General features: G+C 40.9%; 2 protein-coding genes across 4 annotated transcripts in view; both read left to right on the top strand.

Annotated features, from left to right (window-relative positions):
• Window positions 1-19,365, top strand: part of RSRC1 (arginine and serine rich coiled-coil 1) — a 370,782-nt gene extending 351,417 nt beyond the window's left edge. For 2 of the 3 annotated variants that reach the window (XM_077826483.1, XM_077826481.1), the window contains 3 exons: window positions 7,512-7,618; window positions 8,906-9,052; window positions 15,708-19,365. In XM_077826483.1, the coding sequence (XP_077682609.1) occupies window positions 7,512-7,618; window positions 8,906-9,052; window positions 15,708-15,800 (347 nt within the window). In that variant the 3' untranslated portion in view covers window positions 15,801-19,365. Of the gene's footprint in view, window positions 1-7,511; window positions 7,619-8,905; window positions 9,053-10,763; window positions 11,239-15,707 lie in introns of those variants that run through there. The other variant, XM_077826482.1, reaches the window with a different exon arrangement.
• An 18,467-nt stretch (window positions 19,366-37,832) lies between these two features.
• On the top strand, window positions 37,833-71,216 carry MLF1 (myeloid leukemia factor 1). Its single transcript, XM_077826962.1, has 7 exons — window positions 37,833-37,969; window positions 54,597-54,759; window positions 62,718-62,804; window positions 64,727-64,855; window positions 66,959-67,118; window positions 67,486-67,618; window positions 68,888-71,216. Exons 1-7 carry the CDS (start codon window positions 37,917-37,919, stop codon window positions 68,997-68,999), a joined length of 837 nt encoding a protein of 278 aa, XP_077683088.1. The 5' UTR covers window positions 37,833-37,916; the 3' UTR covers window positions 69,000-71,216.
• The last annotated feature ends 873 nt before the right edge of the window (window positions 71,217-72,089 follow it).

The raw sequence follows: 72,089 nt of genomic DNA, 5'->3' as shown, positions 1-72,089 counted from the left end.
CATTTCACGTGCACAACAGGAAGTACTTGGCACATCGTTGTCCTTATTTTGTTATTTGTTTCAATCCTGTTGCTCTTCTGGAATTTTTCTGATTTCAAACACATCTTAAATTCTTCTTCAAGCACTGTCCCTATGGGCGCTCCACTGTAGATCTGCTTGCATCCCTGCGCTGCTGATCAGAGAACTTCGGTAGAAGTGTCCGTTAGGTCGACACATGTGCTATCTCTCCTCATGCTGCACCACGAGGCTAGTCCGCACGTGCAGGCTAACCATCCTCAGTTCCTTCTCAGCCACCCCAGGTCGAGACAGAGCTATTCGCAGTCTGTTAGGACCATTACTTTCAATTTCCATTTTTATAGTTTGTTAGCCTCCTAGTTCTTAGTTGTAGTTCTAGTTGTAGTTTTTCTCTTATCATTAAAAAAAAAAAAAAAAAGACTTTAGTTTCTTCCGCTTTTTTCCTTGTTGGGGACCCTTCCCCCAATAGGGTATGCCCAGCTCACCACTCTTCAAGAAGTGCCTCTCTTGCAAATAGGCAATCCCTGTCGCAGACAAGCACTCCCAGTGCATTAGCTGCCTCAAGGAAGGCCACATTCAACAAAAGTGTGCTCTTTGCCAGCAATTCAGGCCCTGGTCTCATAAAGATACAGAGCTAAAACAGAAGATTATCTTCATGAGGGCAGCTCTCCGACCCTCTTCGGAACCACAACACGAGTCACCTGGGGGATGTAAGTCGTCCCCACAACCCTCAACATCTAAAGGTTGTTAGGCAAAGAAACAAGCTGCTGACCCCTCTCACAAATAGTCAAAAAACAGAGTAGGAGGTCCCCCCAGTGAGCTCCAAGAGAGCTCCAAATGCTTTCCAGCATGCTTGGTATCCTTTGTACTGCTAGCACCGAGACCTTCTCACTTACCACCCATGGCTCGTAGAAGTTCTCAGGGCAGATAGTTGACAAGCCCACAGACCTGATTGGTACAGGCACTGAGTCAATGGCACCAAGGAGAGAAGTAAGCACTCCTCTAAGAAGGCATTATCGGTACATGATTCTACACCAGTACTACCGTTGACACTTCATTCGGCACCAGAGCAACCAGTATGGACAAGATCTTCGTCCCCGTCCCCCCCAGTACCAACAGCAGCATCGAGTCAGTTGGCACTGCCATAATTCTGACACTCTAGGGACCTCTGTGTATTGGACGTACCAGAGTCTCCTCCTGTTGGTGCCAGGACCTCCACACCTAGTGTTCAACCAGCATGGGAGTTTTTCCCACTGCCCTGTCATGTTTCCCTGCTCTCTAGTGAAGACTCAGATAGTGAACCTGAGAAGCTAGCATCACAGTACTCCTCTCAGGCTCCTTACTGTGCCCAGTTTCAACAGGATCCTCAAGCATACCCTCAGAAGGCCCCACCACCACCATCTTGGTACAGCTACCCTTGGGCACCACTGCCAACCTCTATGCCATCGTGGGGACCCTGGGGCTGCATTATCAACACCAGGCCTCTCAAGCTTCTAGCCCTACCCAAGAACTATCAAGGCACACCCCTTTGGCTGCAGCGTCCAGAGCTTCAGAAACTTTGGAAAAAATTGTGGAGGAAAATGAGGGTGCAGTTGAGGCCCCTGAGGACCATATCCTCCTCCTCCCTGGATGAGCCTGTCATGCCTCCTCTGCCATTCCTGGCTGATGACTTTTGTCTCTTCTAGGACCTGGCAAAGAGAGTGGCGGACATGACCACGAGTAGAAGCTAGATCCAGCAGTACTTCACGATCTATTCAGGGGATTGGACAGACTTGTTTGCCACTCACCTGAACAAGAAATGTACATGCTACTGCTCCAAAGCAGGGATAGGACAACACTCCTGGGGAGATGCTCTCCTCCCATGAGACAGTGACCTTCTTTATGCTTTTCCTCCTTTTCCCCTGCTGTCAAGTGTCCTGCTGAAAATAAAAAGAGATGTCATTCTGATTGCCTCTACTTAGCCGAGACAGACCTGGTACCCTATCTGTCACAGCTTGCGATGTGCCCACTGATCTCTCTCCCAGTCACTCCATACCTCCTCTCCCAGGACAGAGGACACATCCTACATCCCAATTTGGTGGTTTTCCACCTGAAGGCATGGATCCTCTTGGTTCAAACATATAGAAAGCTCCTGTTCAAAGGAGGTGCAAGAGGTATTATTACACAGTAAAAAGTCCTCAACACAACATATGTACCTGCAAAAGTGCTCTAGGTTTCAGATTTGGTGTACTTCCCAACAAATCTCCCTGACATCCACGACTCTTACACTTTATCTTATTCTTATGCACTAGCCCTAAAAAGATCGGGGCTATCTTTAAGCGCTCTCAGAGTCCACCTAGTGGCTGTAATAGCCTTCCACCAACCAACAGAGAGATACTTAGTGCTGTCACACCCGACTACTAAAAAGTTCCTCAAGGGTATAGCAAACCTCTTCCCACAACCTCAACTTCCTACTCTCACATGGGACCTAAACCTGGTACTGAAAGAACTGATTAGGCCTCCCTTCGAACCCATGGCCTTCCTGATAGCGATTACCTCGACTAGGAGAATAGGCGAAATAGCGACTCTAATGGAACACCCCCTCCCCCCATGTGTTATTCTTTTGGGATAAGATTACACTTAGGTCATATCTAAAATTCATTCCTCAAGTAACCTCTCTGTTTCACATGAACCAAATTGATTCCTCTTCCACCCTTCTAACCCAAGCCTTACCGAGACAACAGAGTGGCTATATTACACACACTGGATGTCAGGAGAGCCCTAGCCTTCTACCTGGACAGGATGAAGGTTTTCAAGAAGTCCCCCAAACTTTTCCTCTCCGTTTGCTCAGCAATATCAACCCAGGGAGGTCCAGAAAACCATTAAGGACCTTCCCTTCTTCCTTTCAGTGAGACTCATCTGTTTAATCAGATGATGGATGAGTCCTTACACACTTCAGGAGACTCCACCCTCTTCTCCCTGGGAATACATTCAACTGCCCTGAAGAGAAAAGTCTACTACCAACAATAGAAGTCTAGACTGATGGCTCAACAGTTTTTCCACCAGAGACCTTATGACCACCTGGTAAGAGGCAGAGCACTCAGAAGACCTGTTTCCCCACACTTTCTGCAGCAAGGTTCCTCATTCCAATCCCAGCCCTTGCCTAAATATTTTGACTGCAGCTTGAGAGCTGAAAACCACTGAGTCCAACACCTCCTGACTCCCACACACCCTTTGGGGGTTGTCTAGCATCTTTTTCAACACCTGGAGTGCAGTAACAGACAGATGAGTGCTCAGCATCATCCATTCTGGCTATACAATGGAGTTTGCATTTTTACCCCCTCCAAAAACCTCTTCTTCACCCCGTCTTGGGGGCCACTCTTGCAAGAATGTTCTCAATCAAGAAGAGGAATGTCTCTTACAGCACTGAATGATAAAGCAGGTGGTTCTTCAATTCTAAGGGAGTGGTATTTACTCAACATATTTCCTAGTCCCCAAAAAGAAAGGCAGTTGGAGACCCATTCTCAACCTCTGCCATCTCAACCACTTTTCAAATTTTTCATGATCATGTTGCCATCTATAATTCCATCCCTGCAGAAAGACATATAGTTCACAGCTCTCGACATGAAGGACACCTACATTCACCCAACTCACTGACGCTTTCTCAAATTCATAGTTTGCTCCAACCACTTCCAGTACAGAGTATGCCCTTTCAGCATTGCGGCTGCCCCCAGGGTCTTTACCAAGGTGTTTTCTGTAGTAGCAGCTTATATAGGATGCCGTGGTTTCACCATCTTCCCCTGCCTCAACGTTTGGCTCCTTGTCACCAGGTCATGCCAAGAGACTCAGGCGTCGACTTCAACAATGCTACAACTTCTCTCTGTGGGTCAACATAAATGCTGAAAAATCCGTTCTCACCCCTACACAGACTTTGGCTTTCATTGGGACGTCCTTAAATTCCATCACGGAAAGGGTTACTTGCCAAGAGACAGGTTTCAGGCTATGAATGTTGTTATAGACTAGATCATAAACCACCCCAGAGAATAGGGTTGCCAGACATCTGGTTTTCAACTGGAACGCCCAAAAAGGAATCCTGGCAGCTCCAGTCAGCACTGCTGACCAAGCCGCTAAAAGTCCGGTCAGCATCGCAACGGGGCTAAGGCAGGCTCCCTGCCTGCCCTGGCTCTGCATGGCTCCCGGAAACGACCAGCATGTCTGGCTCCTAGGTGTAGGGTCAGCCAGGGGGCTCCACACACTGCCCCTGCTCCGAGTTCTGGCTCCGCAGTTCCCATTGGCTGGGAACCACACCCTCTCCCACACCCCAGCCCCCTGCCCAGCCCTGAGCCCCCTCCCACACCCAAACTCCCTCCGAAAGCCTGCACCCTCTTCTGCACTCTGAATGCCTCGGCACTAGCCTGGAGCTCCTTCCTGAACCCCAAACTCCTCATCCCCACCCTGCACCCCAGAGTCTGCACCCCAAGCCGGAGCCCTCACCCCTTCCCACAACCCAACCCCCTGCCCGAGCCCAGTGAAAATGAGCGAGTGAGCAAGGGTGGGGGAGAATGTGTGAGGGGGGAATGGAGTCACCAGAGGGGGGCAGGACAGGAGCAGGGCAAGGGTGTTTGGTTTACAACCCTACCAGAGAGCCTGTTGAGACCTCTCTCTCCCGCCCCACCAGGCCATGTGGCCTCATGCACTTGTCACACCTTTTCCAAGACTACACCTTTGTTGCCTACAAGAGTGGCTTCAAACAGTGTACTTGCCAAACTGACAGTCCATGGCCACCACAGTGACTCTTTGCACCAAAGTGATATGGCCCGTGTCATGGTGGAAGAATCCCCATCGGGTTTGTGTCAGTATTCCCTTCCTTGCCTCTGCACCAGACAGGACAATCACTACTGACACATCTCTATTGGTTGCGGAGCTCGCATGGATAACAGTACACCTGGACACCTCGAGAGTCTAGGAAACACATCAACGTTCTAGAGCTACAAACAGTTCAAAGGGCTTGCAGAACCTTCCTCCCATTTATTTACCATGCCCTCATAATGTCAGACAAAATTACAACTGTCTTTTACATCAACAAACAAGGAGGAGTTAGATTCAACCCCACCTCCCTGTGCCCACAAGCGCTTGGTCTGTGGAACTGGTGCATCAGCAATCAGATTACCCTGTCAGCAGTCAACCTCCCAGAAAACCAGAATGTGCTACCGCTGAGTTTCCCAACCTTTTTGATACCAGGGACCAACTTGTTGCCTTCCTAAACTGTGTCAGGGAGATTTTAGGGACTAGTCGTTGAGAAACACTGTGCTAGCGGAGTCTCTCAGCAGACACTTTGCTGTCTATCACAAGCAGGAGCTTCAAGACTCTCTGGCAAACAATATTTTCACTCTTTGTGGGGGACCCCTGTTCACCTCCTAAGCAAACAGGAAGTGCAATCTATACAGTTCCAAAGGAGCCTGGGTCACCACTCACAGGGCAACACTCTATTCCTTCCATGGTCAGACCATCTGAACTATGCCTTACCTCCACTGCCACTCCTGTTTCAAGTTTTGTGCAAGATTCGGCAGGACAGGGCATGAGTCATTCTCATTGCCCCCAAATGGCCCAGACAGTTATGGTTCCCAAACCTCCTACGCATGTCATCTTGGGCACCAATCGTTATTCCTACATTTCCTGGTCTCATGACTGAAGGGAATGGAAAGATCAGGCATCCTAACCCATGTCCACTTCATCTCAAAGCCTGGTTTTTGGATGGGCATTGTTCTCAGAGCAATTGTGTTCAGGAGCTGTACAGAACATCCTTTCTAATAGTAGGAAAGATTCCACTAGAAAATGTTACCTAGCCAAGTGGAAGTGTTACACTATGTGGATGCATCCAAGACTTATTTCTCCAGAAGCCACAGTTATTGCTTTCATTCTGGACTGTATTCTTTCCTTGAAGACTGCAGGTTTGTCTGTCAGTTCCTTTTGGGTCCACCTGGCAGCAGTCAGTACATACCATCTGCCTTCACAGGACCACTCAATCTGTGCACACCCTCTGATGAGCAAATTCTGGAAAGCCCTAATCAGAACTTTTCTGCCTATTGAAAAAAAAAAAAAAGCCTATTCCTCCATGGGAATTTAACCTTGTTCTCTCTGTACTTACTAAGCCTCCTTTTGAACCATTAGCTTCTTGTTCCATGTGTTCCCTTTCAATGAAGGTCACATTTCCTGGTAGCCATCACCTCAGTTGGGAGGATTGATGAGCCTGGGCATTGATGGTGGATCCTCCTTAAGCTAGTCCATAAGGACAAGGTTTCATTGTGTTTACACCCTAAATTCACCCCCAATATAGTCTGAGTTTCACCTGAACCAATCTATCCACTTACCTATGTTCATCTCAAAACCTCACACATCCTCAGAAGAAAGAAGGTTCCATTCCCTTGACATTCAGCAAGCCTTAGCCTTTTACCTGCAGAGAACGAAAACAATAAGGAAATCCCCCTAGATTATTTGTAGCGGTAGTGAAAAGGGTCAGGCTATATCCCCTCAGAGAATCTCATAATGGAGCTCGGTCTGTATTTTGCTCTGCTATTAGCTATCTAATCTTCCCCCTCCTCCTTGGGTAAGAGCTCATTCCACAAGAGCACAAGCAACATCTATGGCATCATTTCAAGAGGTGCCTCTACTTGACATCTGCAAGGCAGCTATGTGGAACTCAGTCCACACATTTGCTAGGCACTCCCGCCTTGGTACAGGACTCCTCTGCTGATGCATCTGTTGGAACAACAGTGCTTTTGTTCGGCTCTGCCATTTATAACTTTGCACCCTCCTCCTATTTGAGTACTGTTTGTCAGTCACCCACACTGGACTTACATATAGGGACCAGCACTCGAAGAGGAGAGAATTACCTTATAGTAACTGGAGATCTATATTCCTATCTATATTCACTACCCACCCTCCTTCCCTTCTGCCTCAGATCTTCTCTGATTCAAGGTGGAGAAGGAACTGGAGAGGTGGTTAGTCTGTCCTCCCTTTATCTCCTCAGTTAGAGGCATGAGGTGAACCAAGGTGCATCTGCAGACCAATGGACACTCCTTTCAAAATTCCTTGGCTCTGGGCGCATAGAATATATGTATACCCATAGTGGAATACAGATAGGGACCACACATCTCAAAGAAGCTCCAGTTATTAAAAGGTAAGTAACTTTCTCTTTTAATGGACATTTCTTACAAATTCACACTATTCCAGAATCCCTGTTTTTTTCAATATATCCAAACACTGCAGTTCTGGCACTGTTAACGTGTAAGTAGCAAATTTTTATCTCAGCATCATGAATAAAGCAATTACAGCTTAATCACTCTTCTTGTTCTTAATAAAGCAGGAATGTTTCTTTGTAACAGAATATTTTAGCTTTCATTGAAGCTAGTACATATTTCATAAATAGTAAACTATCTAGAGATAGTATTGCTTAGGCACAGCACTGATCATAAGCTTACACTGAAATATACTGATATTATGACTGTCTTTTGTAGACCAAGCCACTCTGGTAGAACAAGTGAAACGAGTGAAAGAAATTGAAGCTATTGAAAGTGACTCTTTTGTTCCACAGACATTCAGATCAAGTAAAGAAGTCAAAAAGGTAAGTTGTCAATAGCCTATCTTTGTGTATAAGCCACTTGGGGTGGCAGGTGGAAGCTGCAGCATTAATGCAATTTCCCTTGACACATCACATTGGCAATCCTCATTCCCAGTACCAGCATTCAAACATGTCCATAGATACTTGAATTGGTGCTGAAGTAAGGATGAGTGACAGGACTGGAGGTGCGTGAGAGTTTAGGATGAGGTGAAATACATTGTTGAAATGGCAAGATGGTCACGGCCCTGCTTAGGAGTTTGGTTATTTTGAACATTTTTTTAAACAGAACAGAAAGGTATAAAGAAAAAGGGAGGGGCGAGGGTTAGACAAATCATCATGCAAAGGCAATAAGGTAGCTTATGTTCATACTTATATAAAGGGTAAACAGTTTTAAAGCTAGACTCCTTAAAATATATGTATGCACCAAAATAAAAGTGGCCTGATATTCAGAGGGCTCCGCAACTCTGAAAGTCAGGCCACTTTTATTTCAGTGCCTAAATATGACTTAAGACATCCAGGTTTTAAAATTGTGACCTAACTCGGGCCATTGAAGCTATGTCTATACTACAAGTGCTACAGCGGCACAGCTGCAGCTATGCCTCTATAGCACATAGCGTAGATGGTTCCTACATCAAGGGGAAAACCCTGTCCATAGTGAATCCACCTCTCTGAGAGGCAGTAGCTAGAGCGACAGAAGAATTTTTCTGTCGACTTAACTGTCAGCATTGGTGTTTATTTCAACCTAACTATGGTGCTCACAGTACAAAATTTTTCATAGCCCTACGCAACATAGGTCGATCTAATTTTTAAGTGTGGACCAGGCTTCTGTCTTTGTTCAGAAACCACACACTTTTCCCTTTGTAAGAGGAAGTGCATAAGCAAATGAGTGTTCCATTGAGATAATGGAATGTTTTTAATTGTCACTGAGTGTTCCATTGAAAAGAGTACCATTATTGTCATTTCAAATATGTATTTACTTTAAAAGTTTCACACAATTTTGAATGTGTGCTCTATGGAAAAAAACTGCAGCTCTGCTCTTTCACTTCCCTACTTGGCAGTGCTTCTCCCTCACTTCATATTACCAGTCTGACACGCGCAGGCAGTTCCTGTTATCCATTTTGAAAAGTATGAAGATGATGATTATTGTTTTGTGGATTAGTTCGTTAATGGTTGTAATCTGAACATGTTAAGAAAGTTGAATATAAAGTTATATTACAATGCTTGGGTGTTTATCAGGAATGATATTCTACATCCTTGATAGCATCCAAATGTGGGTTTTTTTCCTTTTAGTCAACAGAAGCTGGTGAACTAAAATGTGAACCTGCAACTGTCGGAGTGGGAACTGTCGATCTGTCTAATACTGAAAAAGAAATAGCACCTGGCAACATTCCTACTGCCATAAAGTACCAAGATGATAACTCTTTAGCACATCCAAATGTAAGTGTGTTGATATTTATTGAACCCTTGAAATAACAAAGTCTACTAGGTGGAGTCAAGGTCACATGACCGAATACTTTTGCAGTGTTGCTTGTCAAAGATTCTAGGTTCCAAAGACTATTTACTGATGAGCTCCCCATTGACTGGAAAAAGATTACACAACTCACATAATCTAAAATAGTGAAGTGTTAGGAGATGCGCCCAACAAGGTTCTGAGTGAAAGTGAAATTTTAAAGTGAATGAGTGACAGTCTGCCCTAAAAAAAACAAAACATATCTTTTAACTTACATTTATCCAGGATGTATATATTACTGTTGTGTTACATGAGATGCCTGAGCAGAGAATGGCAGAAGCTGCAGTAGCTTTAGAGAAAAAATCATAGAAAGGGTGTGATGAAAACATGGAAGTTTTAAGATTCCATAGAGAAAAGTTTCAGAGTAACAGCCGTGTTAGTCTGTATTCGCAAAAAGAAAAGGAGTACTTGTGGCACCTTAGAGACTAACCAATTTATTTGAGCATGAGCTTTCGTGAGCTACAGCTCACTTCATCAGATACATACCGTGGAAACTGCAGCAGACTTTATATATACACAGAGAATATTGAAACAATACCTCCTCCCACCCCACTGTCCTGCTGGTAATAGCTTATCTAAAGTAATCGTCAGGTTAGGCCATTTCCAGCACAAATCCAGGTTTTCTCACCCTCCACCCCCACACACAAATTCACTCTCCTGCTGGTGATAGCCCATGTAAAGAGTTGTCACTTTGGATGGGCTATCACCAGCAGGAGAGTGAATTTGTGTGTGGGGGTGGAGGGTGAGAAAACCTGGATTTGTGCTGGAAATGGCCTAACCTGACGATTACTTTAGATAAGCTATTACCAGCAGGACAGTGGGGTGGGAGGAGGTATTGTTTCAATATTCTCTGTGTATATATAAAGTCTGCTGCAGTTTCCACGGTATGTATCTGATGAAGTGAGCTGTAGCTCACGAAAGCTCATGCTCAAATAAATTGGTTAGTCTCTAAGGTGCCACAAGTACTCCTTTTCTTTTTATAGAGAAAAGTATGACCCAATCCATTTGAAAAGTTACCGCTGTTGAGTAATCTCAACCAGAATCTCTTTGGCCTGCTTCTTCATGAATCATTGATCATTTTTTTTTAACCCATCAGATAATAATTATCCATTCTAAATTATGTGTCCAGTTAATATACAATATAAAATGAGAGCGAGAAATATACAGATTACACTGAATACAACTAATGGATGAATCAAATACTGTCCTGTAAAAATTCCTACATTTTCAGAGTTGTGTAGAGATTTCCTAAAGCCATTAATGCAATTTAAATCCCTGTGCAAATCTATGAAAAGTCAGTGGAAATTGTTTGAAAGTTTCTGTGGTTTGAGTTGGTGAACCAGAGTGATTCAGAGTATGCTTACACTGCAGTGTAACTCCAGCGTTAGTGGGACTAAAGTCCACAGACCCTGGGTTTGTAACCCCAGAGCTTGAGCATCTACATTAATTCTGACTCTAGGTTTACAATTTCTGGACCTGGGCCCCAAACTGGGCCCTCGCATCCACACTGCAGGACACAGACCTGAGTCAAACTACCATATTCCTGGCTTCCTTATGACTTCCCCAGCTATGGCTGCTCTAGCCCTTGGTTCCTAGTGCAGTGTGGGAAAACTTGACTGTTCACCCTGCATGTTACAGAAAGCTGTCGCATCCCACCAACATCCCCTGCTGAGCCATTTTTTGAGTCTGCATGCTCCCAGCAACCAGAACTAGCAACATGGAGGAGTCCCCATTTGAAGAGCTTCTTTTGATTGGGCTTTCACTCTTGTTTCGGGAAACTGGAAGAGCATCCATGAGATGCTAGTGGACATTCTGTGGATGTTTTCTGACTACTGAAGGCACCTGTTGGAAGAGGACGATGATACAGACATGGAAGTCTCAAACGGGCTGATGTTGCTCAGGACTCTTGGTATAGCTGCTGATCCCCCTATGTACACCTGTCTTTCTGGAGCAGGGCCACAAGAGCAGACTGACATGGGATGACCAGTAGTGGCTCCCAAACTTCTGCATGAAGAAAGCTACATTTTTGGAGCTTTGTAAGTGGCTTGCTTTGATCTCCAGCATCAGGACACATACATGAGAGTGGCCATACTAGTCCAGAAGCAGGTTGCTATAACTCTCTGGGAGCTGGCTACTCCAGACTGCTAAAGATCCATTTGCTAACTGCGAACCAGTTTGGTGCTGGCAAGTCAACTGTGGATAAAGTGCGGGTGGAGGTTACTGAGACAATCAGGCAAGTGATTTACCCAAAAGTGGTGGGTACAAACAATGTCCCTGAAGAAATTGCTAATTTTGAGAGAAAGGGATTTTCAAAATGCATTGTGGCCATTAATTGGACTTGTGTGTCCATAGTTCACCCTCCTCAAGGAACACATGAGTACATAACCGCTAAGTGCACTACTCCATTGGTATGCAGGTCCTTGTGGACCACAGAGGCCGATTTATGGACATCAGTGTAGGCTGCACTGGAAAATTTCATGATGCCAGGGTTTTCTGCCTATCGGAAGTCTACCATCACGGACAGGCTGGGACACAATTCCCACCAATAGGGGGTATGTGGCAATAACTGTGGATTTACAGTATGGCTTGATGTAGATACAAGTTTTGAGATACAGTATTTGGATGCGTCCCAGTTATCATGTGTCTATCTTTATTATTTGAAGTACACCTTATATGATGTGATACAGTGATGGTAATAAACGTTAATAAAATAAAAGCCTTTATTTGTGAATGTGGATGTAAAAAAACCCAAAACCAATATTACACAGTTGCCAGGCAGACCAGCTACTATTAGCAAATCAAAGCACAGTAATAAACCAACACCAAAACCATTAATCAAACATAAGCCATGGATATAATGGTGAAAAGAGTGAAAGCACTGCTAACAAATACATTCTCTTCTCTAATGTTGCATTTCTCCTGGGCCCCCGTTCTCCTTTTCCTTCCTTGCACATTTTGCTTGCATTGGCACTGCTGCACAGGATGGGGGCCTGCATGGGGTAGTCTTGGCCAGTCCACCCGCTGTTAAATTTCAGTTCCATGGGCTATCCAAACCTGGAATTGTCTAAACTGTTCCTGGTTTGCAGCACATGATGCCATGGTATACATGGGCACAGCAGGAGCCTGTCTTCTTACAGCCATAAGCTGTTTCTTGAACAGGTCTTTCTGCTGCATTGAATCTTCCTCTCATGGCAGAAGGTCCTGCTCCAGAAACTGAGCTGTGAGTCTCTCCTTGTGTGCTTCAATTCTGTCTTCTCGCTTTGCAGCCTGTCTGTGCCTTTCCACTTTGTGCGAATCCTTCTCCCCTTCTGGTATTGCACCTTCTTGTTGGCCCTGTCCAGAATATTCACCATAAGTTCCTCAATGAAATATACTGCTGCTTGGACTGGTCTGTGTCAGATCTGAATTCCAAGGACCTGCTGGCATGTGCCTGTGCTGCCAAGGTGGAAAGACCAGCAAAGGTGGAAGGACCTAAAAATAAACATCAAACAGTGCTCTATTGTCTCAGCACTTCAAAACAAGTTCAGTGCCTCTGCAGGCAACTGTGCCTTGTGGAATCTCAAAGCCAGAAAATGACACTTTGTAAAACTGAACTTTAATATATTCTGAAAGGAATGCTTCAGTTCCGAGAAGCTCTTTGGACACAACTGAGTTAATCATAGTGAAAAGACTGCTCAAACAATGAGAATTTACAATTGTTTTTTGTTTAAAAATTGTAAACCAGGTGGGCCTGGGTTTGTTTTTTTTAGCAGGCAGGGTGGGGTGCAGCTTACTACCTAAGCCTTCTCTACCCCCTCAGGTATTCCACATTCTGAATGACATTCTAGACAATTCTAGAGGTTCCACAATGGCAAAGGGACATTTTATTCTGAGCCAACAGTGGTAAGCCAGCTGTGTATGCCACAGAGGTTTTCAAAGTTATGGTGACTGAGCAGCACACCTATGAGTGGAGTGGGCTGGTGAGGTGACAGTGGAAAATATGTCCTTTCCTGAAATTTGATTACCTTTCTGGAGTTCGTACTATAGGAAAAGTTTATCAGCACGTGGGATCAGGTCCAAATCCAGGGGGAAATCAACAGGATGCTGCATTAGCATATGTATGGATTACTGCACCTCCCTACAGCTCCATACGGCTTCTGGTGCAGGCTGCTCTGAAGGCAACTATCCAAGGACTACATACAAACACAAATAATAATACGGACTCTCAGACAACAACAATCTTCACCCCTCCTGGCCCACTTCTGGACTACATGCAACCCCCAGCTCTACTTCAGACATTGATTTTGTCACCCATGGACTACATTTAACCTCCCCTCACCCTGGACAGTTTACTAGTTACTGGCAGCTCATTACATTTTGGCATGGCCGATGTGTATTGCATGGCATACTAAAAGGGGGAGGGAATATAAGGTTCTTATTTTTAACACTCCAGCACAATTCCGTAAGAATGTGCGAGCATGTAGTAAAAATGTAATTATAAATACTTGTCTCATTGTTGCATGCGCGTCCTGGTCTCCATTTTGAATTCCATGCGGTGATATGGGGAAGAGGGGGTGGCTCCAACGTGGATACATACTGCTGCCTGTGGCTTGTAATAAATAAATTTTGTATGAGGTCATAAACCAGAAATTCCTCCCATCCTTTTATTAATAACAACAGATGTGGAGCTAGAAACTTACCAGACTGAGGGGCTACTTCTGCTTGTGTTTCTGCTGCTGTTTCCACAGTGAGCTGCTCCTCTGGGGGGAAGTCATCAAATAGCTCTTCCAAAGAGAGACCTAGGATTTGCTGCAGCTGCTCCAGCAGCAAAGCCTTCTTGGGAACCAGTGTGAGCCACTCTGGCAGGTTGGTCCAGGTTCTGGCAGGTTCAGAGTCACTCTGGCAGGTTGGTCCAGCACTTGCTGGCTTTTCTCCAGTCTGATACTGGATTCTGGGGTCAGAAGGTTGCCATACAGGTTGACTGGGCTGTTGTGAAGGACTATTGGCTCAGTGCTTGGTGCAGTACCCAGCACCCAGTCAAACTCCTTGTAAAAGGGGCAGGATGACAGTGAGTTCCCAGAGGTGTGATTCTTATCCCTGTCTGTTCAGTAGTCATTCTCGAGCCACTTAATCTGTTCCATAAACTGGTCACCAGCTTGGTGAATCCCCAGCACTGCCGGCTTCTTCGCTATTTTCTGGTACATGTAATCATTCCTGGAACTCTTGCTAAGTCAAATGTTTTGCTCACCTCACACTAGAGATTAACCAAAATCTGACTGTGCTCTCATGACCAGGTAGCAGTGCTTGACAAAAGACTTCTTCCTGTCAATAGCCATCACAAATGCAGGAGAAGGTTCACTCTGCTTGCAACTCAGTAGATAAAATGAAGCTTAAATGCCGAGCAGCTGTACTTGAATCGGGGGCTGTTTCCATTTCCTGGGAGTTAACTGGATAGTCTTGGGATAGGCAGGACAAAGGACACTTCCCATGGGATTGTGGGATAGTGTTGGCAGACTGTCAGTACCTGAGTCTGGGAGGGCCCAGACCCAAGCTGCATCCATGCTAAATGATGGAGAAGTTTGGGCTCGAGTCCTGTGGCACTCGAGCTCGAACCCAGCCCCCTTGCAGGTCTGGGCTAGAGGGCCTGATGGCCTGAGTCAGACAGAATTGTGTGTAGACAGAAATGGGGTTTGGGCTTGAGCCTAAGCCCAGGCTTATATTGCAGTATTGTGTTAACATACCCTCTGAATACCACACTCAAAAAACTCTAGAGGCTTATCTACATGAGCGAGTTGCACTGGTTTAAACTAACGTGTGAATTTAAATCAATATAGCTAAACTGGTTCAAACTCCTGTGTGGAAACTTTTAAATGGAAATAAGAGTGTCCACACAAGACACTCTTATTGAACCCGTTTAACTAAATTAGTTTAAAAACTAATTAAACCAGTACAACTTTCCCATGTGACCAGGCCTGACTTCTGGCTGTGGGAATTCTATCTGACCTCATGCACATTATAAAATCACACCTCAATCCAAAATATCAAAGTGAAAGTTGGCTCACACATTTTATGCACTCCTAATTAAGTGGAATTTCATGTTTGTGCTTTTTAGCCCTGCTAATGGATATTTCCAAGGTTCTGCCATTATTTCAGCACACAGCTGTGGTTTTCTACTTCCATCCACGCCACAGGATGATTGTATTTAATTCAAAGAACTATATTAATGCAGTGTTTCTATTTAAAATTTCAGTCATGTAGAAGTAAAGGAAACAAAAGTAAAGCTTCTACAGCAACTAATTCAGATACACATGGTGCATTTATAGTATTTTGCTGTATTATACTGCCTATGTTTAATATAGATGTACTAGCTGTACAATATGACAGAGCTGCAGTTGCTGTAGAAGCCATAACTTTAAATTTCCTGATGTTCATATGATTAAAATCTCAACCTTTTAACATAGATTTTGTATTTAATTTCCTTGTTTGGTTGCCTTTTTTGTTTTTGACAGTAGTGAAATATGCAATATCTGTATCAATACGATATTATCAAACCCAATCAACAACAGAAGGTTAAAATTAGTTGTCTTCCCTCCCCCTCTACAGCTATTCATTGAGAAGGCAGAAGCAGAGGAAAAGTGGTTCCAGAGATTGGTTGCTCTTCGGCAAGAAAGGCTGATGGGCAGTCCTGTGGCTTGAGTGAATTACAGGGAACTTCAACCAGAATTTCTTCATGATGCTAAGAAAAATCTCCTGTAAAATTGTTTTACTGTTAACATCTCTTAAAAAGTAAATGTGAGTTGTAAGAAGAACACAAGCTTCATCTGAATGGAGATACATGCTTTACTCTCACTCATTATCCCCTTTTATTCATTGTGAGTTACATGTATTCAATATTCAGAATAATTTGTATACAGGTAGCACTTTGGGGATGAACGAAGACATGAGACTGTCAAAGAATGGGGAAAGGCTTAGGGCCAAATTTACTAGTGCTGCAGCAGGACGATATAAATGGCATCTCCTGGGGCCATCAAGGCCTCCTGCCCCCCAAGAGGGATTCAGCTCAAAGTAGGGCCTGTGGTCTTCCCAGGGAGAAGCAGCTTTTAATCTGGGTTTCCGCATGCGTCCTGCCGGCAGCGGCTGCTGAAGAGATGTGCTGAACTGTACATTCACCCATTGCCCTGGCCCTTACCCTGTTCCTCACCAGTACAACGCATGTCTCGGGCAGACAAACCAGAATGAAAATATACGAAGCTATATTTTTTAATAGAAAGAAACATTGGGTTTAACTCTACTTCTGCCTTTTCCCACGGCCACCATGCTCGTAAAGATTCAATAAGCATGTATGATAAATAGTACTGCTATCCCTTTGAAACTCAAACGTGCAGATTCTCAGCTGGTTTAAAGAAATGCATTTCATAAACAGTTTTAAAATGTTTGGCATTCTAGAGGGGTCAGCTCTGTGTATGACCTATTAATGGGAAATGATTCATATACTGTTGTGTGCACCTGTACAGCAGTATATTGAAGAAGACTAAAATGGTCTCTGCAGTTCTCAAAACTAGATGGAGAGAGTGTTTCAGAATATAAAGTTTTCAGTTATCCAAATTGCTCTTTAAAACACGTTGCTAATGAAAGATTAGTCACATCTGGGGTAGCATTCAATTTATGAACAAATTAAATCTAAAGTCATAATATTTTTGGGAGAATGAGGGAAAGCAGTACTAAAGTTTTGGTACCATTTTTTGTTCCCTCTAGTGAACACCAATTAGTGTATTTCAGAACAAAATCTGAATTTCCATTCATTGTCCAGCAACATACCAGTCAGCTACATAATTAAATGCAAAAAAATGGCTCTTCTGAAGTACCTAACACATCTGTAGTGAAAATATTTGTGTTAAAGAAAGAGAAATGTAAACCTAACATCTATGGACAAATCACCTGGAAATAACCTGCATCAAGCCATGGGCAAATGCAGTCACTTTTTCAATATTACCTCTCAATAACCCAGACCTGTTCAAAAAGACGTTATAGAGATCTACCTTTGGGTAGATTATACATTTTATCAGGGGATTAAAATATGTTGAGATGCAGTTTCCATTTTTAACAACAGTGAGACTGGGACAAGTCTCATTGGGACAGGTTTAAAATAATTGTTTACTTTTAAACGTATCAAGTCTCCTGCAACTAAATGAAGAGAAACTGCATTAATTGTCAGAGAAGCAGTGGTCAAAATGAGTATTTTCAAAAGTTCTCTATTTGGCATTGTCCTCTTTCTAATTTACTGGTATGTCTTTTATAAATAATAATAATGTTCAGTTTCCAAGCCATGTTCAGCCCAATATTACACAGTTCTATAACGTTGTTAATATTTTTATTTTGAATTAGATTTATTTGTTTTATAATTGCATTTTTACAACTTCAGGGTATTTTGAAAAGTTATAAAACCATTCGGTAATGGAAAAAATGGGATGTACCTGTATAGGCAGGGCTCCTTTGCTACTGATGATCAATCTATAGTGAAATATCAACCGCAAAGTCCATGTTGAATCATAATAGGGAACTGGGTCTGGCAACTGAATGGGAATAGCTATCACTAAACCTGCAATAGAAGGAAAAGAAGTTGTTTAAAACCTTGTGCTGAAGTTCCCCAGACACCATTTGGGATGATGAGCACATCATTCTACAGTTAGATTTTTATAGCACCATTTGCAGATTACTGATACAGGTAACCAACAAAATACAGTAATTGTACAAAATTCTATAGTTTTAAATGTACCCTGCTGAATAGCCCCAATAGCTAGGTGGAGAGGCTTTAAATTAATTTAAATGGCATCTTCTTGTCCTTTAAGTCTTATGATGCAGTTAAATGTTAACAGTGCACTGGGTATCCTACTGTGCCTGACTATTGGGAATATTCAAAACACCACGCATTCTAAAGTTAATGGAACTTTGTAAAATTCCTGTGCCAGTCATCTTTAATGCTGTCAAAGGATGAGCCTGGCATATGGTTGCTGTATGGACATTTGGGAGTCCTCACCATTTTGGGATCTTGTCTACACAAGGAAACTTCATAGCCATAATTCACCAGTGGTATAGCTCCATTTGTAGCAACAGTGGAAGCTTAGTGTAAACAGGACTTGGGCATTTTTAGCACCTTAGACAATACAGTAAAAACACCCAAGTCCTGTTTACACTACAATTTCCACCATTACTACAATCAGTAGTGAATTACCAAGTCTGATATTAAGGCAGGGTCTTGGATGGTAGTGAACTCACTCTGCACACTGAGTCTGCTTCTAAATAGGCAAGTAAAGTTTGCTTAAGGCCAGAGTCTGAATCCTTGGGGTCTTAATAGTTGAATATTGTGGACATGACTTAAGATAGACTGCATGATTGAGGTTGTGTAAACTCCCCATATCCTATTTGTTCTATGAATGATTAAATAAATTATTCATTTCCCTATCAATGTAAGGCAGATACTTCAGCCAGCAGAAATAATACAGGAGGGCAGACAATAACATTAGAAAGAAATATTGGTCTATTACTAACCATGAAAGAATAAGGACAACTTTGCAAATCTTACTGATTAAAACCATTTTACAAGACTGGTCCCAATATAAATATACCCAAAATATATCTATATTCTACAAAAGTTTGGTTTGTGAGCCATTGTCAGCTGAGGGAGAAACTAAATATGCTTCCAAATCAGACAGGCTGGCTATGAATTCAGATGCACCATGCACAATGGGGGCATGAAAATCAAATCAATGAACACAAATTAAGGTCTTTAATAGTCCAAAAAATAAGTTCTTGCTAACTAGCTCTCCCCATGTGCTTCTTTCTTTTCCTGCTGCCAGTCAGGTATCAGGTCATACCTATACCTGCCCCCATGACCTCACTTCCTTGAAATCCTAAAAGGCACCTTTCATCCTGAACCTTACAAATCTCCATTGAGAGCTTCAGTTTCCTTTATTGATCTACTTTCCTCTCTGTTTTAGTTCCTTCATGCTGCTTTTGGAGGGTGGAATGGATTCTGGACTGAGAAAGGAAAAGAGAGAATTGTTTTTTAAATAATCCTAACTAAATTAAACCATAAGAATTCTTGGTGAATTGTAATGTCTCCTAACTCTTATCTTACATGCACTTCTGATGACTCTTTATCACCCATGATTTGTGACAATTGTTCATGTATGCTGGTCTGTACTTATTTTTTTCTCTTGTTCTGCCTTTTGGATACAATAAACAATGTGATGTGATTACATACATATAGTTTATATATGGTGTTTCACCTGTTTTAGAGAATGCACTGAAATAAACAGTGAATGAATTTAGGATTTGTGAAAGTTACCAGAGTGGTGGCCCTGGAGAGAGAAGTCTTATATTTACTTACAAAGTGGCCATAGTATGGTGGGCAGCAGTCCAACATTCCTCACATTGTCAAACCCCAGAGTTCCTTAAACCTTACCTGGAGGAATTGCATATACAGGGTGAGAGGACAGTTCAGTAACTTTATCCATTCAGACTCTGAGCTCTCTTCTGAGACTGCCAATAAAGTTATGATGCAGACATCTATCCCTAGGAACTAAATTAACTAACTCATTTCACTTAAACAACAAGGAGTCCGGTGGCACCTTAAAGACTAACAAATTTATTTGAGCATAAGCTTTCGTGGGTAAAAACCCCACTTCTTCATTTCACTTAGGCTACCGAACAGCCATCATAAAATAGATTATTTCCATTATAATCCATCTTGGTTGAATTTGATTAGGTAATTTTTAGGTAAAATATTCACTATCCTATTGCCAATCTCCTGACTTATCTGGTGCCTCTATAGTTCACTTTGAAATCGGTAAATTGCATGAAAATTTACTAACAGCTATTATATTAGTTTTAGATAGAATTGCTAACATAATATTTTATTTCAGGAGGATTTATGGTAGTGCAATATTGACATCTCTAAAACTGTTGTCAATGGGAAGCGGTTCAAATTCAATGGCCTGGCCCTAATTTCTAAGGCCCTGAATGGACTAGGACTGGGCTATTTTGAAGACAGTTTCTCTGACAGGAACTCACTAACAGAACTATAATCACAGGGGAGGATGAAGTTGTAAAGTTGCAGGAGGCAAAGGGAATTCAGTGAGGGGTCCTATCTTTTGAAAATCTGTCACAACAGAGTAGACTAAGCCCAAGCCTTGCTATATTCAGAACACAATGTAAGCACAACTTCTTCAAGCTGTAGCAGTAAAAATAATATCATTAAAAGTTTATATTATTGCAGGCTCCCAAAAGCCCCAATCCAGATTATTGGGGTTCCCATTGTGCCGAGATAGAAGAGAGAGAATCTCTTCCCAAGCTGACAACAGGGCTGCAGAGTATAGTCTCACAGGAAGAGAGAAGAGGGAAACTTTACAACAAATAAAACAATGGTAGAGAGCAGACTCCCACTTGGTAAAGTGTATCTGTAGTCCTTACATGCCTACATACCAAGGTGAATTGTGCACTTTATAAATACATAGCTAGACACAGACACTAAACTGCAGAAGAGACTGAAATGTTTTGTTACTGGAATAGTAATTTTTATGTAAATAGTTAAGTCCATCTAAGCAATGATGATTTACAGGCCTATATCTGTCTTATCAACTTTTAAGAGCATGTTCAAAAAGTGTGTATATGTATTCTTTTTCTTGAATATCTAGCAAATGTGACAGCCATTTGAACTGTAGTTCAGCAGGGTTTCTTCTAGCTGCCTATACAGCTGTAAAGGTCAACAAGTCTGATTGTGGTTATCACTGCTGGCCTTAGTGCCCTTCCAGGTGGGATGCAGTTCATTAGACTGCAAGTCTCTCTAGTCAAGCCTTCCCCTGTGGAGAAAATTGGTTGCTCTAGATGGGTTCTTCAGACCTGTCCCCATCAGTTATGTCCCCAATCTATGCCTAGCCCAACCCGTTCTCCCAAGCCTAGTCAATATGACTCTTTGAAAGCAACTAAATCATGTTTTTTTCAAAATTGCATTTCCCTATATAGATATAATTTAGTTTAGAAAAGCAATAAGGAGGACAAGGAGGGCTAGATGGCTCAGAGGATTGGTAATGGGATGAAGAGTCTTTCAGCTCTGGGTCACCAGTCTGAACACGTACCAGAGTCGGTAGTAACCAAAAGTTACCATCTGGTGGCTGTTGAGTTGCCTATGTGAAATGTGGTTAACGGTCTCAGTCCCATCCCTAATAGATGAGTATCCATGTCTCCCTCACCAAACAATACAGTTAGCACTAACTAGGAACTTAGTTGTAGTCTTAACAAAGAAGGCAATAGTGTGTATGCATGAAGACTGAACATGCCTTCTCAACCCTAAAGGTGATCCCTGCTGATCAGATTTGAGGCAAGTTGTCAGGGCAGCATGGAGAAGTTTGCAGGTCATGTATCTAATGGCTTTCTAGAGGACCCATCCTATAGAATCTAAGAGCTACCCAGGTAAATTTATATCTGAATGGTGAGGTTCCTAGTGGACTTAAAGAAATTCTCTGCTCTTCTCCCCTCCCTGTCCAAAGAGGCATCTCTAGAACTCTGATTCTATTGCCCATCAGAGCAGCACAAAGGAGGCACAGCCAAGAGGCAGTTTCTAGCACATTATTGGGAATGGAGTAGGGGAGAATCACCTCTTTCTGTAAACAGGAGGCGTTCACCACTTCTGGAGGCAACTTGTATATTCTCTTGTTATGCACTGTGTAAGGCAGGCACGTAGTGAACTTTATTAATTTCTATTAATCAAGACAGGAATAAATACATCTTACGTTTGCAGGTATGTTGTGTTTGAGGCCAGCTGAATAATAATTATTGGATAATTTTTTTAGTGAATTTTACAGTATTTTTTCAAAAATATTACTTGCCTTTTTACCATTCCAGTTACAGATTTGGGTGACTATATCTAAATTAATTATATTTTTGAATAAAATATAACTTTTGTCATTATTTGCTCAGCTCATGTTGCAGTTGGCATTTGACTTTCATGGTAGTTTATTATAAATTGTTCATAAATGTATCTTCACAAAACACTGTGCATTTAAAACTCTAGAAAACTCATCACATCTCTAAAGCTGGCACTGTAAAAGCACTTAGATGTAAAAAAGGAGGAAGCAAGGATACCTCATTTTCACCAGTACACTTTAAATCTAAATAGTAACAGCTGAGTCCTTGTAAAACTGCATGGGAATTGGGCACTGTGCTCTCAAATTACCTTCAACCTTGACTCTGACATTGCTCCGTAGCAAGTGGGAATATGACAGAGTGGAACTGATCTGCAAATGCATCTAATCTTTTGTAACTAGCAGGTTTGCAGTGAATGTTCAGAAAAGCAACCTGTTTTATAATATATGTTAATTCTCAGTGTTTGAGCAATGGGCCTGTACTTCTCCAGACTCTTAGAAGTTGAAGGTCGCAACAAATACCATTAGAAAAGTAATCTTCCTTAGATGTGAAAAAATCCTTAGATTTTTATCCCTGTATGGACGGGAGTAACCCCCTGCTAGACTATTAAAATGTGAAAATCCTGCTCTCTGTCAGTGAAAACAGTTATTTTCTATGGATTTGTACTGCCACAGAATGTAGTTGTGTGACTTTGATGTTAGGGTGATCTGGTCATGCACACATTTCTTGAACGGCTAGTTTCACTGTAGTGTTATGATGGGGGTTAGGCAAGCACCACCACCACTTCGAAGCTTTTGGGAGTGACAGCCACCTTCTTTCAGGTTAACTAAGGTAAAAATAAACAGTCAAATGGTATAAACTAGGCACAGATATTTTCCTACCATACTGAGCACCTTTCTGATTTTCACCCCTGGAAGTCAGGTCCTTGTTCAGGAGCACATATGCACAACTATGAGAAGCCTCTGACTGGTCACATTGTGGATTTCACACAAATTTGACGAGACTTGGTGTAAATCGCTTAGCTGTCAAGCCCCAAAAATAGTTTCTTTGTTTTGAACTGCCATGAAATTTGTATACACACATAGCTGACATGTAAATCAACTCTAGTTAGCCATTCAATCTGTATCCTATGAGGTGTGTGTTGATGTGCTTTTTGTACTTTTGTTTTCTTGATATTACAGCTGAGGCAAAATCTTGCCCTATGCAGCATTGGTACAAAAGAGGGGACAGTCAAATTCTCAGCTGAGCTTCAGTGGAGTCTCACCCATTTAAACCAACAGAGAATTTGGCCCAGGGAGTCTACGTTCCCCTCTTATGCCAATGCAAGCAGCACCGTAAGATCTCTACATAGCGCTAGGAGAAATAGCCTGCTACCATGCAGGCTTGTGTACAAAGTTCCCTTGGGGGTCTGCTATTTTGTTGCAAGGGTTATGAGGATGTATAGCCTTCTGCGTGAGCTACTGCACATGCTGCTGCTAGCAAGAAGCATTAGTGAGAGGAGCATCAAAGTGATTCCCACAGGGCATTGCTCCCATCTTCAAAGAACAGTCCTTCGAGGTGTCAGGATGCCAGTAGAAGACTATGCATTGGCAGCATTTCTTCTCTGTCTCACAGTGCCAGCCAAGACAGGATTTAACTCTCAGTATTTAAGAAGTAAAATGTATCCACCCAGAGAAGACTTTCAAACGCAGCAACTTCTACACTTATTTTTAGAACACCAAAGGGAATGGCAAATGATCCAGCCGCTATTCAGTGAAATGAGTCATGAACTGAGTTCACCTCTCCTTCCTAATATCTTGATGTGTGGTGCCAAAGTTGTTTATAAATCAATAGCTATCTTAGACAAGTACAGTGGAGCCCATTTAAACAAATACTACTTTTGGATCAAAGCCTGGTTCCATTGAATTATGTGGCAAACCCTTCCACTGCAACCAGGATTTGGCTTTTAAGAAATATTTTTTAGAAAGCTTACCTGTTTCAGTTTTCTCTCCACCAACCATAAATATATGCTGTACTGCAGTGCTGTAAAAACAAGAACAAAGGACAGAGCAAATGAAAATAAAAGGTAAAAAATTCAAAACTGATGCAAGAAAATACTTTTTCACACCAGGAGTAATTAAACTGTGGAACTCATTACCACAAGAAGTTGTTGAAGTCAAGAATTTAGCAGTATTCCAAAGGATTGTCTATTTATATTCAGAATTATAATAGTTAAGGATAACAAACATTTTTGAATAGATATAAAACCTCATACTTGGTCTTAAACCAATCTCTATTAAATATTAAACAGAGGAGAGCTTCATGGGGGTAGATTATCCTGCATCTACCTACTGTGGGGTTTCTTGCACTTTCTTCTAAAACATCTGGTACTAGTCACTGTCAAAGACAGGATACGGAACTACATGAACATTGGGTCTTATCCACATTGACTATTCCTATGTTCTTGTGTATTAAATTAATAGATTTGGGGTGGGGGGTAAACTTTCATTGTACTTAGTTAATGTAGTCAACTAGTGACCTGAGGAAGGGAACAGATATTTTACACTGATGTTTTGGGGAAACCTAATAAAATATATGTATCAAAGATTTTTTAGGTTAATATCAATTTTAATTTTGTTGCACCTTTCTTTTAATAGCTTGCTTTATGTAGTTGCAGCCTTATGGATGGCCTAAAAGATACATGTCACAAGCTGGTGACCTCTAGTGCAGTCTAAAGGACATTTGTTACCCTGACTGCAGTACATAAGCATTATTTGCTTCTTTGTAAATTATTGATAATACTCTAATTCCTGTTCGATGGAAGGAAGTGCATCTGCAAGTGCGTTATTAGTGGAAAATCATCAAGAACTTGTAGAAATCAATGATGAATCTATCTATAGTTCCAGTGTATGTTCTGCTTCTGCAACGATGATTGATAATGGATCTGCTAATGGAGATATCCAAATGTTTCTTGTTTATCAATCCAAATGTTTCTTGTTTATCATGTAGGACTTGGAACCTCTTAAGATGTGTGTTTCTCTGGTGCATGTAAAATATTCCATAAATTTATTTAATTTTTTTCTATCAGTTCCAAGGGAAAAAGCAGCAGTGTTTAAGAATATTTTACAATTGCATATACTGAGATTCCAAGATGACTCTCAAATGATCTAAGGTATTGTGCAGCAACTTCTGGGGTGGGACAGGTACACAACACACTAAGGGAGAATGGGAGATTTTGGCTGTATACAAGGGCAAACGTGTACCACTTTGTGAGTTCAGTGGAGTTAGCCCTCACTTACACTAGAGCAGAATCAGGCCCACTCATTAGTCTGAAGACAGCAGGTTCATCTCACAATGTGGATTACATTACAACAGACGAGGCATAAAATCTTTTACTAATAGTCTCAGTGACTGTCTGTTCTCTGAAAGGCTTCACTCAGGTCCAGAAAGTGCTGCATTGTTCTGTTTGATCTGAAAGTAGTGTAGTACCTGATGGTGTGAGCTGAGTTTTGAGGGAGCAGAATTTTTTTTAACAGAAAGCCAATTAATGAAGAGAATCCTTACTCAAAACTCTCATTTAAATCCATAGACATTTGCATGGAGTAAGGAGAAAATAAAAGCTGAGTAGGGACTTCAGCATAACTTTAGATAAAGTTATCAGGAGGACTGAGTGAAACATTAATTACAATCATCAGACCAGGTGAAACTCTGCTAGTTTGGGAGTACTATACAGATTCGAGACTCAACTGACCCTTTGACCAAGACTGAGCCCTTTTCCTATGAACTTAAGCCAATTAATGGTTCCCCCTCAAAACCAGTTAAACTTTGAATCCCAGAAATGTAGGGCTGGATGAAAAGTCATCAAGTCCAGCCCCCTGCACAGAAGCAGAACCAAGTAAACCTAGACCATCCCGGACAGGAGTTTGTCCAACCTGTTCTTAAAATCCCCAATGATGGGGATTCCACAACCTCCCTTGGAAGCCTGTTTCAGCGCTTAAATACCCTTATAGTTAGAAAGCTTTTCCTAATATCTCACCTAAATCTCCCTTGCTTCAGATTAAGCCCGTTACTTCTTGTTTTACCTTCAGTGGAGAACAACTGATCACAGTCCTCTTTATAACAGCCCTTAACATATTTGAAGATTATCAGGTTCCCCCCTCAGTCTTCCTTTCTCAGGACTAAAGAGTGTTTTTAACCTTTTCTCATAGGTTAGGTTTTCTAAACCTTTTATAACTTTTGTTGCTGTCCTCTGGACTCTCTCCAGTTTGTCCACATCTTTCGGAGAGTGTGATGCCAGTGCTCCAGGTGAGGCCTCACCAATGCTGAGAAGAGCAGAACACTTACCTCCCCTGCCTTCCATCTGACACTCCAGTTAGTGCACCCTAGGATATTAGCCTTTTTTGCAACTGCATCACATTGTAGACTCACATTCCACTTGTGATCCATTATAACTGCCAGATTTTTTCAGCAGTACTACCACCTAGCCAGTTATTCCTCATTTTGTAGTTATGCACTTTACTTTTCCTTCCTAAGTGAAGTACTTTGCACTTGTCTTTCTTGAATTTCATGTTGTTGATTTCAAACCAGTTCTCAGATTTTAATCCTGTCCTCCAAAGTGCTTGCAACCCCACACAGCTTGGTGTCATGTGCAAATTTTATAAGTATAATCTCCACTGCATTACCAAAGTCATCAATGAAAATACTGAATAGTACCAAACCCAGAACTGACCTCTGTGGAACCCCACTAGATAAATCCCACTAGTTACTTGAATCAGCACTTTCAATCTTTTTGTTCGTTTGACCCCAAATCTCAAAGTGAAATTCAGAGTACAAAGCCCACATGAATTAAAATAGAAAAAGGTTGATTTGAACCCCCTGTGAACAGAAACCACTGAGCTTCACAGAGCTCTAAGTATCAATTTATCTCAACACTTCTTACATGAGATGTAAAGTCAAAAATGTTTAAAGTAAGTGATTTATCATGAGTCATTTGTATGGCTGTGCTTACCTGTACACAAAGTTGAAGACACAGACATACCAAAATACAAGAAAGAAGATATAGAAAAGGCAAGTGGGTGAAGTCTTCCATAATTTTGGCTTAAGAAAATAGATATTTGGGTACAATAAAACCCAAAACAACAGCTGTTCCATTTATCATGGTAATTCCATCTAGCACCAGAAGGTGGCCTTCAATAATTCTCTCTCTTAGGCTATGTCTACACTACCGCGGGGATCAATTTAGCGGGTCGAGTGAAGACCCGATAAATCGACGGCAAAGCGCTCTCCGGTCGACTCCAGTACTCCACCAGGAATTAGAGGAATAAGGTAAATCAAAGGGAGAGCATCTCCCGTCAACCCAGTGCAGTGTAGACACCCACAGTAAGTCAAGCTAAGCTACGTTATTCACGTAGCTGGAGTAGCATAACTTAGGTTGACTTACCGCAGTAGTGTAAACATAGCCTTACATTCGTGTTTTAAACGGTTAGACTATATTATGCTGTACTTGTGACAGGAGAGTGATCGATATTTAAGATCCATTGTCTTTATTCTTGATGAAACAAGAAAAAGTGTAAATTAACTAAAATAATTCTATTCTAGCCAAGAATATTACTTTTATAAAGTATGTTCCTAAAGTGGGTACTGGCTTCCATTCTCACAGCCCTGTTATATGCTGGAGCTTTGCCTAGTTAAATATGTATGTGTATCCAAGATCCGTAATGCAATTTTCGCTTCTAAATCTAAAACATCCCTGCTGGTTAAAACTAATCCTTGTAGAAAAATAGCAGCTGATGAGTGTGCAGACATACAATGAGCCATTGATATATTTCAGTGATTGTACAATGTACTTTTCAGACTTCTTTTAGTGTGTTTTTCTTACCTACGCAGTTCTATTTAACTTCGTGATTTTTTTAGCTTCACAGTTAATGATCTGTTTTCTGTGTGAAACAAAGATAATATATCCCAAAATGACATAGCTATTGACAAGTGTTGCACAGTATGTAGAACTAAGATGAACGGAGACATTAGTAATAAATGTTTTGGGTAACAAACTAAACAAATACTTATGGAACCAAAAAAGAGAATAGAGTATTATAAATACCAACAAGATGTCAATATGGCAAAGTGACCTTTTGTTGTAAACAAGTATATTCAACAAAGGTGCAGAGTTGGAATAAGATTTAAATAGTCCTATTACCAAAATGAATGAGAATTAAGAAGGTAAATTAATTCCTAAGGGAAATCAATGTAGATCTCATTAGTTTGGGGACAAGATACCGTAAAACTTTTAATTAAAGATAATATTTACTCCAAATGAATAAGAGTTGGCAGGTTTCTGCAGAATCTATAATCTCATTTATGCAAAGATTTCTTATATTAAGGCAGACATCATTAATCTCATTGGAGATGCCCTCCAGACTGACAGTCCTATAGCACTGAGGTGATTTCCTACAAAAGCCTTTTTATCTACACAAAAGAACTCTAACTCAAGCAGACACAAACCATAAAAAGGTCTGAGCAATTAGAGACATCACTTTGTGCAAATAGGGTACCGACTTTATCATATGAGTGATCCTCTCATAATGAGCTCATTTATAATAGAGCTCCTCTTTCCACTAACAACCAAAATAAATTAACAATAGCTAGAACTCATCTTCCTTATTTGTCTGTATGGAGAACTATGTCTAGGTCTTCTATGACTTGGGAAGAAAATCTATCTTTAGAGTCTGAGTTAGTCTTCATGAAATTAGATAGGCAACCCTTAGACTAAATAATCAGCAGTGAGCAGCAGTTGAAAGGCATCACAATTCCATTTCATAATTGTATGGAAGAAAATAACTGGTTTGTTCTTACATAATGAATTTCACAGTAAGGCGAGACTGTGTTCTAGCCTAATTTATAACTTGAAACTTTAGTCGTAATCTATTAATGAACTTTGTATGAATTACAGTACTTATTTAGGGGAGAAGACTGCAAAATAGTATAATCAAGCTGAAATGCAAATTTCTACAGATAACTCACCTAAGAGGAGGCGAGTTTGTAGAGCTGTTGAACTGCTGCTGAACGTGCCAGGTATGACCAAGTAAAACCTACTTGCTCTGCAGAAAAAAACAGATATGTGCTAACATGCCAGTAGCCTGGATACCAGTGAAATAGTAATAAATAGCAAACACACCTGCTGTAATGGATGAGGAGCTGCTTGTAGCAATCTAAGAATAATGATATGTAATCATTTTGTGATTTATGTGACCTGGTCAGATTTATGTGATTTTATGTGACCTGGTCAGTGAAGTGAAGTTATAGCATACTGGGTTAGAAATCTTTCCTGTCTGCATGTATTGATTGAGCTTGAGAGGGCTGTTGGAAAAGCAATCAAGAAAGCAACACAATAGTCCCAGTCACACACATAAAAGACAATGGTCAAAATGTTACCTCTGAGGACCTTATATCCTGTCTCCAACCAAGTGACAAGCCCTGTTTTGGCAATGCTGGGACCCAACAGATCAAGGGGCTATAAAGAGTTAAAAAGTGACTTGTTCTCTGGAAAGGAGGGTGATCAAAAGGACTAAGCACCTTTTAAAGAAGACTCTCCCTGAAGCAAGGAGAGTGAACTATTTTGTGAATTAAGGGAAGAGAGTGTGTGACCTAGACCCCAGCTATCTTTGAGAGGGAAGAGGGTCTATAGGAAGTTTAAATGTACCAAGATCCCCATGTGGACCTTTGGTAAACTAGACATGCATATAGCCTGTTTTATTGTTTTAAAATCTGATTTCTCTGAAATGTTTCTGTCTCAGATAAATAATACTTTGCATTAAGAAAGTTATCTGGTCACTGGTTACCAGTATCATTGCTTCTGGAGGGAACAGAATTACAGGATCTGGACATAAAGCAGACTTGTTGAAGTAATCATAGCTGACCTACCAGGATGCATGATTCGATCCTGACAAAGGTGATGGCTCTAGGCCTGAGACCGGAGAGGGTATGCAGTTGAGGAGACCAGAATTAGTCAGAGATGCAGTTAACCCAGTAGCTTTGATTGACGCAATGGAGGACCAGCAGTGAAAAAGATAAGGGATTAGCTAATTCTAATTTCTCTGCACATTGTTGCCACTTTTTCCTTCTTTAACTTCTCTTTTGAGTTCTAATGCTCTTAGGACTTATCTATGCTCCCATAAGGCCATTTCTCAGGAGACTTCCTTCCCTCCTTCCTAGGGGAAGGATAATCTTGTGGCTAACTCAGAGGAAGGCAGTCAGCAGACTATCATTCTATTCCTGGCTCTACCACAGACTTCCCATGTGGCCTTGGGCAGGTCAATTACTGAAAACTCTGTGTCTCAATGACAAAATGGGGACAATAATAATTCTTTACTTCATGAGAAGATTGCAAGATATAACTTGAAAATACTTTGAGATCCATAAATTGAAGGGCTATAGAAGTGCAAAGTATGATATTTTTACTATGATAATTTTTAATCACTTTTTTTCTGTTCAGAATCCAAGATGGATTTTGCTTCTGAGCAATGCAACTTAATAAAATACCACAGTTGACACAAGTTTCTATATAAAAGAGCCTCATAGCTTTATAGTTACAGTTCTGTGACTACAGAATCACAGCCCTGTTTTGTTTTTATTTGACAGTCTTTCACTAGAAATGTACAAACAATTCACAGACTTCACTTGAATAATCAGTGGGTAACCCTTTCTCTGTCAGACCTACATGCCCACCAGTCAATCACTATACACCTTTTTCCAATAGCAACGGTTTCAACTCAGAGTGTATCCTAAGGCTGCAATATCACCACTTGCTTGATTTACAAAAAAGAGCACATCAGTGGACAGCAAAATCAATGCTCATCTGATTACAGATATTTTTCAAAAATATTGCTGGCTCAGTTCATTCATCTTTTATGTCAGTTTTCCACCTAAGGCCATATGCTGGCATGGTAGCTTCTGCAGTGTGGCTCTTAGCCAGAGCTGCATCACCCTGCCATCTTCCTCACTGCAGATGAGCTATGCCAATCTTGAAAGGTGATAGACCTTTTAGGATGGCCATGTAATTCCTATACTCCTGCCCAACCCTATTCCCACCCCAGGGTCACATTCTGTAACTCTGCCCTCTCTCACGGACACGTGTAACAATTGGGACACCGAGGGAGGACATCAGGGCAAAGAATGCCTTCTCCATTTCCTACTAGAAGGTGCAGGATCTCCTCACCTGACTGACCACCAGGGAAACTGAATGGGTTAGCACAACCGAGAGGCTGACCGCATTGCAAAAGAATTGCCAGCAGATCCGGACAGGCTTTGCTGCCATAGAATGTATTTTTCCCCCATTGGAATATAGCTCTCCCCATCCCATAGTGAATAAAGGGAAAGAAGAGATTCCCACTCTGCTGACTTCCTCATACCATCTTCTCCTCATACATATAACTGATTTGTTGGGGTTTTTACGTTCCTCGGCCAAAATGGTGACACCCAGTACGACCCATTCCCAAACAGAAAATACAAACAATGTAACAAACTGAAAATGATACAAGGTTAGCTATCTACATATGTGCAGTGTCTTTCTGTCAAGATGTTTTTACATCACCAACCCCAACTGAATTTTATTCCCATCCAAGCCCCTGTGGGAGTTTTCACTTCCTCTTTCAACCACCAAAAGGGGCTTCTTTCAGCAGCTCCTGAGGAATGCCTATTGTTTCTTTTGATTTTGCTGGCAGAACCTGCCCATTCTGTTCAAATGAGAGTTCACCTCTATAACAACTCTTCAAGCCTCAACTTCCATAGCTACCATCTCAGATTTTGGGGAAAGGAAGGGCTGCCAATCTGAAATCCTGGCCCCCAAACCGCAAGCATTAGCATCTGTGTCCAATATGAAAGGAGGTTTGAAATATGGATAAGCCAAGAGAAGAACAGTCCCAAAAGCCTTTTTCAACTCTGAAAATGCTAAATCACACTCTGCTGACCACTACAATGGTTTCCCTTTTTTACTATTTGCTGCCTGTCAGAAACATTCAACAAATGAACAAGGATCAATTATTATTTCAGATTCACAAGAGCTTAGGCAGCTAAGATTGTCCTGAGACTCTGGGTTTCTACATAAGTTTCAACCACTCCCCATCTTTCTCATGCCAGAAGCCTACCACAGCATGTATCTGATATAATGGTTTCTGCCCCAGGGACAGGACAATTGGATCACTGCAAACCAATTCCAAAAAACCATTTGTCTCACCTGGGCAATACCTCTAAAGGGAATTTCCACAGACTGAATCCTGGCACTGATTTCACAGTTGTTAACTATAAAGAAATCCAAGCCCATTATTAGCTCATCTATTTCAGTCACCCAGACTTATTGCTCAAGTTCCAAAGGGCCAATCTTCAAACCCAGTTTTTGAATGGGTGCCCTTACCCCAATCAATGTCTCAATTTCAGTCCAATTGGCTTTCTTGCTTTTTGTCTCTGCTTCACTTTCTGTTCTGTGTCTGCTTTCAGTTTGTGTGTTCTGTTTTCTCTCTCTCACACACACCCCTGGTCCCAATACACAGTGGAATCCCCTGCTCACAGAGTACTGCTAGCTTCTGGGCAGAATCTATTAGTCCTTGTTTACGGTGTGGCCCCTTAAGTGTCTCTTACAAATATCCTGAATGAAGGGTGTGTTCACACATCAGTTTGAATGACTTTTTAACTCAACCCATAACCAGGTTTCACCCAGATCATAACAAATCACTTCCCTGATCTACTCTCGCCCCACCTCCCAAATATTCAGGCATGCAAAGATGCCGGGAGCCCTTCCAAAGCTGTGTTCCAGATCCTTGGGACTGGATGTTTGGTGTTCAGAGGAGCTCAGATGGGAAGAACATAAAGATGGCTGATCCTCAGGCTGCAAATCAGTTCCCAAGAAACAAATTGCTGCTCTAAATTATGCCAGCTGACATTATCCACCAGGGACCATTCCAGCAGCTGCAGAAGTACACTCCAGTCATGCCATCTTTTCCCTAGCAACAGCCCCTACACTGTGAAGCTAACTGTGCAGCCTAATTCCCACATACCAGTTAAGCTGGATCAAAGTTTGCTTTGCACCACAAAAGTTAATGGTATCACAAAAGCTGTCATTTTTTGAACAGTAGTTTAAATTCATCACTTCCAGAGACCTCCGTGACATCTTCCACTTCAGCACCGGGGCAGCTGGGCTGGAGCATTAAGCCAGCGGGGCCCTGTAGCTCTCTACTGCTGCAGGTGGCGAGCCCCCCATAACTCCCAGCCTCCAGCCCCAGAGCTCTGCAGCGGGGGGCCCCCTGCAGCTTCCAGCTGCCGCAGGCAGTGGGGAGACCCCACAGCTCCCAGCTGCCATGGGGGGCAACCTCAGTACTCTCAGCCTCCACGGGCACCTGTGGACCCCAGAGCCACAGCAGCAGTGGGTGCTGGACACCCCTCCCCCCCATTTTGTCACAATTATTTTTAGCCGAAGTCAGAAACTGGTCAAGGGCGTCCGTGAATTTTTGTTTATTGCCCATGACCTGTCCATGACTTTTACTAAAAATAATCGTGACAAAAACTTAGCCTTATTTACTGTTTCATTGGTACCAATATGTTCTGTTCCTAAATAGTGATTTTTCTCTTACAAGATCTTTGCATTGGTATGTAGGGAATATTTAGAATCTGAGAGACAATCTTAGTAATGAAAAGTACATCACAAAATAATGGATCGAGATTTTAGAATCCCAGAGGACCCAAAAGCCTTATAGCAGCCTACAGAACTCACAGTACTTGTAGCTTGCAACCAATAGCTAAACCCTACCACTGAAACACTGTGTTCTCCCTCTCTCACCAGATAATGACAGTTCAGAATCCTTTTCTATGGAAAGAAAACTTGTATGGATGAACACATATAATTTAAAAAAAACAAATAATTTTATTACCTTTACCATATATTTACTAATCAGCTCCAAGTAGCAAAGAAACATTGAAGTCAAAGGCAGTTGAGGACACAGACAGATACTACCAATTTAGGAACAGATCCTGGACCCACCCTTCATACATATACAATGGACTGATGAATAAAGAACCTATGGTCAAGGATTTCACAACCCTGGCTAGCTGAGTGTACACATATCCTGTTGTGCAAGTTGTTACCAAGTAGATTTATTTGTATTTAGCTACAGAAAACCAGTACTCTAGTGCAGTGCTTGCCAAGTCTCACATTCTGAGACTCAGTGATTTGTCAGTGTTTGCCTCTGATTGCCCAATGGCGTGAATCTTCACTGTCCACTTGTTACATTTTTAGATACCTTCATCCTTTCTCCCATGCTGCCCCACAGACTTGGAAGGTGCTCTTGGTAAATATCCTCAAAGCCACCTCATTATCCACCTTCAAATTCCTTAAAACTTTGGCATGATGCCTACATAAAACTTGACAACAGTTTGACTACTAGTGTGCAAGAGACTAGCCTGTCATGTGGACCAATATCATCTCATTGTTCCTGCTACTCCCACCATCTGTCTGTTTCCCTCCGTAATGTCTTGTTTTACTTAGACCAGTGATACTCAGACCTCAGTGGTTCAGGAGCCAAATAGCAATCAACATTACCCAAAAAAGCCACAGTAGTATGAATTGTTTTATTTATTATATATGTATATTATTCTCTCAGTAAAATGAATGACCAAGTATTATTATTTTATCAACTACAATTGGTTAATAACATAGTAAAAGCACCGAGTGGTTAACAATTTAGATTGGTTAATAATTAAATCACACAGTGTTTTAATATCAGGTGCTACAAAGAGCCGCAGGAGACACATTAAAGAGCCACTGTCTGAGTATCACTGTTGTAGACTGGTTTCAGAGTGGTAGCCGTGTTAGTCTGTATCAGCAAAAATAATGAGGAGTCCTTGTGGCACCTTAGAGACTAACAAATTTATCTGAGCGTAAGCTTTTGTGGGTTAGAACCCACTTGATCAGATGCATGGAGTGAAAATACAGGAGCAGGTATAAATACATGAAAGGATGGGGGTTGCTTTACCAAGTGTGAGGTCAGTCTAATGAGATAAATCAATTAACAGCAGGATACCAAGGGAGGAAAAATAACTTTTGAAGTGGTAAGAGAGTGGCCCATTACAGACAGTGGACAAGAAAGTGTGAGTAACAGTAGGGAGAAATTAGTATTGGGGAAATTAAGTTTAGGTTTTGTAATGACCCAACCACTCCCAGTCTCTATTCAGGCCTAATCTGATGGTTTGCAAATTAATTCCAGTTCGCAGCTTCACGTTGGAGTCTATTTTTGAAGTTTTTTTGTTGAAGAATTGCCACTTTTAGGTCTGTTACTGAGTGACCAGAGAGATTGAAGTGTTCTCCTACTGGTTTTTGAATGTTATGATTCCTGATGTCAGATTTGTGTCCATTTATTCTTTTGCATAGAGACTGTGCAGTTTGGCCAATGTACATCGCAGAAGGGCATTGCTGGCACATGATGGCATATATCACATTGGCAGATGTGCAGTTGAACGAGCCCTTGATGGGGTGGCTGATGTGGTTAGGTCCTATGATGGTGTCCCTTGAATAGATATGAGGACAGAGTTGGCAACAGGCTTTGTAGCAGGGTTTGGTTCCTGGATTGGTATTTTTGTTGTGTGGTGTGTGGTTGCTGGTGAGTATTTGCTTCAGGTTGGGGAGCTGTCCGTAAGCGAGGACTGGCCTGTCTCCCAAGGTCTGTGAGAGTGAGAGATTGTCCTTCAGGATAGGCTGTAGATCCTTGATGATGTGCTGGAGAGATTTTAGTTGGGGGCTGAAGGTGACGGCTAGTGGCATTCTGTTACTTTCTTTGTTGGGCCTGTCTTGTAGTAGGTGACTTCTGGGTACCCTTCTGGCTCTGTCAATCTGTTTCTTAACTTCACCAGGTGGGTATTTCAGTTTTAAGAATGCTTGACAGAGATCCTGTAGGTGCTTGTCTCTGTCTGAAGGATCGAAGCAAATGTAATTGTATCTTAGAGCTTGGCTGTAGACAGTGGATCGTGTGATGTGGTCTGGATGAAAGCTGGAGGCATGTCGTTAAGTAGATCAGTCAGTAGGTTTCCAGTATAGGGTGGTGTTTATATGACCATCGCTTATTAGCACTGTAGTGTGTAGGAAGTGGACCTCTTGTGTCAACTGGTCCAGGCTGAGGTTGATGGTTGGGTGGAAATCATTGAAATCATGGTGGAGTTCCTCAAGGGCCTCTTTCCCATGGGTCCAGATGATGAAGATGTCATCAATGTAGCGCAAGTAGAGTAGGGGTGTAAGGGGACGAGAGCTGAGGAAGAGTTGTTCTAAGTTAGCCATAAAAATGTTGGCATACTGAGGGGCCATGTAGGTACCCATAGTAGTCCCATTGACTTGAACGTATAAATTGTCCCCAAATCTGAAATAGTTGTGGGTGAGGACAAAGTCACAAAGTTCAGCCACCAGGTTTGCTGTGATGGTATCGGGGATGCTATTCCTGATGGCTTGTAGTCCATTTTTGTGTGGAATGTTGGTGTAGAGGGCTTCTACATCCATAGTGGCCAGGATGGTGTTTTCTGGAAGATCACCAAAGGATTGTAGTTTCCTCAGGAAGTCAGTGGTGTCTCGAAGATAGCTGGGAGTGCTGGTAGCCTAGGGCCTAAGGAGAGAATCTACACAGCCGGACAATCCTGCTGTCAGAGTCCCAATGCCTGAGACGATGGGGCGTCCGGATTCCCAGGTTTATGGATTTTAGGTAGCAGATAGAATACCCCTGGTCAGGGCTCCAGGGGTGTGTCAGTGTAAATTTGTTCCTGTTCCATCTGCTCAAGAAACTCCCTAAAGAAGCACAGGAACAAATCTATACTGACTTGTATTTAGACTATAAGCCTTGGGGGCCAGGGACAGTCTTTTTGGTCTGCATTTCAAAGGGCCTAACACTCAGGGATCCTGGTCTATGACTAAGGCTTCTAGGGCTAGAGTAAAACAAATAAGGAATAATTTGAAAGTGGAAAGAAGGGAAATTGTTCCCATCTCCACTTCCTACACAAATTCTGTTCCTTGTCTCTAAATAGACTATTACTTCCTAGCTACAGAATATATTTTTCCAAGTCTCTGCTATTTTTTCATTGTTTCATTGTCTTACAGTGCACTGTTTGCTTTGGCCCCTTGCCCCTGGACTTTTCTTTGGCCCATGGCACTGGGGACCCTGTATAATAGTGCTCTGGGGATAGCACTCCATTTTGGGTGCTGGAAACCCCACATGCTGTAGCCCTAGACTTCCTATATTCTATAGGCCTGTGCTTCCACCCAAGAAGAGGCCCAAGGCGGCCATATGGTTATTTAGTGCCCCTGTACCATAGTTTTCTCTGGAGCTGCTCTCTGAGGTAATCGTCCCTCAGGCCCCCCTACTTCATGGTTTTCCATCCCTATGCTCTGGTCCCCCTAATATGTTGGTGCTGAGTGTCTAAGTACTCATGCTGCAACCTACTTTATTGTGCTGCTGTGTCAGTCCTGTGCCTTGTCCCTGGGGCTCCCCTCCCCCCTGTCATGGTGCCCTGCCCGGTCCCCCCGTCCATAGGGGCTCCCCTCCTGTTGTCATGGTGCTGTCCGCCCCCGTAACCTGCTGCCCTTGAGGCTCCAGGCGAGCCAGAAGCTTCTCGACCTGGCCAGCAGCCCAAGCCCAGGCCTTGTGTTGAAAGCGGTTGCCAGGGCAGCAGCCCCACCACGACACCCTCCCACTCCGTTCCCCCACCCTATTGGGAGGCAGCCAAGGCCCGTGGCAGCCAATGGGACGTGAGCGGCGCCTCACGTGAGCTTGGTGGGCGGCGGGCGAGGCGGGCGGCGGGGAGCCGACGGGCTCGCCGCCTGCGCTGGGGCTGCAGCTGCCGTGCCACGGCGAGTCGGGAGGGAGGCGGAGGAGTGGAGTCGCAGCCATGTTTGGCGCCGGCGGGCTGAGGGACCTCTTCGAGGAAGACCCCTTCTTCCGGTGAGTGGCCGGCGGGGCGAGGCACCTGGCGGGGGTCTGGGGAGGGCGGCGGCGGCGGCAGCGACCCCTGCGCGTGGACAGCTTCCACCCGCCCGAGGCTCGGGGGGGCTGCACCGGCCGGCCGGCCTGATGTGTGCGGCTCTCTCTGCCTTGCCTGGCTCATCCTCCACCCAGAGCGGCCTGGAGCCGGCTCCTCAGCTTCGTCTCCTCGGTCTCCTGCCCGGCGTTTGCGCTTCAGCCCTTGCCGGGCAGGTAGGTAAGGTGGCTGTGAGCGTGATGCGCGCTGGGGAGACATGGAGGGGAGGGGCCCGAATCGGAACCGGGATCTTCGGCCCCCTGAAATACTAGCCAGAAAAACTGTAGAAAGCAGAAAGATGGTGAAGGCGCCTGGCTGTGAGTGTCCTGCTCCGCTCCTTTCAGCTGGGGAGGAAACCGAACAGAGCCACTTGGGGAAGACTTTGGGTCAGGGACTTAGGCTGCAGCTCTGCCCACCGCGCCTCCATTGCTCGCAGTGGGGGGAGTGGGCTGGCTTTTTTTATCCTCGTGTTCTCGAGATCTGCCGGCGGCGGGTGGTCAGGCCAGTACGTGCGAACCGTATGAAGCATTGGCGTTCACAGTTGCATAACTGTCGTCCAGATGGCAGAGCGTGAGCTGTAGCTCACGAAAGCTTATGCTCAAATAAATTGGTTAGTCTCTAAGGTGCCACAAGTACTCCTTTTCTTTTTGCGAATACAGACTAACACGGCTGCTACTCTGAAACCTGTCTTTGTGGCTGTGTTTAATGGCTTTACCTTTGTGTGTGTTAGATATAGATAGATTTCTTGGTTTACAGTATGTTCCAGTAAACACTGGGTTAATACATCTCTTATTTTAATCTCAAGGAGATGACAGGTAAGGAAAGCATGAATTGATTTCCAGAACCATCATACTGGTGCTCTTCTTCTCGTCTCCCTGTTTCTCCCACTTTCCCCACTCGAGGCTACCCTACAAAGAATTCAATGTTGCGTGATGGGTATTATCACATCCTAGTTGGTGAACGGTCATATCAGAGGCAACTGCCAGTCATCATACTCTCACACTGTTGCACAATTCATTTGCATATTGCAGTCCTATCAGCTAAAATGCGCATATCTTATATTTTAAAAAAGATTTAATCCATATTTTTATGATTTCTTAACTGCAGAAAATGTGGGTTGCCTGATGCTTCAGTTGATCCAATGCAGAGGTGGGCAAACTTTTTGGCCTGAGGGCCACATCGGGGTTCTGAAATTGTATGGAGAGCTGGGTAGGGAAAGCTGTGCCTCCCCAAACAGCCTGGCCACAGCCCCCTATCCTCCCACTTCCTGTCCCCTAACTGCCCCCCTCAGAATTCCCGACCCATCCAACCCCCCTACTCTTTGTCCCCTGACCGCCCCCTCCAGGACCCCCCTGCCCCTAACTGCCCCCCCAGGACCTCACTCCCTATCCAACCCCCCCGTTACCTGTCCCCTGACTGCCCCCCCCAAACCTCCACCCCATCCAACTGCTCCCTGTCCCCTGACTGCCCCCGCCCCCCAGAACTCCCAGCCCCTTATCCATCCCCACCATTCCTCACCCCCTTACCATGCCGCTCAGAGCAGCATGTTTGGCAGCCATGCTGCCACGTTGCCCGGCAGGCGCTCACAGCCATGTGCCGGCATGGTGAGCTGAGGCTGCAGGGAAGGGGGGACAGCAGGGGAGGGGCCGGGGGCTCGCCTCCCTGGCTGGGAGCTCAAGAGCCGGGCCGGTTGTGGCCTGTGGGCCGTAGTTTGTCCACATCTGATCCAATGGGACTGTAAAGACAACATGCTACAAAAAGTGGTTTATGATTATACAACTTAAATATTATGCAGAGCCCTAATAGACTATGCAGAGCACAGGTATTATGAAAAATCTACTAGGTTTTTTTCTTATGTACTCTACCTAAAGAAACTTTTTAGTTAAGGATCACAGTCTGAGAAGATTGTGCATCAATAAGAACATAAGAATGGCCATACTGGGTCAGACCAGTGGTCCATCTAGCCTAGTAACCTGTCTTCTGACAGTGGCTGGTGCCAGAGGTTTCAGAGGTAGTGAACAGAACTGGGCAGTTTCATCAGGTGAACCCTCCCCTGTTCTAGCAGTGAGAGGTTAGGGACACTCGAAGCATTGGGTTGTATCCCTGATCATCTTGGCTAATACCCATTGATGGACCTATCCTCCATGAACTTATCTGATTCTTTTTTGAACCCATTTGTACTTTTAGCTTCCACAGCATCCTCTGGTATCGAGTTCCACAAGTTGACTGTGCGTTGTGTGAAGAAGTTCTTCCTTTTGTTTATTTTAAACCTGCTCCCTATTAATTTGATTGGGTGAGCCTTGATTTGTGTATTAAGTGGAGGGGTAAATAACACTTCCTTATACGCTTTCTCCCCACCATTCGTGATTTTTATAGATCTCTAGCATAGCTCCCTTTAGTTATTATCTCTTTTCCAAGATGAATAGTCCCAGTCTTTTTAATTTCTTCTCATATGGGAACTGTTCCATACCCCCAATCATTTTTGTTGCCCTTTTCTGTATTTTTTCCAGTTCTGTTATATCTTTTTTGAAATGGGGTGACCCAGAACTGCACACAGTATTCAAGGTATATAAAATACCGTGCATTTTATATAGTGGCATTATGATATTTTCTGTCTTACTCCCTTTCCTAATAGTTCCAAACTATCTGTTAACTTTTTTGGCTGCTTCTGAACATTGAGCAGAGGATTTCAGAGAACTATCCACAATGACTTTTAAATTTTGTCTGTATAGTTGGGAGTATGTCTTCCAATGTGCATTACTTTGCATTTATCAAGATTGAATTTCCTCTGCCTTTTTCTTGCCCAGTCACCCAGTTTTGTGAGATCCCTTTGTAATTCTTTGCAGTCTCCTTTGGACTCAACTAAAGCAAAAACACTTGCCAAAACAATCCAAATCACATCACTCCATGTAATTTCTCCCGTTCCCTTCTTCCCCCACTCCTTTTATGTCTCTAATCTAGATTATAAATTCTAAACTCTATAGAATAGATATGTATTCTTACAAGTCTAAAGCACACACCCATCAATGGTGCTGTAGAATAATATCTGAAAGAAGAACTTGGTACTACATCATCACCAATTAGGAACAGAATATTCATTATTACATTTATTGACACTTGTAAGGATTCAATTATCAATAAATATCTTTAGTAAAGCTGGTCAGGATGATTTTTTTTGGTCTGAAACTGACTGTTCACGAGAAATGGTTGACCTTGATCTAATTCTCAGTTTGTCTAAATTTTTTCTTCAAGAATTCTTCAGTGTCCATGTCCCATTTTGATATTTCTGAGATAAAAATGTCTGGGTTTTTTGTTCCAAACAAATTTTTATTTTGCAATTTAAACTAGTAAAATAGAAAGGATCAAAAATCAAAACATTTTGAAAATGTTAAAACATTTCAGTTGTCCCAACTAAATTATTTATTTAAATCCCCCTCTCTCTCCCGCCCCCCCCCCCTTTGTCAGTTCACAAATATTTTTGAGATTGGTTTTTTATCTGGGTTCAGGGCAGGAAATTTTTTCAAAATCTCTAAAAATGTCCCAGGATGGGACCACCATTTTCCACCCAGCTCTAATAACGTCTTTATAACATGATTCCATACTGGGAATTGCTGAGTGAAAGAAAAGGTAATACATAGAAACATAGAATATCAGGGTTGGAAGGGACCTCAGGAGGTCATCTAGTCCAACCCCCTGCTCAAAGCAGGACCAATACCTAATTTTTGCCCCCGATCCCCAAATGGCCCCCTCAGGGATTGAACTCAGGATCTTGGGTTTAGCAGGCCAATGCTCAAACCACTGAGCTATCCCTCACCCTATGAACTTTATGAATCAGAACAACCACTAGCTTCTATATACTCCCCCCACAACTCCCCCTTTAAAAGGCCTTCCATACAGAAAAAAATCCAAATATTGCTGCTACTTTTGAGGCTTCCAGTAGCAAGTTCATCCTGCCCCAGTACCTGTTAAGGTTACTCTTTGCCCTTGTGTGTGTGTGTTTTTTTTTCTGTAAGATTTTTTTTTCCAGTTACACATGACACCACAGGCTATAGTTTGAACGTCCGTCATATAAGCTGTCTCAGTTCTCTGCTTCAATGCTTGCCTACTACATGGAAGTACCTTTACTTCAAAAGTAAGCAGTCAAGGCAGGAACCTTTAACATCTCTGGATTTCCCCATCATTAGGGCCCTACGAAATTCATGTCCATTTTGGTCAATTTCACCGTCAAAGGATTTTAAAAATCGTAAATTTCATGGTTTCAGATATTTAAATCTGAACTGTCAGTGTGTTGTAATCATGGGGGTCCCAACCCAAAAGAGTCATGCATGGTGGGGTCGCAAGGCTATTTTAGGGGGGTGGGTGCCACAATATTGTCCCCCTTACTTCTGTACCGCTGCTGACTGCGGCATTGCCTTCACAGCTGGGCACCTTGCCAGCAGTTGTCACTCTCTGGCCACCCAGCTCTGAAAGCAGCAGCGCAGAGGTAAGGGTGACATGGTATGGTATTGTCACCCTTCTGCGCTGCTGCTGGCAGCGGTGCAGAAGTAAGGTTAGCAATAGTATACCATGCCGCCCTCACTTCTCTGCTGCTGCTGCTGGTGGCGCTGGCTTCAGAGCTGGGCTCCCAGCCAGCAGCTGATCTCGGCTGCCCAGCTCTGAAGCCAGCGCCGCCGCCACCACCAGCACACAAGTATGAGTGGGAGTAGAATACAACAGCCAGATTTCATGGGGGAGATCAGATTTCATGGTCTATGACATGTTTTTCATGGCCGTGAATTTGGTAGGGTCTTACCCATCATGCTAGAAAGGGTGTTTATTTTAGACATTGGGCAAGCCATGCTTTTGCTAAAAAATGAAGATGCCTATACGAATTGGAACTTATACTATAGGTTGAATATGCAAGTATACTATAACCAAAGAGCCACTGGTGCTCACGTATCGTGTACATAAAACAGGAGTTGGTTGGCTGAAGGGCTGACATACCAGGTTGAAACTAGTCAAAACAAGCATTATTTCTAAGAGCTAATCTCTAAACTCAGAGAACACAGTTTAGCATTCTATTTATGTTTCTCCTGAGTTGCAGAGACAGGGTTGCACAATTTTAACATGAGAGACAGCCAGTGTTACATTTGGCAAATGTATCTGCAGCAGGAGTTCAGAGAAACTAGAGTGGTTTAGAGCAAAGAAGAAATAAAGCAACCACCATCCATTCTTCCAAAAAGACAAGAAGCTATAACCAGTGTAGCTATTTCTCTTCAGTACGTATCACTGTGAAATTGCCTCATGGGTGATCTGTGCAAGATGAGATGACATAACAGTGCTAACAATACCTTGAGGGAAGTGTTTATTGCACAGAAGAGGTTCTTATGGGAAGGACTATTCAAGGACTAACATGGTTTACAACAATTTTGGCTGAGTACATAGTTCATTGAACAAAACTGGCTGTGAACAAAACCAAAACAAAATTAAACCCTGTACTGCACTAATAAATGCTGTTCAACATATTAATAAATTATCTGGAAAAAGGGGTGAACAGTAGGATGACAAAATTTGCAGACCATACTAAATTACTCAAGTTAGTTAATTCTGAAGTAGACCGGGAAGAGTTACAAAGGGATCTCACAAAACTGGGTGATTAGGCAAAAAAATGGCAGACGAAATTCAATCTTGATAAATGCAAAGTAACGCACATTGGAAAACATAATCCCAACTATACAGACAAATTAATGGGATTTAAATTAGCTATTACCACATAAGACGGATCTTGGAGTCATTTTGGATAGTTCTCTGAGAACATCTGCTCACAGTGCTGCAGCAGTGTAAAAAAAAAAAAACTAAGTTAGCAACCATTAGGAAAGGGATAGATAATAAGACAGAAAATATCACAATGCCACTATATAAATCCATGGCTTGCCACGCCTTGCATACTATGTGCCGTTTTGGTTGCTCCATCTGAAAAAAATAAATATAGAATTGGAAAAAGTACAGAGAAGGGCAACAAAAATGATTAGGGGCATGGCACAACTTCCATATGAAGAGAGATTAAAAAGACTGGGACTATTCATCTTAAAAAAGAGATGACTAAATGGGGAATGCTAGCATAGAATATGCTACCATAAAATCATGAATGGTGTGGAGAAAGTGAATATAAGTGTTATTTACCCTTTCACATAACACATGAAACCAGGGTCAACCAATGAAATTAATAGGCAGCAGGTTTAAAACAAACATAAGGAAGAGCTTCACAAAATGCACAGTCAGCCTGTGGAACTCGATGCCAGGGGATATTGTGAAGGCCAAAAGTGTAACCGGTTTCAAAAAAGAATTAGATTAGCCATTGATGGACCTGGCCTCCATGAACTTTTACCCAAGATGGTCAGGGATGCAACCCAATGCTCTGGGTGTCCTAAACTCTGGCTGCTAGAATCTGGGACTGGAAGACAGGAGATGATCACTTGATAAATTGCCCTGTTCTGTTCACTGTCTTTGAAGCATTTGTCATTGTCCACTGACAGGATACTGGGCTAGATGGACCATTGATCTAGCCCACTATGGCCGTTCCTATGTTGCATATGCACACCTGAGAGCATGCTCTGGGCCTTATCTCAAGAAGAATATTCTTACCTGTGGAGTTAACTTTCTGTAGTCCTCAGGCTTTCATACATTTATACTTGATTGGTACCATTGACCTCTAGAAATGGTCATACGATACTGTGGCAACTAGATGTACACGGTTTTACAGGAACCACAAAATTTCCCCTAACAAGGATTCCCACATGAAAGCCACAATTGCTGGTAATTGTCCCATTTAGAAACTTTTCATTTATATATAAAAGGAATGGAAAGATGAAAAATATAAAGTCTAGTTTATCGTAGGTCACGTGTTTAAAGGATAGTGGAAACACCACTGTACTTTCAACTGTCGGCATTCCTCCTTTTTTCTTAGTGTGGCTCCAGTGCTGCTCTAGTGGCTGGGGGATTGTTTGCAAGGGAAAAAAAACTTTAGAGTGTGTGTGTGTGAGAGAGAGAGATACTGACTGCTGGAACAGTTCTTGCAGAGCTGTTTTACATACAGCTACGGGGATCAGCTTACTTCTTCAGCCAATGACTAGATTCACTGCCAAATTAGTATAATAAAGGCTTCCACTGCCTAACAAGGAGAGATTTTTGACTGATGAATTGTAAATAGTGTCTCGGTTAAGAGTAATATAAATGTCTCTATCTCTAGAGAACTGGCCCTGGGAAGCACTAGCTGATCTTGATCAAAATGCTTCCAGGATCTAGCTGAATTTCCTTCTGAATAGCTTAGGCAAGTGCAGAAGCTAGATCTCTTCTGTTGTTTTTAACTTGTCAATGTGTTATATCACTCCAGCTGTTATCTTCAGTGTGACTTTCTGCTGCTTCTGACTTCTCATTCCAAATCAGAACTAATGTAATTTTATTTTACAATAGTGAATTAATTAAATAATTTAATTCCAAGTATGATCTTCCAGGGTGGATTTCATTTAAATCACTAGTCAGGAAGACTTGATTTAATCATGAATTTCTACATTAAAGTGCATTCTTGTTGGTTGTTATAACCTTAATACATATTCTTCACAACTCAGAGATAGATGTAGGTTTCATTTTTAGAAGGTACACACTATACATTTTTAAAGTGATTTATTTTGGAAACTTTTCAGATTAATTTTACAGCTATATCAGAAAATGAATGATTGTTTGGTTATTTCATTTACTAACGGTAATTGAAGCAGATATTTATGAAGTCACTGGAAGGTGAACTATCTCTAGTTCAACAGGTTAATCATTTATATTTGGAGGATTTTCTTGCCATGCTGTATTAGGAGGAGAACGTCACCAGACAGACATTTAAATTGTTTTATATAACTAAAACAACAGCGTTATGTATTCTGGATTTTTTTCTTCAACAGCAAACATGTAATACTTTAACAAAACAACCATATGAATTTTTGAATTTAGTTAAACATTCAAGTTTTTTTAAAACAGGTGTGTTTTTGTTAAAATTGTTTTTAACTAAAGTAGTTAAATGAAATATTTTTTAAAAAAAATTAAATGGACTATGTCAGCCAGGTCAACATGAGAAACTTAAAATATTGGCTTCTGCAGCTAACTCAGTTGTCTTCACTTTCATTTTCCTGTTTGTTCATAATCTGGAAAAGAAAAACAAGCTTTCCTGCTTTTTCAGGTCCCAAACGATTTCTCAATTTGGAATGAATTAGTCCAAAGGAAGAAAATATTCTTTCTATGCCAGCTGAAGAAGCTACTACTGTTAAAAGTGAGATTATCACTTCAACAGTCTCTGAATCCAAGTGCTTAAGTGACTTCCACCAGTTCACTGGTGTGACTTTCTTTAAAACATCATCCGCAGACATATATTTCTTGAATGGTTCACCCTTAGCTCTGAAGTTTATTATAGTTGGCATTATAGAGGGATGATTGCTGGATGTCCATGTCATAGCCACCTGCTATTCAGCAGTTAAGGTTTGACCCTGGTACCGAGTATTGAGGATATTTGCAAGAAAATGAGCTGGAGATAGTGCTTGTCCCATTTGTTTTTTTAATGTTTGTAGTTTAACTCTGTCATTGCATATTTCTCTTTTTAAGATCTTATTCAGTTCCCTCCAAATTTCAACAGCGTCAGCAATAAAACAGCTATTTCCCTGCATTTTGTTCAAGGCTACAGAAATAGGCTTCAGGGTACTCAGCATGTGTTCAACATTTCTCTTAAACCGAATGTTGAGAACTTTGGCTGTGACAGTGCCATCTATTTTGTTCACAAACAGTGATCAGATTAGGCCACTTCTTGATATAGTGCTCAAAACAGTCCACTACTGAGTTCCATCTCAAGTCTTGTGGGAGAGTTAGCTTGGTTCCTCCCACTTTTTTCAGAGCAGCTGCTGCAAAGCAGTTGTTACGGAAGTATTTTGCAATTTCAACAACATTAGCCTTTATTTCTGGAACACTGAAGTCTTTGGCTAGGAGGTGAATCAAATGAGCATTGCAACCGTATGTTATTAGCTTGGGACTCTCTTCTAAATAATTTCTTCTCATCCTTGATAAATTTGCAGCATTGTCTGTGACCAAGCTGCATACTAGACATTTGAATTTTTTTTCACAGTTTGTTGTAGCTTTTACTGCTACTACTTGTAAGTATTCTGCTGTGTGTGCATTTCCTAATGTTTCTATAATGTTTCTGCAATTGTTTCTGTAAGAAAGACATTCCCTTCTTCTGTTGTCACACAAGCACATCCAACAGTATCATTGACATTGTTCCACCCATCAAGACTCAGGTTAACAATTTCCCCCTCTAGACTTTTTGCACACTGCTCAATTTCTCTTTCATACCCTTTATCCAGCAATTTGCCTGCGACATCTGCTCTGTTGTGTGGACTGTATCCTGGTCTTAATGACTGAACCATGTTCATGAAGTGTGGGTTCTCAATCATATGGAAAGGAGAGTTTGTGTATAAACAAACCAGGCAATTTTTTCATCAATTACCTCTTTTTGTAATTTGCTGGTTCTCATCACAAGCTTATCTATGGTTGTTTCCGGATGATGGAGATTTTTTTTCTTTTTGCTGCAGGTGATATACTGTGGCTATGTGACATACATGATGAGACTGAAACACTATCATTGGCAGATAACTCTAAAACTATAGGTTTCAAAGTGGTAGCCTTGTTGGTCTGTATCAGCAAAAATAATGAGGAGTCCTTGTGTCACCTTAGAGACTAACAAATATATTTGGGTATAAGCTTTCATGGGCTAGAACCCACTTCAGCAGATGCATGCAGTGGAAGATACAGTAGCAGGTATAAATACATGAAAGGATGGGGGTTGCTTTACCAAGTGTGAGGTCAGTCTAATGAGATAAATCAATTAACAGCAGGATACTACTGGAGGAAAAATAACTTTTGAAGTGGTAATGAGAGTGGCCCATTACAGACAGTTGACAAAAAGGTGTGAGTAACAGTAGGGAGAAATTAGTATTGGGGAAATTAAGTTTAGGTTTTGTAATGACCCAACCACTCCCAAAAACTCGTTTTTTCTAAAACTGTAGAAAATGATGGTGATCTTGAAGGTGGATAGTCTTCAGAATCCTATATGTTGAGGATGGATTCTCCTAAACAAAATAAGTCAATGCAGTTGTTTAATTATTATTACCATACTGCTCATTTAGTAGTACTCATTGCATTCACTGACACTCAGTACTACTTTAAAGGTGAAAATGTAAAAGGAGGATCTGCCCATTTCAGCAATTTATTTTTTATCACAACTGCATCTAAAATGATAGTACCATAGAGTAACAGCTACATTTTTTGCTCAAACATGAGAATTCAAGAATAGTCCAGATAGAAGACAGGCAGTCCTTAAGAAAGAAGTATGAAATCAAAAAGTTTACCAACCTGAAGATCCTGCATGTTCAGACCTGTTCCTTTCATCATCTTCAATGCAGCTTCCTCCTGAGAAAGAACACTTCTCATGATGTTGTTTCATTCGGGCAACCAGGCCTTGCATTTCTTTGTTATACTGTTTGCATTTTGTGCGCATGCCTGTCTTACCCTCAGGTAGAGGAACTTCATTAAAATATTCCCAAACTGGATCTCTTTTACAGCCTGCTGCCATTATAGGTTTTCCCATCTAGTGAGAGAATGGTATGGTAGATCTCAAATCAATGAAGGCTATACTCAGAAATCTTATACTTATAAGAAGCACACGGGATCTTTATAGGGAAGAAGGCAGCACGCCGCATTTATTGAGAATACAACAGTTAGCATATGCTTTTCAAACTCTCTCTCTCTCTCTCTCTCTCTCCCCCCCCCCCCCCCCCCACCCGCCAGTTGATGTTCATAGTTACCAGTCCAGAGTCTGGATCAATTTAGTGGCCAAACAGATTGGTCGCAGAGGGGAGCAGGGCACTGTTGGTCGCGATCTGATGCTCCTGCAGTGTGGCAAGACGAACCCAAAGTCCCATGGCAAAGCACCCTGTTCTTATATTCCTTTTTCTCTGTTGAAGTCTATAGATTTTACTCATTGATTGCTGTTAACATTCCAAAACACCTCTGAGAGGGTCATTCTGTCCTGATTTCGATTTAATCAGTTGTCTTAAGGGGTGCCAGCCTTCACCTCAGGGTGGTCAATTTGCTCTTCCTCAATCATGGATACATGTTGATGGTTCTTTGGCGTCAACAAATCTCAGTAAGTGTCTTCGCTTCTCCTTTCTTGACCATCTGGTTAACAATGGCCTTCACACCTTATCTTTTCCTGATGCATGCATTCCTCATTCACACAAGCAGTCTTTTACAGAGACTTTGAGAATACAAACAGTAGTATTTTATATCGAGCAAAAAGGCATTGCAAATTAAACCTTGCTAAGTTTTAGTCAATAACCAAAACAATTTACATTGAGACCCAGGCCTTCAACGTTCCTCTAATCTACTTAACATAGACACAATACAGAATCCTGTCTCTTACTAACTAAACCTCAAAACAAAGAACTAAAGAGGGCCCAATTTGTAATGCATATGGGAAAACAGAATCTCATAGTCCCAGAGGGTCATTCCTTTCTGCTATTCAAATGGGGTGGCTAGCAGGATGAAATCAAATTATACATTAATTCTTATAGTGCAATTCTAAAATCCTGCCCCTGCAGAAAGACCTCAAGACTTCTAGAATATGCTGGTCAAACAGTTTCACTTTTGTTTCTGCTGCCCGTCCCTCCCGTCTCACATTTGTCTCCAGACTTCTTCTCCTTGTCCGGATCTATTCAACCCCAACAATCTACTATTCATTGAACTTTCTGAAATTTTGCACTTTTAGAGAGAAGTAAGGGATTGACTCTGTGTACACAAATTTGCAGAGGGACAATAGGGTTGAGGTCTGTTATTTCTCACATCTATCTATATCTATATGTTGTTATATATATTTATTTTAAAACATTTTTGCTGTTAACAAGAATGTTATCTCTGGAGACACAAATCCACAGTTTGAGAACTGCAAAGCTAAGCATCTCTGATGCTGAGTCCCACTGGGTAGATAGAAAGATTAACCTAAGTAATCTATACTGAAGTCCCTGGAACCCCAAAAAATTGGGTCCCTAATCCATGAACTATTGGAACTCATTTACAAAATTTTTCTTAAACATTACATGAATATATTATCTCATACTACAGAATTAGAAATTATAATCTATCACATGATCTCTCGTCATGGATCTTAATTAAAACTATCTTTAGACAGGCTTTTTCCCTCAAAATGCATTTTATCAAAAAAATCTGATTTAAATAAAAAAATCCGATTTTTTTTAATTTAAAAAAGAAATCATTTATTTTTATCCACCCTGTGATCTTCTAAAGTAATAAAAATATGGTTATTCGGTTGAATACACATCTCAGAATAAAAATGTGTGAGAAATAAAGAGTAGCAATAATATTTTTGTTACCATTTTCTGAGAACATTGTTATTTTCAACTGGGAACGAGGAGCACTTGAATTTAGGAACTTCAGCCTTTGTCCTGCAAATACGTTGCCTGCATGTGTAAGCATCTCAGTGAAGTTACTCACAAGAGTAAAGTTACTTGCTTGCATAAGTGTTTGCAGTATCTGCCTTTTCATTTTTAAAATGATTTATATTTTGTCTTGCTGTAGTGATTATGAATTATACCTGATTAATAGTTCAGACGACTGGAGCCTCTTCCGTTCACAGAACATACACAGTTCAGGCAGTAACAAGGGCTATCTTTCCTATCAACTACACCAGTTCCTGAATTGGAGGGCCTGCCTGTAGAAGTGAGACAATAGTTCGGTTCTCAGACCCACCGAATCTTTAGCTTCTCTACTGCAACTGTCACAAGGATTTTGTGATATGAACATTTGTCTGAGAGGTGAACTGACACCAATACAAAATCACTTCACGTTATCCCCTTAGCCATCAGATTGAAGAAACTTTTGATTACTATTGATATGGGTGGAGTATGAACTGGTGCCTCAGATGAGAAAGATTCTATATCCCATTACTGATCTTCTCAAAGTCTTAATTTGACCTTTACTGAGAATTTATCTACCGATTAGATCATAATGCAAATGTAATTACTGCACAATAGTGGAACAACAAATTTGCCTTGCTATCAGAGTTATCAGTGCTTCCATTTTTAATTTAGTTATAGAGGCTTATAACTTTTTTTAACATGTGAATGACAGAAGCTTGGTGTGCAAGATGCTTGAAAAAGAATTTTTTTTCTTGAGAAAGTCAGTCAGTTTTGTAGTACAGGGGTACAAAACATGCAGGAACCTCATGTGCTTAATTGGCGTCAACTCTCCTTGCCATCACTTCATCTTCTTTCTCCCCTCCCACCCCCCAAATACCCACACTCAGACTTGAGCAACAAATGAGTTATAAATATTAAAGAATCAGCATCTTCTTTCCATGATGGGTTGTTAAACTTAAATGGGCTTCTCCATCTCTTACTGTCTGATAATGCCACTGACCAGACTGTACCACTGCAAATCTTGTATGTCCTGCTAGGACCAACAATGGGCTGGAGTCAAATTTAAAAAACAAAACCCAAAGCTAACTCTTTATCCCTGTAATTATGCTTTGAGTTGTGATCTTCAGAGATGTAACAGTAGTCAACTGAACATGTTGTGTCCCCCAAAACAAAGAGTTGTTAGCTTTCCATTTCTGTCTTGTTGGTTATTAGCAAACCTGGAAGTTTTGTAAGATTGTACCAGCAATTCCTGTTTAGCCACATCCCAAAACAAGATCCTGTGCATAAGTTACTGGACTGGGAGTTGGGAGATCTCTGTTTTATTTGTGGGTCTGCCACTGACTCATTGTGTGGCCTTTGACAAAACACTTAACCTCTCTGTGTCTGCTTCCTAGACTGTAAAATGTGGGCGTAGGTACTATCTCACCTTTGTAAAGCACTTTGAGATCCTTAAATGAAAAGTGCTTTAAGTGCTATGTATGAAATATTTCAAAGTTTCTTAGAATGCATTGCTGTTATATGCACATGCTCTTGCAGAAATATTGGAGGAATGATGTTTAGAGTAAAAATGTTCAACAATTCCCACAAGGTAAGGACCTCAGGTTTTTTCATGTTTCTTTGACTTGCTTCGTTTTAAGTACAGAGGTAAAACCTTTATCAATTGCCAAATACTAGTAGTTTTGGTTTTTAAAAACAAGCCTTTTGTTGTACCACATGTAACTACTGCATTTTTCATAACATGTTTTCTCCTGAAAGTTATACCCACACGGGATGGAATGGAATGCAACTTGCTAGACAAACTGTACTTTTAATTAAAGTAAAACTAATATAAGTCCTGTATGTTCTTGGGCTTGGCATATTGAGCATATTTCATTTGGTGCTTAATAGGGAATGAGACTTGTCCTTTGTGTGGGAAGGAGAGGATGGATAAAGCCTTCAGATAGTTTTGCTATGTGTTAAATTATTTAAGAAATGGTGTATGCATTTTGTATTTTGGTATCTAAATGTATTTAAAGTCTGTGGAGTAGGAGGAGGCTTTATGGAAGTGTATGTATGCAATTATAAATTGTGGTGGCACTCCTATGCTTTATGGTTTTGAGAACAGGGTTGTACAGGTGATAACTTGTTTGTGCTTATATTTCTCACACTGTGAGTAAGGCATTTATCCTGTGAATAACTGCCAAGACACTTGCTGCCTTATAGTTGCTTACCATGTTTGGACTGAAGCTAAAAGTAGGAATCATGTGGGTAGGGTAGGGACTGCTTTTGACAGTGGAAAAACTACTTCTAGACATGGAATTGCTTGTCTACACGGACATGGATGTAAAGTATATGCATAGCTTAAAGAGACACTGTTTGGTTAAAAATCATGTTTTTAATAAACAAATGTCTTCACCCAATATTACAAATGTAACTCTAGATTTTAATATAAATCTTACGTAGTCAGTTTTAAAAATGAACAAATAAACAAAAAACTCCCATGCACTATGGGGCCTAGTGAGATATATAGCTATGGGGGAAGGAGAAAAGTCAAGGGTGGCAACATGGCTATAAGCTTGGGATGTAGGAACAACATACCCTCATATCTCAATGTCTGTACTTTGACCCGTCAACCTTTTACCCCCAAACAGGAATATTATAGATTATGTATTCGTTATGCCATCCAATCCTAAACCAAACTTCACACCCCTTGGTAATCTGTACGTTATTCCCTGATAACAAGTAATTTATATGCTTCAACTCTGTACCATTCACTTTTTTTAAATATCTTAATAAAATTTTTAATGGAGAGTGGTAAGGAAAGAAATTAGCCTTCAGTGAGTATGAGGAGATGATTGGATGTCGGAGACGACATGCCTATGCGGCTAGGAGGGTGTTTTGGGACTAATTCACATAGAGGTAGTTAACACCATGGGATGGGTTAAGGTTTCCTAGAGCCAAAAAGAGGGACTGAAGACAGAAGCCGAATGGACACACATGAAAAGGATGAGGGGAAGGATTAAGACGTATCCCTTTAATTAAGCTAAAAGGAGAGGTGTAGCTACCTTGCTCAGTGTAGTAGAGGAAGTTAGAAACTGGAGTGGAGGGGATCTGGAGGAGGTTAAAAGGAAGAGTTCACTGTTCTTAAGGAATGTGAAGATATAGATTTGGAGCGTATGGGGAAAAACAAGATCAGATTTAGAGAGGTAAGTAAGGGGTGGTGGGAAGAGAGAGGAGAGAAAATTCTTTCCAAGATGGAGAGGGGGATAAAAGGGCATATTTGGAGGGAAAGAGAGAAAAGTAGGGGTGAGTAGAGAGCTTACAATAAGGGAGAATGAGCCAGGAATGGATTTAGTGAATGGTATGGGCCTCAAAGGAGGTGGGGGAAAAAACAAATGTAGGAGGGATGGAAACAACCAAAGGAGAGGCAAAGAACTAAGCCTAATACGAAGATAGGAGTATTCAAGTTTTAGAAATCAGGCTTTTGGTTAACTTATGGAGCAACTGGGAGACAAAAGTGAATTGGGGTGATGCTCTTACTACTGAGAGGGAATTCCAGATGTAGCAGGTGAAAGGAAGGGGAAGTGAGGCAACATATATAAAGTTAATAGTATTAAAGCCTGGCAGGCAGAAAAGTTATGAGGTTGGGTTGAAGAGAAGATGGATTTGAAGCATGTGAGACATAAGTAAAGGTGATGAGGAAGAAAATGAAATATGGAGAGTTGAGAGCCAGAGGGGCTGATGATGGGGAGGATGAGGCAAAAGAGCTATGGGGAATAGAAGACAGAAATACATGGGAAATGAACAGCAGGGTGGAGGGAATAAGTGGAAATCTCTGCCTCCCTAAGGTTTATTACAATGGAGCTGTCCATTGAAAACAGTTTTTGCTATCAAGGTGATGAGGTGTCTGGAGACCAATGTGTGTCGTGGCTTTAAGTGGAGTTCTGGCTATTGCTAGTCAGGCCTGGCCTATTTCATAATAATTTTACATAGTTTGGAATTGGACATGTTAACTTTCTAAAAGAATATTCATGAGTTTTCTTTGTTTCTTTCTCCTCCTCCCCAGGGAGCCTTTTGCTGCGCAGCATCAATACATGCGTCAAATGCTGAGAAGCTTTTCTGATCCTTTTGGACGAGATCCATTTCTCAGTATTACGGAGGGTGACGAAAGAGCTCGAGATCAAAGAGGACACCGTGATTCTCAGGTTGCTTTGAGAGGAAATCAGAGAGTAAGTCCTTTCATAATCTCAGGATTTTTTCCTTTACCAGTAATTAATTATTTCAGGTATCTGGCATAACACTTCGATTTTAGACTCTAACCTGGTCTAATGGATGGGACACTAGTCTGGAAATAGGAGATCAAAGTTAAATTCCTGGCCTTACGGTTAGCCTATGTGATGTTGGTCTAGTTACTTAATCTCTCTGAGCTTCCATTTCCCTATCCCTAAAATGGGGATAATGATACTTGCCTTCCTGTAGTAAAATGCTTTATGATCTCTGAATGAAAAGCACTATAGAAGAGTTTTACTTAACAGCTACAAGTGAGTTTTTATGTTAGAACTGGTCATGAAGTAAACACTTGTGCGTGGCTAATATTTAAATAGCAGGAAATAAAATTTTCCAATGGAAGAGTTTTCCCTAAACTTCTCTTTATTTTTACATATGAATTTCCTTTATTTCCTAATGTTAAAGGAAAGATTCTTTTAAAGTGGGTATCTAAGTTATGCCTTTAATTTATAAACTCATCTCTTGGGCCTACGTAATTATACACACAAATGTAGTCAAGAATTTATGCATTTAATTACTAGGATCAGTATGAGGGTGCATAAATGTTGTTCCAGTTGAAAATCTGCCCCTAAATGTGTATGGCAGATTAAATCAGCAAAGTTGGATGATTCATGGCTAGCCACTATCAATGTACTTTAGCTGTCTGAAGCTACTGGCCTCCAAAGCCTCCACAAGCTATCTGCTCTTGAGAGGCTGCAGTCTGTAGAAGAAGACCTATAATGCTGTGGGCCCTAAGTTTTTGGTTTTCCATTTAATTTACTTACTTACCAACATCAAATGATGTTGGCCTCAGAATAGTTGTGGGTCTTGCTTTCTCCATAATTAATTCAGTTATGTCTGAGCCTAAGTATTGTAATGGCTTGTCATTAACTTTGAATTTCCACCTTCATGGGTGTAAAATGCACTTGAAACCTAGACATCTAAAACTGTTGAAATAGTGTTAAGCCTTATACAATTTCTTTACTTTGAATTGATGCTTCATATTCTACATTCAGCCTGATTCTTAAATGTCTTGCCTCCAGTTATATGGCTGTAACAATTAAGGAGGGTCAGGTGAATGATATGAAATCTAATAATCCTTGAGGCTCTCTGCAAAAGAGAAAAAAATTGGCAACAGTCTGTCTTATATAAAGTACACTTTCAACTGATGGGTCATGCAGTGACAATTATGGCAATGTTTCTGTTTCTAAATCTAATCTGATTTCTTGGTTTAGAAAGGATATATGTTTTTAAATAACATGACAAATATATTTTATGTTCAAAGCATTTGGACTTTGTTTTAAGTTAGATATGAACCACTGGCATTTAGTTCAAGGATAACACAACTACAGGGGGTTGTGGAACTTTGCCAGAATCAGTCACTGTAATTCAATCTTATATATTTGGAGCTTAATAAACATAGCTGGAGCACAAGCTGTCACCTGCAGGTCAAAAGGGTAACTGCCAGATTCTTTCCCCTATGCTTATAAACTGAAAGTTAGTTTAAACTATAGATAGAGTTGGACCCACTTGGGGTCTGATTCTGCTTCCATTAAAGTCCGTGGGAGGAGTAGGCTCTCGGGCTTCAGTTCAGCAAATGCTTAAATATGGGCTTGACCTTATTTTAAAAAAACAACAAACAAAAACACAGTGGGATTTCTCACTGTCTAATCTCAACAAATCTGGGGCACAGAGGAACATGAGTTGTGGTTGGGAGGAGCTTAGTGTTTGGGGACACTGAAGTAGTTTGAAAGAGCACCAAGAAAAATACATCTGCCTGGTCTTGGTGCCTAAAGTCACGCCAATATCCTTTATTAAAAAAAAAAAAATCCTTGTGGTTGCCCTAAAACAGTGGCCAAGTTACACAGAAAACTTAGAGCTGGATACTGTGACCTGATGGTGGTTCCTTAGATGTTGTATAGAGACATATCAGTGTCTTTATTACAGATTTAAATTACACACTTTGAGAAGAATTAATTTATTTAAAAGCTTCAAAACTTTGTTGTCTGATTTCATGCTGGTAAATTATCCAGTCATTAATGAAAGTATAATTCCTACTGTATTTAAGTAAATTATAGTGCCTAAGCTTCATTTTAAAAAGGAATAAAATGTATGTTGCAACAATCTGGGAGCAATTGCATTTGTTGTTTTATGATTTTAATTGTTCTTCCAGGTTTGTTTGAACACTGTTTTCTAAACAGATCACAAAGCTTGTTTAACTTTATTTGGTGGGGGTGAGGGTGGTGGAAGAATACAGTGCATTAACACCTGCAGTAATACTCTGATTTCTTAAGTTGTCTTCAGTGTGTCTGATTCGAGCTGTATCTTTCCATATTTATGAATTTTTAATTTCTTTTAATAAACAGTTGGATTTTGGTTACCATAGCTATTAAGTAGAACTGGTTGAGAAAAGTTCCAAAAAATTCAAAATTGCTATAGAAAAAACTCCAAAGTACTGAATTTCTTTTTCCATTTTCCAACCTGCTCTACTACTGAGCAAGCCACCTTCATGAATTGTCTTCAGATTTGGCTCTCTATATGTCCAGTCATAGTGCAATAAGAGCTTTTTTATGGATTTAAACTATTAGGCAAATATTAAATGGTTTTACGTTTTTATTATAAAATTAAGGATATTTAATATATAATTGACCATGATCAAAAACTATATTATTGTTTCAATATGAAAGGAAGTCGTGACAGTTACTTGTGCATTTTTCCCCAAAACTAGCCGTCAGCCTTAGCTGCAATGTATATGGCTCCATACAGTGTATAATATTCTGCAATCAGATATTGTATTCCATTTTGAACTTGCATTGTTAGAAAGTGTTATACCCTTATGAGCTATGCACATGTATTTAGGTGGCGCTGTGTGTGTGTGTGTGTGTGTGTGTGTGTGTGTAAATTTAACATCTCATCCTTATTTCCTGGAAATTTAAATTTGTTTTCCAGCATTTGAACTGTTCTCTCAGACAGGGATATCCAAGACCAACTAGTCAGTTTTACAGGAACTGTATCTGATGGTGTTCATAGCTGCATCTATTTATGCATCTGTATAAGAATATATTTATGCACTGTGGATTTATTAGTCTTCAGACTGTTCTGAATGTGACGATAGATATACTTAGAAGTTCTTTGCAATGACCTTTGAAACTGCTGACATGGTAGAGTAGATTTGGTTTATCCTGAGGGATATGAATATTTTAGAGAATATGTATATATTTCATTTTTAAGTCTACATTAATCTCTTGCATTACATAAAATGAGAGCTTATGAGTAGATCAGATGCATCACTTACTTCAATTTTTCTGCCGTAAAATTTATGCCAGCCTTTTGTAATTTAGTTATGTAAATTTGTATGTCGAGCAGACACAGACTTGTTGGTTTTAATTAACCTCTCTGTAACTGCCTCTACTACATAAGCAGAATTAAGAGTGTGTGGGGAAGCAAGGGACATTTGAAGTACACCTTATGTTTTAATTACCTTTGGTATAAAGGTTGCTATGATACACAGATGTTTCTTCTATTATATTTGTGTAAATATGATTTATTCAGCATGGCTGCAGTCATCTTTTTTTATTTGGAAATAATTGTACTCCTGTGTCTACAGAAAACTGCTTCGTGTTATGTTGTTTTATCATATTATAAATCACTGAGGTCCACTTAAATGACATTTTTTTAAAAATTTTACCAAAAACCTATTATTTCAGTTGCTGTATGTGAAAGTGCACTGGATTTCTCTTAAGCATGATGCATAACAGGTACAATAACTAAAAGGAACTGGTACTTTTCTTCCAGGCAGTGAGCTGCTCCCTCATGCCCTTTGGCAGTTTTGGTAGCCAACTCAGAAACAACATAGAACAACTCTAACAAATGGAGACGTTTTCCACAATGATTGTGCCTCTGACACAATTATTGCAGGATGGGTGGAGAGTACAGTACAGAAGAAAATGGAATACTGAGTGCTTTGACAGGAACATGCACACTAGCTTGTGGTGTGGTTGGAAGTCAGCATTCTGATATAAGACGTTCAAATGATACACAAGCTCCTTGCTGCTCTGCAATTAAATAGTTGACGAGGAAATGTTTCCATAGCTATACCATGTTCCTGCTGATATCAGTGATACTGGTTCTCCAAAACAAAAGTAGACAGATGTAGTGTCATTAGCTTCTTCATTGATGGTGAAAGAAAATAACACTGTCAAGAACCTTCTAAGCAATAATATCTCCTGTATATGTGAGTGAATGTGAAAGTCATGGCCACCATTAGACTTTCTGGATGAAAGAAGAGAGTAGAGAACTTGTGGGACCCAAAAACATTGATAACATCTCCTTTGACAAGGAAAATCTATCTCTCACTCTAAAGTGTGCACTAGTCTGATCTGCCTGTTGCACTCTTAATGAAACAGTCATGATTTTCAAATCAAATTCAAAAATGGAATTTTGGTGACAGTGTATTTACCATATGTGTAAGTGTTTAAATTGGCTTTGGGAATGGACATCCTTAAATTAAACTTACTCAGCCAGCATAATTGTATGTTTTGAAGTATATTTTAGGGAGCAGTATAGAAACAACCTGTAATTTCTTCCCTGTCAGGACAGAGATAGATGCTAAACTTAACTTAACCTGAACAAGCCTATGTCACTGGATTTTCTTCAGACCCTTGACAATAATTACACCATTTGCAAAGGCTCACTTTTCTCCTTCAGGCCGTCCCTTTTGATATGGACATGTTTTCTCATAAGGAGAGTTTGTGCCGCACTGGGATTAGCTGCTCACTTTATAGTTTTGCATTTTAATTCTGAGTCATTTGTCAGTGATGTGCAAAGATTTCCTTCCCAACCCTTCTCCAGGATGACCATGAAAATCATTTTTCCATAGTGCTTTCCTGAAACGATATGTTGTGAATTATGCAATTAACTTTTAAACTGTGAAGAAATGCTTACTTATGCAGTACGTATGAAACAACTAAAGCCTCCAGTAGTTCATTAGGTTAACCCAATGTGGTGCCTGCTAGTCAGAAAGGAGTCACTCATATACCTCCTGCTTCTCTTAGGTCCACTGTCTGCTTTATCCAAAGGAGATATAATGCATTTGATGTGTAAATATAGGTCTTGTGACTGAGAATTACAAAAATTGGAGTCTACTCAAAGGTCTGTCAAGCAAATGTTTCTTGATATGTCTGTTTCTGATCAGAACACCATTCCACGCCTCTTTCTGCCTAATGAAGTTTAGCCATGGGTAACAAATATTGGTATGTCATTAAAGAAATGTGATCTAGATGAAATTACTATAGAGTGGAAACACAACTGGTTGAAAGACCATATCCAAAGAATTATCAATGGTTAGCTGTCATACTGGGAGGAAGTATCTAGTGGAACCCTGTAGGGGTCTTTCCTGATCCACTACTGTTTAATGCTTTCATTAATTACTTGGATTATGAAGAGAATGGTTATAAAATTTGCAGATGACACCAAGCTGGAAGGGATTGCAAGCACTTTGGAGGACAGGATTAGAATTCAAAATGACATTGACAAATTCATGAATTGGTCTGAAAACAAGATGAAATTTAAAAACGACATGTTCAAAGTATTACATTTTGGAAAGGGAAAAATCAAGTGCACAACAACCAAATGGGGAATAACTGACTAGGTGGCAGTTGAAAAGGATCGAAGTGGATCATAAATTGAATGCTAGTTAACAAAGTGACACAGCTGTGAAAAAGGCTAATATCACTCTGGGGTGTACTAACAGGAGTGACATATGTAAGACATCGGAAATAATTGTCCTTCTCTACTGAGCACTGGTGAGGCCTAGTTGAAGTTCTGGGCACCACCCCCTCAGAAAGATATGGACAAACTGAGTCTGGAGGAGAGTGACAAAAATGATAAAAAGGTTTAGAAAACTTGACCGATGGAGAGAGGATAAAATACTGGGCATGTTTAGTCTTTAAGAGAGGACTGAAGGGGGATCTGATAAGTCTTCAGATATATTAAAGGCTGTTATAAAGAGGACGGTGGTCAGTTTTTCTCCTTGTCTACTGTTAGAAATAATGGGTTTAATCTGCAGGAACAGAGATTTAGGTGAGATATTAGAAAATTTTTCATAACTATAAGTGTAGTTAAGCTTTGGAACAGTCTCCACAACCTCCTCTGAAAATCCGCGTAATTGCTGGAAATTTTTAAAAGCAGGTTGGACAAACACCTGCCAGGGATGGTCTAGGTTTATATGGTCCAGCTCCAGCACAGGGGGCTGAACTTGGTGGCTTCTTGAGGTTCTTTCTAGTCTTATATTTCTATGATTCTATAAGGAATTAAATATATTTCCTGCATATTTTAAATGAGATTATGAATTTATTGTACATTTCAGTTTGAAAATTGATCTGGTTTTGAAACCTCCTCCTCCCCCACCTCTTTGTTTTCTCATTGCCCTCTGTTTTCCTTTTGAAAAATAACTCAGTGTTTCATAATACACATAGATGAGATGACAGTCCACTACAGCTTGTTTTGGTTATGCATCTTGGTAAGTAAACAGGTCTATTCAAGGATTGATTTCATGTACTGCTAGATATAAAACAAAATAACTTTTTTTTTCCACTAGGATTGTTCTTGAATTAGGTATATAGAGTCTCGTTTTCAAACTTGGTTGCCTTAGTTTGTAGTGAAGGAAATGTCTTGGCTCAAAAAAATTTTGTGGATGTCTAAAGCTATTACATTTAGTAAATTATCCTATTGTGGATTTCAGATTTTCCTATATTAAAGAGCTATGATAGTATTAAAAATATACTGTTTGTTTTGTTTTATTGAAAATGCCTCTAGAGTATCTCATTCTGCCTTTCACTCCTTCTATGGCAGGGGTGGGCAAACTTTTTGGCATGAGGGCTACATCTGGGAATAGAAATTGTATGGCGGACCATGAGTGTTCACAAAATTGGGGTTGTGGTCCGGGAGGGACAAGGGCTCTGGTTGGGCATGTGGGCTCTGGGGTGCAGCTGGAAATGAGGAGTTCAGGGTGCGGGAGGGGGCAGGGGTGCAGGAAGGGGTGCAAGCTCCAGCTGGGGGTGTGGGCTCTGGGTGGGGGTGGAGATGAGAGGTTTGGGGTGCAGGAGGATGCTCCAGGATGGGATCAAGGGGTTTGGAGGGCAGGAGGGGGATCAGGGTTGGGGCATGGGGACTGGCTCAGGGATGCAGGCTCAGAGAGGCGCTTACCTCAAGCGGCTCCCAGAAGCAGTGGCATGTCCCTTCTCCACCTCCCATGCGAAGGCACGGTCAGGGGTTCTGCACACTGCCCCATCTGCAGACACCGCTTCTGCTGCTCCTATTGGAGCACCAGAGGGAGCCATTGGAGGACACAGGAGCTAGAGGGAGCCATGACGCAGCTTCCGGGAGTCACATGGAGCAGCCCCCTACCCTGCTCCGCTGCTGGAGTGCCAGAGCGGGGCCATGCTGCAGCTTCTGGGAGCCGCATGATGTGGCCCCCAACCTTGCACCCTGGCTAGCGCACCGAAGCAGGGAAAGCCCCAGACCCCACTCCCCAACGGGTCTGGCCCACGGGCTGTAGTTTTCCCACACCTGCTCTATGGAGTTCATAGCACTACCTAATGAGACATTTGCTGAACAACTGCTTACAATGTCTGAAGAATTTCACTGATTACATTTGGAGTCCACTCTAAATCCTCATTCTTGTCCTTTCCTGGCTGACTGCTTTATGTTCATGAATGCAACCAGTGAGATTTGCAGATTAGAGATGCTCTGTCTACCTTGGGGTTCTAAGGGATGGAGAGGCATATTGCATTTCTAGTTTGTTTGATTCTCTGGATTGATTCACCAGAATTGACAGTCAGTCACCAAAGAGAGGTTTAAAGGTACAGAGACCCCAAACAATAGTTTTCCCCTGTAGGTAATAATTTCTCTCCTCCAACAGAATTCAGATTTCAAGGATCCTTTCTTTGCAATGGACAGAACTATATCAAACATGAGAAACAGTATGTTAGAACTGCAAAGAAATTTTGTAAGTACATTTCGAAAATTCAGTCTTAAAAGTATTATTTATATTGAACAATGTGACGTTGCACTCTATATGATTTTATGAAAATATGCTAATGAGTGTGAATATACTGTAACTGGAATATGCTTCATGCAAAAGGCCTCTTATAAGATATCATTACAAAGCTTATAATCTACTGAGTGTGTTCATCCTATTTGTATAAATGTATCACTCTTGTATCTGAAACTAGAAAGATGAAATATAACCCTGAGGTGCTATTGTAATTATGCAAAGTGTGGGCCATTAATGGTGGTTTGGAATCTTGATGGCTCCCATCAACCAGGACTATTGACTATGGATGGCTCTGTTTGCTTGCAGGCCTTCCTGTGAGTCAGGCTGGGAGGAATGAGGGCTTGGAGTCTTACAGTGACATATGATCATGTCACCTGAACTGGAATCCATCTTTAACCTGGTGCCCTTCCTTTTAGAAGGGTGGGTGGGAACCCGGTGAGGGACAAAGGATTCCCGCCTTATGCAAAACACATATAAGGGGGAGGAACAGAACAAAGGGGGTGCAATCATGAGAAGTCCCCTGGCTACCATCTGAGCTGAAACAAGGGCTGTACCGGGGAAAGGATTGTGCCCAGACTAGGAAGGCGTCCATTCTGTGAAAGAAACTTATTGAAACATCTCTGAGAGTGAGATTTAATCTGTATCCAGTTTTCTTACTGTATTAGGCATAGCCTTGTGTGTTTTATTTTGTTTTGTTTGGTAATTTACTTTGTTCTGTCATTACTTGGAACCACTTAAACCCTACTCTTTGTATTTAATAAAATCACTTTTTACTTATTAATTAACCCAGAGTATGCATTAATCCCGGGGAGGCGGCAAACAGCTGTGCATCTCTCTCTATCAGTGTTATAGAGGGTGAACAATTTATGAATTTATCCTGTATAAGCTTTATACAGGGTAAAATGATTTATTTGGGGTTTGGACCCCACTGGGAGCTGGGCATCTGAGTGCTAGAGACAGGAACACTTCTTAAGCTGTTTTCAGATAAGCCCACAGCTTTTAGGGGACGTGGTTCAGACCTGGGTCTGGGTTTGCAGCAGGCTAGCATGTCTGGCTCAAACCAGGTAGGGCACTGAAGTCCCAGACTGACCGGGGAAACAGGCTCAGGGCTAGTCTCAGCACATCAGCTGGCAGTCCCAAGGGGTTTCCTATGATCCAACCCGTCACAAACAGAATAATAGTGTTTAAAACAGTTATTCGGGAAGTCCTATAAAAAGCCATATTATGATTCCCTATGAAGTGCAGAGAGAAAATGTGGGGGTTTTTTTGTTTGGTTTTTTTTTTGCCCAGAAAGTATTTGTTTTAATTCTTTATACTATCAGTTGTACTCCAGTTATGTCTATGTACTGGAGTAGAATGTGGTCAAATGTGTTTAATTTATTAAAGTGCTCTGGTAAAACAGTTTTGGCATTATCAGTACTGAAGACAATAGAACACACAAACATTTTGATACCTTTATCCTCCCAAATACATTACATGACCTTTTTATTATTTAAGTGCAGACTGCGTGCTTTGTTCTGTATATGACACACACACAAAGTCAGTTCCTTCCCTTCTGAAGTACCAGTCCTGCAATAAACTCTACAAAAGCACATCCCATTGAAGTCAGTAGGGCTATATGTGGGCAGAGGGGTCCCTTTGTGTGGATAGTCTGCATGCTCAGGGCTTAAAGCAAGATTCACTGGCAAATACAGAGGATATTGCAAACTCAGGCTCTTTTCCCCCTATTTTTTCCTGATATAATTCCTCAAAAGTAATATTGAGAAGGAATATTGAGAAAATGGAGAAGGTGTCTAATGTGGGATACTGTTCTTTCTTCTTAAGTTATCTGTCAGTTTTAATATTTTTATTAATTTGAAGTATATCAATTTCAGGATCATCTCTCACTCAATCCAGATGCACACTCATTCAGTTCTTCTTCTGTGATGACCTATTCCAAGATAGGTGATGAACCACCAAAGGTTTTCCAAGCTTCAGCTCAGACTCGCACAGCTCCAGGAGGTGTAAGTATTCTTGAGACATGGCTGAAGAGTGTTGTTAAATTGTCAGACTGTATATTAATGCAGACTCAAGTTCAGTCTCCTTTAAAATGCTTACTGGGGTAAATTGTTTCCATAATTTAGAAAGATATACACTCTATTACACCATTGCTATATCTTAGAGTAGATACTGTTTGAAAATACTCTTTAAGGCATTATATCCTGTGCTATCCCCCCTACTAAAGCTACTTTTATACCCATTTTCTCAAAAGCTGAATAGGTGAGTGATACAGCTACCAGTTCTGCATTTGCTGCTTTTTGAGCCAGTGTATAATGTTATATTCCTTTTGCCTATTGGGATATATTTACACCTAAATATTTGCAATCGTAAGATACTAAAAAAGTCTGCATTTATACACAATTTTACCTCAAATCACTTTATGTACCCATAATAGTGCAAAATAGCTACTTCGAATTATCTGTTGAGCCTAAGTACTTGACTTTTAAATGCTTACATAATGCTTCAGATGAAGATGCCCTCTCATTACCTTCGTTGCAGCTGTTGTGCATCTAATTCTGCTAAGAAATTCAAATTTAAATTTGAACCCTCGAGCAATGTTCATGAAAGATTATATGCAAGCAGTATGAGTCTGTTGAAAATATCCCACAGCCAATCATGTCTGAGCTCAAGCCAGCACTTAGTTATCAGAAAGGCTCTAATAATATACCTATGAACACAGTGATAAGCAGTGGACAAGAGGTTTCAGACCAGTCAATGTGACAGCCTCGTAATTAGTTGCCCTTTCATGTAGAGAATACCAACACATACTTATCTGTTCTGTTGTCAAGGAGAATGTTTAAGACTCTCTGCAGGGGTTATATTTAGGCTGGGCTCTGACAGATTTTGAAACAATTAATAATAACCTGCATGCATATTCTCTTCTTAAAAAACATTGGGTGGTAATATTATCTTTCCTGTCTGCTAATAGTGGGATGAGTATTGTTTGCTCAATACTTTGTGTGAGCTATCAGTCTTTCAGCCAGTGCAACAAAAATAGATTCAGTAGGAAGCATCTGTTTTTTTCATAAACTTCATTTTAAAGCAAATTTGTTTTGAGTTTAAAATAAAACTCTGAAAACTAATTTGGATAATCTGCTTTTTCAATTGAAGTAGCAATTACAATATAATTATACTATACTATATACTATATACGATACTAAACTGGGAGGAGTGGTAGATACGCTGGAGGGGAGGGATAGGATACAGAAGGACCTAGACAAATTGGAGGATTGGGCCAAAAGAAATCTGATGAGGTTCAATAAGGATAAGTGCAGGGTCCTGCACTTAGGACGGAAGAATCCAATGCACCGCTACAGACTAGGGACCGAATGGCTAGGCAGCAGTTCTGCGGAAAAGGACCTAGGGGTGACAGTGGACGAGAAGCTGGATATGAGTCAGCAGTGTGCCCTTGTTGCCAAGAAGGCCAATGGCATTTTGGGATGTATACGTAGGGGCATAGCGAGCAGATCGAGGGACGTGATCGTCCCCCTCTATTCGACATTGGTGAGGCCTCATCTGGAGTACTGTGTCCAGTTTTGGGCCCCACACTACAAGAAGGATGTGGATAAATTGGAGAGAGTCCAGCGAAGGGCAACAAAAATGATTAGGGGTCTAGAACACATGACTTATGAGGAGAGGCTGAGGGAGCTGGGATTGTTTAGCCTGCAGAAGAGAAGAATGAGGGGGGATTTGATAGCTGCTTTCAACTACCTGAAAGGGGGTTCCAAAGAGGATGGCTCTAGACTGTTCTCAATGGTAGCAGATGACAGAACGAGGAGTAATGGCTTCAAGTTGCAGTGGGGGAGGTTTAGATTGGATATTAGGAAAAACTTTTTCACTAAGAGGGTGGTGAAACACTGGAATGCGTTGCCTAGGGAGGTGGTGGAATCTCCTTCCTTGGAAGTTTTTAAGGTCAGGCTTGACAAAGCCCTGGCTGGGATGATTTAACTGGGAATTGGTCCTGCTTCGAGCAGGGGGTTGGACTAGATGACCTTCAGGGGTCCCTTCCAACCCTGATATTCTATGATTCTATGATTCTATGATTCTAATTTCCCTTCTTTGAGCAGATCAGAGAGACTAGAAAAGCACTTAAAGATTCTGAAAGTGGGCTGGAAAAAATGGCTGTTGGTCATCACATTCATGATCGTGCCCATGTAATTAAAAAATCAAAGAACAACAAAACTGGTGATCGAGAACTGAATCAAGAATTTATCAACTTGGATGAATGTAAGTCTTGCAGCACACACCTGATTTTTTAGGAAGTGCTGATTTGTTGATCTGGCCCCTTCAGTGGGTGTCAAGTTGGACACCTAAAACGTGAGGATCCCAAAATCATCAGTCACTTTTGAAAATACTATTCGGGGGTGGGGGGCGGGGCAGCGGCGGCGGTGTTTGGTCATACTTGAGGGTAATCTGAGTGGTAATGTTTTATGGTTTTGAATGGACATTAATATATTAAATTATATAAAAATTCCAGTTACAAAACTTTGTGTTTTAATGCAATTGCTTTGGTTCGGGATGTAGCAATTGTAGCTAAATACTCTCTCCTATGTTTTCATCGAGTTTAAACAAAAATGTTTGTAACTGTTTGCAGCTGAGGCCCACATATTTGATGAGGAATGGCAGAAGGAGATTATGAAGTTTGGAACATCTGGAGCTAGATGCAATTTAGAAGCTCCAAAACACAGAAGTAACCGTCATATAAGCAGGGAAGATGCATCAAGGAGGTAGAAATGATTTCTGTAATGGCTCTAATTGTGCTGATACGCTCATTTTCTTCTAAGAAAAAGGAAAGACTATGCCCTATTTCATTAATAAGAACTTCCTGTTAGGAACCTTGAGAAGAAATAATATACTTACTCTCTGCTTCAGAGATTATGTAGCTGAAGTGTAATTCAGAGTAGTATTTTGATATAACTAAAATTTGAGGAAATACTAGGTGTGGCTTTCAGAAGTTTTGACTATTTAACCTATTTGGTTATATTTCGACTTGTAAATTTTACAATTTTATTTTTTTAGATAAGTATGTTTTTATCTCAAACAATGAGAGAGAACTGATCACGTGCAAATTGGGTTCACTGCATTAAGGTTGAATCCTTAACTCTTTACTCAGAGGTGGATTGGTCCATCCCCCTGAGGAAAAGAGCAGGAGAAGGAAGAAAATTGCTGTATTCCTCTCCTGGCAGTATCTCCTGTGGTGAGATGCACAGGTTCAGGAGGAGACAAGGCAATCCAACCCCAGAGACCAGGGAATCTGTTGGGAGGAGCATGCCCCATATCTATGGATGCAGGTGTCTGTCCTGCATAGATTGTTTTCCCCATGCTGCTCTTTTGGTCTTTTCTTATCAGCATAGCTCTAGTAGGAGGTATGCTGCCTTTGTCAGCTGCTTGGTATCGACCATGGAGGTTATGCAGCAAGAGTTAATGTTGGCTCAAACTAATTTCTGGAGTGAGTAGGGAATACTGTGGTAAGAAGCACTAGTGCTAGCTACACCTTTTCCCAAACCGTGCAGAGTGCTTTCCATGTGTCACTTCTGCATAGTCCTAGAAGGGAAACACTGCCAAACTGCAGAGGCTGCATTTGCCCGTCCTGCAGTATTCCATGGGCAAGTTGTGCTTATGTAAACTGAGACAAATCCAGCCCTTGATTACTGCTCAGTTTTTAATCAGGCACAGCTCCCATTCACTTCAGTGAGTTCTGCCTACATGCCATTTTGCAGCTGTCTCTTATCAAATACATAGGTACACAATAAACTCAACAAAAAGCCGAGGCTGCTAAAGTTTCTCATTCACTGAAACATGTTAGTAGTTTTACCAGAAGAGGATGTTTCTAAGTTGTAAAATAGCTAAAATACATATAATAAAGGCTTACCTAAAAATAACTAGATAATCCATTATGTGTTTTGTAAATGGTGAACAATATGATGCATTAGCCAGGTTTTTTTTCCAAGTATCATACAATGGTTTTGATTGTGTTTTGTTTTTTTTTGTTTCAGGGAGAAACCCCACCCAAAACCACTGATTGCAGGATCCAGAAAACCCGAAGTTTCTGTGGAGAACCTCAATGTGAAAGGATCGCACGTCCCAATCAAAACCAGCAAAAGATAAATGGCTTGTATAATGATTTGGATGGGTTTTTTGTTTTGGTGGTTGTTTTTTTTTCAGAGAAGATAATGGTGCTGGATCGTTATGTATAAGACCAATCCCTGGTTTTTAAGTATTAGTGGGCCTTGCTCGTCTAGTCATTTGACCGCTGATTGTTCTTGAAGACACCATCTCTTTGGCTACTCTATCTGGGTCTGAGCAGTAAAAGAAAATATTTACCACTGAAAAGCACTTTATTGGGTTATCACTTTCCTGTATACTGTAAACTACAATATTTTGCCTTCCAAGGTTTTTTTCCTACAATTATGCTAATCTCTCAAACTTTTCAGCAGGCTTGGTGGTGAAACTACATCTATTACCCATGCAATACAGTTTACACAGAAACTCAATTCACTTTTTGTAAAATTATTTTTTGTGGCTGAAGCAATACCGGTGTGGTTTTGGTGAAATTAGATTTAAAATTACACTTTAAAATTATTAAATAGCATGTAATTTACATGCTATTGTATAATCGCCAGATTCATGGTGATTGCCCTGATTTCAGAATGTTAACGGAGTCTAAAAATAAGTAGTCAAGTAACTTGTTTTTAAGTAAAATTTAAGTTTATCGACATTCTTATTTATCACTTTTGGATAGTTGATTTTCTGTACATAATTCATTAATTTCAGTGGCTTTATATTGTATCTCCTAAGTGGTTCTACATCCTTTGTGTGTTTCCACTGAAGGTGTGACCCATTATTTCTCACCATTGCAGATTCTCCAGACTAGGGCTAGAGTTAAGTAGCATGATGGGTTTTCTATTTTCTGTGGCAATATACTGCAGTTCCCTTGTATGGACAATAGATATGACTGTTGGCATTCTTAACCAGATTGGTTTGGGAATCAAATTTGGTTCAACAGACTGTAAAAGTATATGAACTAAATGCTGAATAATTACACCATTCCCTCCGTAAATGATAGTTTTAAAAACATATGTGCAGGAAATGCTACTTGTAGTCATTCTTATTCTTCTATCAGCTAAGTTTGTGGCTGTGTTGTATCATTTTGTGTCCTGATTTTTAATTTAAAGGAATCCAGGATCTGGTAAAGGTAAAAATTGTTGAGCTCCCTTGAAAATTTTACTATTTCAAAGTTCTTCTCTTGTTTGTACGTTTTGTTTTCTTTTTTAAAAGTTTCCTTGGCTTAAAATTATTAGGCGAAAACAGACTGAATGATTTATTGGGAAAAGTAAACATCTTAATGTATATTATCTGTGTCAAAGTTCATGCACCATTTTGTTACTTGGAAAGAATTGTAGATGATATATAAATATAAGCCTGAACAATGAATCTATTAGTATTTTTAAGTTACAGCGTTTGACTTCTCATGGCCAAGATGTACACTTTTTTAATCATATCAACCTCCGAGGCGTCTTTAAAATATGTTTACTCTTAAACCATATTGATTTTTTTCCCCTGCAGATCCCTAAATTATTTAATATTATTATTCTTACACATAACATACCCTGTTTAATTGTATTTTTGGAATGGAAGACTCCGTTTTCTTCTCTCTGCTTGCTTAATGCAATAAGTTTTCTTCAAGTATTATAGTAAAATCCAGTGTCTATGGTTTAATGTTACTAAGACCAATATGTAGTTCATACATCTTACAGTCAGATCAGACTTATTTACAGATAATAGTTCTTAATCTGAAAATGTACTGTCCTTATTACTAACCAGTGTACAAATTTGAGGCCTGATCCTGCTTTCATTGAAGGTAATGGGGATCTTGCCACTGATTTCATTTAGAGCAAGATTAGGCTCTTAATGTATGTTTGTTTTGTCACCTAGATTCTCTAATAACAAGCAATGTAACCGAATGCTTGTACATTAGAATTGTAATGTAATATTAAAATTAAATCAGAAGGAAATCTTCTGTTTAGGAGATTCTGTAACTTCATAAAAAAATTTCTACATCTGTTACAGCCCTATACTTGACCTTTTCTTTTTACATCTTTTATGTGTGTACTTGAAGAAGAAACATTAGACACATACATAAAGTACTTCATTCTTTATTAAATAAGCAGATACTTTGATTGTAAAGAAGCAGTGGAGGACTAATACACATGGCTGAATTTGATGTAATGTTAAATAATAATCTAAAAGTTAATGCAGGAAAAGTTGTTTCTAAAGGTATAAAAATATAATTCTTTGGTTAATAAAGAGTTGTTTATTCTTTAACCTTAGTACCACAATGTGCATTGTGTTTGGTTTGGGCTGTTATAAATACTTTTTCATACAGCAATATTCTGGAGGGAAGTAAATATGCTGGCTGTTAAAAGAAAAACATGCAGCTAAAAAAATGCAACAAGGAAAAGATAGGGAAACTATTCTTAATATCTCTGTGCAATGACTAGAATGGATTTCAGACAGATGATTCTTTCAGTTGGTAGAGTACTCCTCTTTAGTATCGCTGACAAATGCGTGTCACCACAGAAAAGATTCAGATTCAAGCTGTCCAGTGTTACACAGTTCTTTGCCTAAGTCAAGGTAAGTGAAACATCTTCTGTATTCAGCTTAGTTTCTCACCTGGCTGGGTTTTGTTTTGTATTTTTCTTTCTGGCTTCACCAGGTTGTCTGGTTTCTAACCATCTTTTTTTTATCATATAGATGCTTATGCATTAGCACAGAGACCATTAACTCTTTTTGCAGCAACCACTGAACGGCTTTCAAATGGTTGTAACATTTGGGCATTACTGACCTGAACTTTGAATTTGTAGCCTCTATGTGAAAGGCAGGCTCCGTATTCTCGTATCAACAATCCCCTTATCTATACAGTTCCCCAACCACAATTGCATTAGTGCCAAATGTAGTACTCAGCAGAGGCCAGGGATTCCATAAACATGGACATTGAATTACTGCCTTGTCCTAGCCATGCAGGAATAAAGACGAGACATGAGGAGTATAGTTTTATTTAGATTGCAACTTCATTAGTTCATTTGGGAAATATCTGGCAATGAACTATACAGTGCAGGGCATTGTTTCCTCAAGTTTCCACCTCTTGGAAGGGCTGCCACCAGCCCTCCTCCTTTCCAACCTTGTCCTTCCCTGTTG

Source organism: Eretmochelys imbricata, chromosome 9 (assembly GCF_965152235.1).
Source record: "Eretmochelys imbricata isolate rEreImb1 chromosome 9, rEreImb1.hap1, whole genome shotgun sequence".
Classification (NCBI taxonomy): domain Eukaryota; kingdom Metazoa; phylum Chordata; order Testudines; family Cheloniidae; genus Eretmochelys; species Eretmochelys imbricata.
The sequence above is the reverse complement of the archived record's forward strand: the minus strand, read 5'-3'. Positions and strand labels throughout refer to the sequence as shown.

What these genes read in the sequence shown, in the direction of transcription:
- MLF1 (XM_077826962.1), top strand. Translation starts at nt 37,917, where the DNA reads ATGTTTGGCGCCGGCGGGCTGAGGGACCTCTTCGAGGAAGACCCCTTC. An exon ending in CTCGCACAGCTCCAGGAGGT is followed by an intron (nt 64,856 to 66,958) that starts GTAAGTATTCTT and finishes TTCTTTGAGCAG; the next exon opens with ATCAGAGAGACTAGAAAAGC. An exon ending in ATTTATCAACTTGGATGAAT is followed by an intron (nt 67,119 to 67,485) that starts GTAAGTCTTGCA and finishes AACTGTTTGCAG; the next exon opens with CTGAGGCCCACATATTTGAT.